Genomic DNA, 72,089 nt, shown 5'->3' on the forward strand with positions numbered 1-72,089 from the left:
GACTTCTACTCAAAACCACAAAAACAATCAAGAAAAACAAAGAAAACATAAAATAGTCAAGTTCATACATATATACACATACATTGAAGTATCCCCCACCCTACACTTAAAAGGAAGACATGTCCTCATGGCATACAAAATAAAGAACAGTGAGGTAAAGGAACTTCCCTGATTGATCACTCTTGATCGGAGACCGTGTCCGGGTTCAAATTGAATGCACGACCAAGAGCTCGCAGCCAGCCCAATATTTTCTTTTTCGATTTAACCTGCTGGGTGGCCATCGCATCAACACGTGTACCTAAGTCGGCAACCGACGTACGCAACCCTGCCACCTCCCGCTCTAAAGTTGTGAATCGGGTAACCCGAGAAGCCCCAGATGGTCCTGCTGCCTCTGCAATTTGCTCATGGGCTGGTGACTCGGCCCTTGCTTCCTCCTGCTCAGCCTCCCCTTCCACAGAGTCATCGGATTCAGCACTATCACCACCACCAGCTGCCACAGGCTCCTTCCCAGTAGTTACCTTATCAGCTCAAAACTTGGAGTCTCTTGGCACTAACCCATCCACATTCAAATTTTTTGGCACCCGAGCTCCCCGGTAAAGTCTAGTAACTAAGGAAGGGAAAAAGAACCCATACCTCTTCACCGGACGACGGGTAAACATCTCCTCGTGAATGAGCTTGGCCACGTCAAAGTTGTGACCATTTACAAAGCACCAAATTAAAGCAGCTCGAGGAGCATTCACCTCTGTGGTGTTGGAAGACGGGATCAAGCGGTTGTTGATGACATACAACTAGCACTTCCCTTCAAAAGTGAGCGCCGCGGAATGAAACTTCTTCCTATACTTCATCCATACAATTTCCTTGCCGGGTACACAAATGGTTTCAAAGAACATCTCCCATTGGGTGTATTTCCTCCCATACATTTCATAATAGTCATCGTACTCCCCCACAGGTTCGGGCAGCTGGTATATCCTCTGAATAGCCTCAACAGAGGCATCCACCGCCTTCATGCGTACAGTTACTACACCATTCACATGTTCTTTTACGTTGGCGTAGAATTCACGGACAACCATCAAATTCCCCTCGTCCGGCTCTTCAAAGAAGATTTGTAGCCCCCGCCTGACCAGCTCACTATACAAGTTAGGGCAACCCAGCTGGAGCGACCCTATATCTATGCCCCTCTCCGGTATTGGTTTCTTAGGGGCCGTATCCGCAAAGCGGTCCTGAGCTTTGGCGGAGACGAACCGGCTGCTATCAAAAGGGCGAGTAGGAGCTAAACTACACGCCCTGGAAGATCCATCTTGACCGCTGGATGAAGCACCGGTGGTTCGGCGTTTCCTGGAGGGAGCCATAGTACTTGGAAGAAGAATAGCATTAGCACAGCACAAAAGGTGTGACTCAACTGCGGTTACTCGGACTTCACCCGCACAATTGGTCACAATTACCCATTTACACTCACTGTGGCATTTACACAAACACTTTGTGGGCACCATATACCGGAACCCCCAATTAAACATGTAGTACCCCAATTACTATCACAATTTCCCCAAATTCACCCAACTAAGTTAGAAGATACAACTCCACAAACATCACCACCCACAAGCACTACACATACACTACAAATTACTTCTAAGAAAAGAGAAGGAAAAAAACTACTACATAATTAATAAATCAAATGAAAATCTATAAGAATTGGAAAAAAAAACCTTACCTGCAGTGAGAGAAGATTGTGAGAAGTGAAGAAGAGTAGTGGAGGGGCGCTTGGCTTGAACCTTGGGGAAATTGGGTTGGGATTATTTGGGAATGGAGGAGAGGAGAATTTGGAGAAGAGAGGAGTTAGGAGAAGATGGGAATTAGGGCTGGGGTTCTTAGGCGTTTGGGGCTCATAGGCGTGGGGGGGGGGAGGATTAAACAAACTAAAACAAAATAAGATAATAAAAAAATTGTTAAGTTAGGCGGACCGGCACTAGCGTGGTTCGAGCGCGGCCGCGCTAGTGAAATAGTGTACTTGGCCATATGCGCGGTCATTAGCGTGGCCATTAGCGCGGGCGCGCTTCATGCACGGCCACTAGCACGGTTGTAGCGCGGGCGTGCTCCTGGGCGTAAAGTTGAGGCAGAATGTTTGGCCATATGCGCGGGCGCGCTACTGGGCCTCAAAATTTTTCCACTTTTTTACTTGTTCCTTCCGTGCCTGATGGAATTATACTCGCCCAAGCTCACCTGCATTGGTTAGTACTTACCAAAATCAAAAAATAACAAATACTAACTATACTAATGTCACTACGCAGTGGGTTGCCTCCCAACCAGCACCTTAGTTAATGTCGTGGCACGACAGTTACAATAAGTAAATGGGTTGCCTCCCATGCAGCGCCTGATTTAACATCGCAGCACGACGCAGATGAGCGCATTTAAGGCTCGTTCGACCTCTGAGGTTCAGTCAGATGGATCACTGACACTTCCTTGGGTTCATCCATTCCCACATATGGTTTTAATCTTTGCCCATTGACTCTAAATATATGAGAGTCTTTCTCTGAAGCAATCTCTATGGCACCCGAAGGGAGCACTTCGACCACTCGAAATGGTCCAGACCATCGTGACTTGAGTTTACCCGGAAATATCCTTAGTCGTGAGTTATAAAGCAACACCATGTCTCCGGGAGTGAAATTTTGCTCAACAATGTTCTTGTCGTGCAACCTCTACATTCTTTCCTTGTATAACCTCGTGCTCTCGAAAGCAAGATATCGGAACTCGTCTAGCTCATGCAATTCTGTGACTCTAGTTATTCCTGCAGCCTCGATGTCCAAATTCAGCTGTTTCATTGCCCACCAAGCTCTATGTTGTAGTTCCACTGGCAAGTGACAGGCCTTCCCGAACACCAACTTATATGGTGACATACTAATTGGTGTTTTAAAAGCGGTTCTGTAGGCCCAGAGGGCATCATCTAACTTTTTTGCCTAATCAGTTCTTGTGGCGTTCACAGTCTTGGTTAGTACACTCTTTATCTCTCTATTTGATACTTCGACCTGTCCACTGGTCTGAGGATGATATGAGGTTGCCACTTTGTGGCGCACATCGTACTTTGCTAGCAATTTCTCGAAGGCTCAATTGCAGAAGTGAGTGCCTCCGTCACTGATAATAGCTCTCGGGGTCCCGAAATGGGTGAATATATTCTTCTTCAAAAACCCCACTACCACTCTTGCATCATTGGTGGGTAGTGCTGCAGCTTCCACCTATTTGGACACGTAATCTATAGTAACCAGTATATACTTATTGCCAAAGGAGCTGACGAAGGGGCCCATGAAGTCTATCCCCCATACATCGAACACTTCAACCTCTTGAATTGGGTTCATGGGCATCTCATGGCGCCGGGAAATGTTCCCGGTCCGCTGACATTCATCACAACCTTTCACCCATTGATGTGCATCCTTAAACACTGTTGGCCAGTAGAACCCGGCTTCTAGAACTTTTGCTGCCATCCTGTCTCCTCCAAAATGTCCGCCATATGCCGATGCGTGACATGCCTGCAAAACAGAAGATTGTTCTATCTCGGGGACACACCTCCGGATCATATTGTCAACACATATTCTAAACAGATAAGGTTCATCCCAGTAATACATGCGGCAGTCACGATAACACTTTTTCTTTTGCACAGAGGAAAGGTCATAGGGAACTATACTGCTTGCTAGGTAATTTGCAAAGTCTGCATACCATGGCACTTCCTCAAGGCTTGTGGCGAGTAGCTGCTCGTCTGAAAGGTTTCCAGAATATCCTCTACCTCAACTGAGTTTTCAGCTCCTTCAAGTCGCGATAGATGATCAGCGACTTGGTTTTCTGTGCCCTTACGGTCACGAATCTCCAGGTCGAACTCTTGCAGTAACAGCACCCAACGAATCAGGCGCGGTTTGGACTCCTTCTTCTCAATCAAGTACCTGAGAGCAGCATGATCAGTGTATACAATTACCTTAGAGTCAATCAGGTATGATCTGAACTTGTCAAATGCGACACCATAGCAAGCATATCCTTTTCAGTCACAGTGTAGTTCAGTTGGGCTCCACTCAACGTTCTACTGGCATAGTAAATTGGGTGCATTAGCTTGTCTTTCCGCTGTCCTAGCACTGCCCCCACTGCATAGTCACTGGCGTCACACATGAGTTCGAATGGTTGCTCCCAGTCGGGGGCAACAATGATGGGTGCTGTGACTAGCCTCTTTTTCAACTCCTCGAATGCTACCCTGCAATCATCAGAAAACATGAAAGGGTGATCTTTTTCTAACAACTTACAGAGAGGGTTGGCAATTTTTGAGAAGTCTTTTATGAATCTCCGGTAGAAACCGGCATACCCGAGGAAGCTCCGATTGCCTTGACTGATGTGGGGGTGGCAGCTTTGCTATCACATCAACTTTAGAACGATCCACCTCGATTCCCTTGCTTGATACCCTGTGTCCCAAGACTATACCCTTTTATACCATGAAATGGCACTTTTCTCAATTAAGTACAAGGTTAGTCTCGATACATTTTTTCAACACTCGGGTCAGATTTGTAAGGCACTCATCGAATGAGTTTCCCACCACTGAGAAATCATCCATGAACACCTCCATTATGTCTTCGACCATGTCAGTGAATATGGCCATCATGCACCTTTATAATGTGGCGGGTGCATTGCATAGGCCAAAGGGCATCCTCCGAAAAGCATAAATTCCATATGGACATGTGAAAGAGGTCTTCTCTCTATCCTCTGGTGCAATGGAGATTTGGTTGTACCCTGAGTACCCATCCAGAAAATAGAAGTGGGACCTCCCTGCCAGTCTGTCAAGCATCTGATCAATGAAGGGAAGTGGGAAGTGGTCTTTCCGGGTGGCCAGATTTAATTTCCTGTAGTCCACGCAAATTCTCCAGCCTGTGACAGTTCTTGTAGAGATCAGCTCATTGTTATCATTTTTGACCACCGTCATACCACCCTTCTTAGGAACACATTGCACTGGGCTAACCCAGTTGCTGTCAGAGATGGGGAAAATGATTCCCGCATCCGACCACTTAATCACCTCCTTCTTCACCACTTCCTTCATGTTGGGGTTCAGCCTTCTTTGGTGCTCCCTAGAAGGTTTGTGCCCTTCTTCCAGCAGAATTTTATGCATACAATATGTCGGGCTGATCCCTTTAATGTCCGCCCTGGTCCACCCAATGGTAGTCTTGCACTCCTTGAGTACCTGCAAAAGCTATTGTGCCTGCACATCTAACAAACTAGATGAGATAATAACAGGTAATGTGGAGTTAGGTCCTAAGAATGCATACCTGAGATGGGCGGGCAGTGGCTTCAACTCCAGCTTTGGTGGTTCTTCTATGGACGGCTTGGCTGGAGGCGTTTCTCTGTTTTCTAAGTGCAGGGGCTCGAATTCAAGTGTTATATCCCAAAACCCTCTGCCCTCTAAAGCCAGCACCCATTCTGCCAATTTTTCCCCATTCACCTCATCTAAATTCACAAGACATGTAGCAAGAGGATCCTCAATATTCAATGTCTCATCATCCGCTTCCACGATTACATCTGCGGCATCAATAAGAGAACAATTGGCGAATTCACTTGGTCGCCTCATAGATTTCTGCACGTTGAATGTTATCTCCTCATCATTCAACCTCATCTTGAGGTCCCTAGTTTCACAATCAATGAGAGCTCTCCCTGTGGCCAAGAACGGCCTTCCCAAAATTATGGGAATTTCTTCATCCACCTTACAATCCAGAATCACAGAATCTGCAGGGAATACAAATTTCCCTACCTGTATCAACACGTCATCCAAAATACCAGAGGGTATTTTCATAGTTCTGTCAGCCAGCTGCAACAACATAGACGTGGGTCTAGCTCGTTCAATCCCCAACCTCTTATAGATCGCCAGGGGCATAAGATTTATGCTAGACCCCAAATCACAAAGTGCCTTGGCAAAGGCAAAGTTACCAATGGTGCAGGGAATTATAAAACTCCCTGGATCAGACAACTTCTCAGCAACTGGTCTAGTCACCACAACACTGCAGGTCTGAGTTAGAGTCACTGTGGCCAAATCTTGGAAGTCGAATTTCCACGACATCAAGTCCTTCATCATTTTTGCATAACCAGGCATCTCCTTCAAAGCATCAATCAATGGAATATTTACCTGGATTTGTTTCAGCATCTCCAAGAATTTCTTGTATTGTTCCTATTTCTGGTATTTGGCCAGCCTCTGTAGGAATGGTGTTGGAGGTCTCTTCTTCCCGACGATTTGGGTTTTCTCTTTGTCAGACACCACCTCAACTACCGGTTCCTAGGCTGTCTCAGCTTCTTTCTAAGTCTCAATCTGTGTGTTGGTTTCTTCCTGGGCAGGCTGTACTGTCACCTCTGTTGGTTTTGTTGAATCATCCAGCTCAATGGGCACTGGTACAAGTGTCTCAGCCTGTCTACTTTCTCGAGCCCTCTCTTGCTCCAAGTCTAAGTCTTTGCCATTGCGTAGACTCACTGTCATCAGCTGCTTCGGGCCTTGATCTTTTGGATTTACCTGAGTGTCTGCAGGCAATGTCCCATAAGGACGATTATTCAAAGACATCGAAATCTGGCCCATTTGCACTTTAATATTCTTTATAGCTGACTCATGTGCATCTACTCTTTTACTCATTTTCGCATTTGACCCAATAACCTGCTGCATCATTGCCTCGAGTCTAGCAAACCCATCTTCCTGTCTCCCACCATGTTGCTGCTGAGGAGGATGATAACCCTACTGCTGATTTTGATTGTTGTATCCCTATGGCCTTTGGTAGGGCGCCACATTATTGTGAGGTCACATGGCTCCCATATTTCTATTGTTATACTGTGGGTGGACTGGCCTGTATGGCTGATTCTGCTGGCCCCAATTCTGACCACCCTGTTTCTGGCCCCCATAATTAGACACATAATTCATGTCTCAAGGTAATGATGATGATCACTCTCTGCATTCCATTGGCTACCAATTGGCTGACTAATGAAAGATTTGCATAAGCCCCCATTGGTTGTATCTACAATGTGCACCTGCTGCTTCTGCCCTGACTCTTCCACCTTTTTGGTGAGTATACTCATTTGTGTCATTAAGGTGGCCATATTTTCAGCAAGAGTGTTGGATGGATCTAAGGGCACTGAATGAACTACTGGAGTGATAGGTGCATTCCTGGTTGTTCACCCCGAATTCTGTGTCATCTTGTCAAGCAGGACTTGGCTTTCTCTCCATGTTTTGCTCAAGAATGCTCCATCAGCTGAAGCATCAACATTAGCCTTCACGCTATCTGTCAGACCCATGTAAAACCGCTGCCCCAACATTTGCTCTGGAATACCGTGGTGCAGACGTATAACCAACATCCCTTTGAATCGTTCCCATGTTTCTTGCAGTGTTTCCATTGGTTTCTGTTTGAAGCTCAAAATTTCATCAATTTGCTGAGCAGTCTTGTTGGGTGGATGAAACTTATTCACAAATTGCTTGACTAACTCCTCCCAAGTCGTGATGGAATTAATGGGGAGTGAATTTAACCAAGTCTGGGCAGCTCCTGTCACTGAGAATGGAAACAATAACAACTTTATTGCTTCCTGAGTTACGTTGGGTTGCCTCTGAGTTTTGCACATTCACAGGAAATTCTTCAAGTGCTGTTGAGAATCTTCAATGTATGACCCCGAAAATAGTCCCTTGTTTTGAAACAAGTGCAACATGTTGTTTGTGATTTGAAAAGATTCGGCCTGTATCTGCGGGACTAATATCGTTGTGGCCAAATTCTCTGTTGTAGGTTGCGCCCAGTCATATAGAGGAGCCTCTGGCACAAGAGGCGCCACTCTGGCGCAGCTGGGTCTATCTCGCGATCCCCCATGTCTCGTTCAAGTTGTTCAGTTGATTGTTGTTATTTGTTTTTCCGGTTGGCCCGATTCAAGGCCTTGAAAAAATTTTCGGGATCTGATAATGCTTCAAATACTTCACCAGTTCTCGATGAGTTTCTAGGCATGCACCTGTACAACCAAGTTAACAATCGTTAAAATTTCAATGTCTGGATTGAAAATAAAGAAAACTGACTAGACTAAGAATTTTTGTATTTCTTTCAATTGTAATTGATAACACCGTTAATTCCCCAGCAACGGCGGCAAAATTTGATCACGCCCAACTATGCCTTATAAAAAGGACAAGTGGTCGTTGCAAATATAATCAGGGTATTTAGCCCAGAGTCGAATCCCACAGGGAATTAACCTACCAATTACTTTTGTTAGACTCACTAAATTCTTCGTAATCAACTTCCCGGATATTTTGAATAACAATTGGTGATATTTTTACTAACTATAACTGAGTAAATTTAAGTAAACTAAAAGCTAACTATGAATGAGTTGTAAACAATTAAGAGAAGGATCTAAAGTTGTGATTTCCCCTATTGATGGAATCCCTTACTGTTATGTTTAGCATAGAATTTCCTAATCGTCTCTATCGTTCATGAGCACTCTTATTACCGTAAATCTCTCCCGAGTAATTACGACAATTTACTAGACGCACTCTCCCGAGTTACGCTAGCTGGCTTTCATTACAGCTCACTTTAGATCACACCCAAGGTTTCATTATCTCTAATCCCACCTTTAAACCCTCGGTCATTGATTCCTCATATACTTTGGGAGTGGTGTTGTTCAACAACTACCTAAATATGCACTCTCTCCCGAGTAATACACACTAAATAGGCACAGCTAATTGAGGATCCTATCAATTAACTACAACAAGAACGTAGTTGAACAAATAGAGATTAAACTGGGAAAACTATATTAACATAACAAGAAGTTCATCCTCAACAGGTTCCATCAAAACCCTAGACTAAATAATTAGCTACTCATAATCATGTTCATAATAACAGCAAAATTCAACATGAATGATAAATACAAAAGGAAGAAAGGTAAAACTCGATGTCGAATTATCCTCCTTGCCTCTTGCCTCTTCTTGCCTTCACAAAAACTATAAAAACCTTTATAATGTCTTTTTGGGCGAGCTGGACCTCTTATAGGTTAAGTGGAATTACCCCCAAACTTCCAAGTTTGCCCCTGAAATTTCTGCACTCCGGATGGACTAGCACGGCTGCGCTCGAACCGCGCTCGAACCGCGCTAATGGCTGAGTGTTCTGCCTCTATTTTCTGCTCTAGCGTGGTCGCGCTAAGGCCGCGCTAGAGTGAATCAGCCTTTTTCTCTTCGTTTCTTTCTTCTTTCACACGTACTCAGCTCCGAGGGTCTTCCCTTGCTTTAATTTAGCTCCAAACACTGTCCTAAGTCTTCATAAGCACAACTTGCTCCTGCAAAACATGAAATTCACAATTAGAGCCATTTTATTGTCACTTAACCTTCCTAGAACGGTGAAGCATAGTCAAGTTGGGGCATAAACAGTCGCCAAACTACATAAATCTAGCCTATTATCAGTAACACCTCATGACAACTATCCAGATAGTCCTGGGGATCCTCTGAAGATGTACCGCCATAGGTAGTGGTGAAAAGCTTGGTAAACCTATCAAATATCCACAAAGCATCAGAAGACATAGTTGATCCATCACCGGTCTGTGCTGCAACACCCGGCGGAACTACCCAACTGGCTGAGCTGCTGGTGTCTGAAACTGAGGAGCCATCTGCTCCGGAGTGTGAGTAGCGGGAGTCTGTGCTCCTCCCCCAGCCCGAGACATGGCTGGTGCTACAGGGATTGTGCCAGCCTGAGTAACACTCTCCATAAGGCCCACTAGACGGACCAAAGCATCCCGAAGCAATGGGGTGGCTATGAACCCCTCTGAAACCTGAGTTGGTCCGGCAAGAACAGTCTGGGCCGGGACCTCATCATCAAACTCCACCTGAGTTTCTGCTACTGGTGATGCTTCTCGAGCTCTAGGCTGAGCCCTGCCTCTGCCTCGGGCTCTAGCACGGCATCGGCCTCATCCTCTGCCACTCGTAGGAGCTGCCACTGAGGGCTCGGGCTGCTGATCAGCTGATGAAGCGGTACGTGTTCTCGCCATTCGCAAAAGGACAAGAGTAGAAAGTTCAATTAGCATTGAGAGATCAAATCGCACGACAGAGAAGAATAGAGGTGAAATTGTTCCTAAACTATGTAGCCTCTGGGGGATAAGCACAGACGTCTCCGTACCGATCCCTCAGACTCTACCTAGCTTGTTCGTGAATTGTGAGACCTAGGCAACCTAGTGCTTTGATACCGACTTGTCACGACCCGGATTTCCCACCCTTGGGATCGTGAGGGCGCCTAACCTTTCAGAATGCTAGGCAAGCAAATAGATAGAGATGTAAATATGCTAACACTAACCAATTCAATAAATAGCAGCAATTTAAACCAAGACAGATTAAAGGAGTGCGAAATCTCATAATAATCCAAGTACTAATACACGACTACCCAAAATCTGGTGTCACAATCCACGACTTCTGAGAGTCACTACAAATACTGGCTGAAAGAAAATAAGAAACTAGGATAACTGGAAGGGGACTCCAGGGTCTACAAATGCCGGCAGAGCTACCTTGGGTCTCCTGTTGGACTGAAGGCAGCAACTCCACTCGGGTTAACACGGTCCGGTACCGAAATCTGCATAGAAAGTGCAGATTGCAGTATCAATACAACCGACCCCATGTATTGGTAAGTGCCGAGCCTAGCCTCGGCGAAGTAGTGACGAGGCTAGGACAAGACACGTACATAAACTTGTGCAGTTAAGTAATATACGGGCATAATAACAAATAATATAAGCTAAACACATAATAACGGGATGGGTAAACATGCTGAGGGAAGTACGAGATCATGAGAATAAAACAATAAAGAAAATACAGCAAAACTAGTGCACGGCATCACCCTTTGTGCTTTTACTCTCGTCCTCACCATGACAAATGAAATGAATAATGATAATGAATATAAAATGGCACGGCATCACCCTTCGTGTTTTACACTCTTCCTCACATGATAATAAATATGCAATGGCACGGAATCACCCTTTGTGCTTTACACTCTTCCTCACGTGATAATAAATATGCAATGGCACGGTATCACCCTTCGTGCTTTACACTCTTCCTCACATGACAATGAATATGCAGTGGCACGATATCACCCTTCGTGCTTTACACTCTTCCTCACCCAAACAACAAAACAATAACAACTGGGCAGTAGAATTATTAATAACAAGCCCCATTTTAATATTTAGTTTCACAATGTCAATCTCAACTTTAAGTCAAAACTCAACCAATATCCAATTCCAGGAAAAACGTGATAAGAATTTCCAAACATGAAGAATAACCAGTTTAAGCCTGAACAATACGAATAAAGAATACAACAATCACAAGAATAAGATTCACTCGTATGCTATGACTCCACCACAACGTATAGATACTCGTCACTTCACCTATGCGTTGTACTCAACAACCAAACACATAGCAAATAGACAACAATACCTAATCCCTCAATCTAAGGTCAGCCACAACACTTATCTCGCTACCACGGCCAAACTCAAAGCTCAAACACCACTTTTCCCTTCTCACGAGCCTCCGGACCAATAGAATCTACCAAATTACCAACCAAACAATTCAATTTAAGCCTTAGGAACTACCCACAATTTCAAGGAATTCAATTTAGGCCATTTTGGAAAAAGTCAACACCCAGGCTCGCTTGGTCCAAACCCGAAACTCGGACAAAAACCCGATTACCCATTCACCCCCGAGCCCGGATATACAATTGGTTTTGGGATCCAACCTCAATTTGAGGTCTAAATCCCCAAATTTCGAAATTCCTAAGTTCTACCCAAAAATTCCCAATTCCACCATGAAAATCCAAGATTCTAGGATGAAATCTTGAAAAAATGAAGTAAAAGAGTGCAAGAAATGAGTTAAGAATCACTTACTTATGATTTGGGGAAGAAAAAGTGTTTGGAAAATCACCTCTTATGTTTTAGGGTTTGAAAAATTGAAGAATGAATAAAAAATCCCGCTTATATAGCACCCTCTGATCCTCACTACGCGGTCCGCAAAATCCCAAGCGCGACCGCAAAATCTCCATCGCGGCCCGCGAATTTCCCACCGCGGCCGCATTCCTCTACTGCGGTCCGCGAATTTCCCACCGCGGCCGCACTTCCAAGATCCGAGACCTTCAACTTTGCAATTATCCAACACCTGGTTTTTTTCTAAGTCCAGACATCCCGTAGCCTATTCGAAACCCACCCGAGCCCTCGGGGCTCCAAATCAAACACGCACACAAGTCTTAACACATCATATGAACTTGCTCGGGCAATTCGCCAAAATAACACCTAGAACTACGAATTTAACACCAAATTGCATGAAATCTACACAAGAGTTTTAAAACTTCTAACTTTTCAACCAAAGGTCTGAATCACGTCAAATCAGTCTCGTTTCTCACCAAATCTCACATATAAGGTACAAATATCATAATGAACCTGCACCGAGCTCCGGAACAAAAATGCGGGCCCGATACCAACAATATCAACTCCTTTAAATTATTACGTTTTCAGCCTTTTCAATTTTCTTCAAAAATTAATTCTCGGGTTAGGGACCTCGGAATTTGATTCCGGGCATACGCCCAGGTCCCATATTTTTCTACGGACCCACCGGGACCGTCAAAACACGGGTTCGGGTCCGTTTACCGAAAACATTGACCGAAGTCAACTAAAATCAACTTTTTAAGCCAAAAAATTATTATTTTTCTCAATTTCCACATAAAGGCTTCCTGAAAACGCGTCCGGGCTATGCACGCAAATCGAAAAGGAATAAAATGAGGTTTTGAATGCCTCGGAACACGGAATCGAGTTTTAAAACATAAGATGACCCTGTGGATCATCAGAAATTAATATTTAACTAATGAGAAAATCTCATCCGTCCGATCGGTTACTTGATGGATGTACCGGATTAAATGAGAACCTTTATAAATTGGTCATCTCCCCATCCATTAGGGTTACCATATTTGTTTCTCTCTTCCATCACTATAGTCGGCGGTAACGAAAGCTAGGGCAAGGTGCGAGAAACCAATTTTGAATTAACGCTTCCGCTTCAGGATAATGGATTTCGCTTCAGGTATGTTTTCTGTAACGATTTTGTGTAAGATTATCATGTTCAAGATCCTGGTATGCAATTAAAGTTTATATTCACATTCCCTTGAAAAGGCGTCTCGAAAATCCCATAAACTCTTGGAATATTCACAAAGAGATCAAAATATGGCCGGATACTTCTTGACAATCAAATAGTTCAAGAAGTTGGAGATCAAATACATCCCAGGAGGCTGCATCATCTTACATTCGAGAAATACGCTGCTTCAACCCTCAAAATCACGAAGATAATCAGGAGGGAGAAACAGAATTGTACTCATAGTTAATTAGTAACAATATTTTTCTCTTATTTTGTGATTGCAGTTTATTTTTTACGAATATCAAAATTTTATTGCAAACACATACATTTTACGAAATGAAAACAAGATGGTTCTAACACCGTACTATTATGGTCATGAATTTTTTTGTAAAAAAGAATTGGTCGTCTAATCCTGTTATGAAGTAATCTTTTAAACAAACAAACAAAGTGTTCGAATTCTATTGTGATTTGGGAAGCTCACAAATTTGCTTAAAATGATCATAAGTGACACCAAAATTTGAATAATGTTACAACTTACAAGGTTGTTGCCAGTAATCAAAATTGTAAAGTTTTGACTCTATCCCAAAGACAACTATTGGAAACCGTCTTCTGACAGCTGGGTTCACTCCTCAAATTTTGTCTTATATTTCATCCTTTGTATTTATGTTTGCATTGATCATGTCAAATGGCACTTCCTCTGTCTATATCTCAACTCTCTAGATAATGGGATCAAACTAGTTTTGAAAAGCATCCAAATGCCATTTTTCATGGCATATCACATATGTACTAAGAGGCTGTTTGGATTGGCTTTTAAACTGTTCAAATCAGCTTTTAAGTTCTTTTTAGCTTTTTTCAGTGTTTGGGAATGTCAGAAAAGTGCTTAAAATAAGTTAAAAACTGCTTAAAACAAGCCAAAAGCAATAAGCTGGACAACCCCAACTTATTGTTTTTTGGCTTAAAAGTTATTTCTGCTGAAAAGCCACTTTTTTTAAGTCAATTCAAACGAGCACTAAGTTTATACTAATTGAATAAGCCCTTTTATATTACGAGTCCATTAATTAATTTACATAAAACTAGTGAAATAAGGCTCGTGTTATTAGAGTCACGCTATTTCCTTATGGATGGGTAAAATCATAGATAAGTACAGTACGTACATTGTCGCCTCTAATTTTAATTAAGTAAAATCATTACTGTCTCTAAATCATGACAGAACATCAACTGCTTTTTTATTTTAATTTATTTAAAGAAAAACTAGAACTTACAGGAGAATAGAGAAGATGATCTGTTGGATTAGCGCAAAACATAATCATAGAAGCATGCCTCTTTTCCCTTACGAGATTTTGAGCCCCAAAATCGTCCTTTGATCAATGATTCATTGGTCATTATTCATTAATATGCTCTTTTTTCAAGAATTCACAAACCATGAAACTCATCAGCAATCCAACCTTATTCTCAAACTTGGTACTTACTAGAATAATTGTCACTTTTGCATGTTCATTTTGTATATAAGTTGTAGGACTCCCAAATTTTGATCGACCAAAATATTTCTCTTAAGCGTAATACTTTTCCTGAATTTGCAAGTATTTTTAATCCCCAAAAAAGAAGGGAAATTAAGCTAGCGTTTGGACATAGATTTGGTTGAAATTTACAAAAATAAATTTTTGAATATGAGTTAAAATTGTATTTGGATATGCATTTTACTTGAAAAGAATTTGAAGTTTTGTGAATAGAAAAACTTCAAAAACTACTCTAGAGTTATTTTTGGGATTTGAAGATTTTGTTTCAAAATCTGTCAAAAAATGGCTAAAATATGTAAACAAACAGATATTTGAAAACAAAAGCCATTCTAATTATCCCTTATTGGCCAAAGCAAGAAATTACGTCCAAAAAAAAAAAGAGAGAGAACGCAAATGAAAATGAATGACATAAAGTAGTGATCAATACCAAAATGTCCACAAAGTTTTGCGATAATAATTTGGCCATTTTTGTAATCAGATATTTCCAAAGTGGGACAAGCAAAATTTGAAATTTTTTCAGTCAGTCCAAACTTCAAAGCCGCCTCGGCGCAATACATATATAAAAAGAAAAACGAGGATCACTACGTCCTGGCTTAGAATGCGCCTTCTCTCTTCTCTGCAGACAAACCATAACGAGAAAATTTCGGCCTCCAACCATTTCTAACTTAATAAAAGCCTTCACGTTCGAAACCCTCGCGACGTCCGCATTCCTACATTTCATTCAGGGGACCAAAACACCATGTAAAAATACATACCAAAAATCAGGAGATCAATGATTTCCTCTGAATTTTTCGTTCGATAACTTACTTTTTGATCAACAGTTTTTTGTATTCATTTATTTTTTATATCTAGAACCAATGGACGAAGAAATGGAGGAATTCATTGTAGAATGTTCGGACGTATCCGAAATTGACTCGGAATATGAGTTTGACGCCGCTCAGTTCTTTGATTTCTGCCGGCCGGAGTCAACTTCCGAGGCTGAAGAAGCCGAACGCTGGTTTCAAACTGCCGGCAATTATCCGCCTTCTCGTAAGTCATATATAAACGAATTTGCACGAGTGTAATTAAAATTATATATCCGCCGGCTAGTTTAATGATAAAGTCGTGATATTCGCGTTGCAGCTTTTATTTCAATTTGAGAAACACAATTCGTTGGATTCAATATTGTGTTGATGTCTGATTGTTTAGCCAGTAGAAATGTTATCTGTTTAGATTAAATATGTTGTTCTGCACTTCTGCTGGATTTGATGCTTGTTAGTTTTGAAATTATCTTATTAGACTAATTATCTGAGAATGCTGATGGAATGTACCTTAGTTCCATGTAATCTCGTGATTCATTGATTGTGAGTTACAGAAATTAGATGGATCGTTTATAATAGACTATGCGTGTTAGAAGCACAAGTCATAAGTTGATCTTTTTGATAGCATTTCTTTTATCCGCTTAATGGAGATTTTCCTATCGTAGTTTCTTACTCACTTTTTCTTTTTTTATTTTGACTGTTTATTTGGAAACTTGTTAGCTCTCATTATAAAGTTAAACCTGGGGAAAGAGATTACAGCAGGAAACTCAAGTGGTTGCTCAAGGTTACAAGAAGGGAAAACGGCAAAATCAAATTGCAACAACTCATACATTTCTCCTGTTGGTTCGCCCTCCAAATCAAAAATTAAAGGTACTATATATGTAGGCATTATCTCGTTCACCTTTTGCATTTCCAGGTTGAAGAACTTCAAAGCTGCTTAATAACAGTTCAACAAAATCTGATCTCAATTTTAACTCACATCAGAATATTCAGCTGATGGATCTCTTTGCAGTATCAGAAGAGAAGTTCTGTTATACTAGCACATCTTAATCGAATCATGTGTTGAGTTTAACTCAAGTTTGGTTTTTTGATATCCGGTTCTCTTAAATTGTACTAATTTGTTTTTCTTCAATAGGTTTGTTTTTCAGTTAAACTTGTGTGCTATCACAACGCAAGATTTGAGCTAAAACCTGATATTCTGATTTGGGTTATCCTCTAAACTCTGAAGAGGCACTTAATCAAATTATACTAGTTTGTCTAGTTCCGGAATCTGTTGGACTTATTTGACCTAACTTGCAGAAGAAATAGTTACTAAAAAACATGCATATTCAAAATCACTCTTTGGGGCACTGCAAGTGTTAGTAGTTGCATGGTTCGTGGAATTATTATCTGATTATAAGTATGGCTTCACCATTCTTTTCTCTTTATATTCTTGCCTTTAAATTAACTATCTGAGTGTGCTTATTAGGTTTAGTGTCAGAAATCTGTTAACAGTAGATTAAACAGTAATTTTATTAGCTCCTATTTGCTCATGGTTAACTAGCAAGAGTTAAGAAAAAATAATTGCAACTTATGTCTTGCAAGACTTCAACAGTGTTTAACTAGTTTTCCTTGAACCCCCTCAGGAACAATATCCAAAGGTCAAAGGGCTCATGAAATTTGTAAGACAAATCCGGAGCCAAGATCTTCAAAAGCAAGAGGTTCAACATTAATGAAGCCCACGGCTAGTCATTTGGCTAAACAGAAGTATGTAAAAGATATACATTCTAACTTTTTTTAAGGCTATACTTTCAATTACTATAAGATGAAGTCCAAGTGAAAATTAGTTTTCTTACATTCCTTCATGCCAAAAATCTAGAGAAACTGCTTTCTGCATAATTACGTCAATCACAACATTACTTAAAACCTGCAGTTCAGGCTTGTGTATGTTTCTGCAGTTCAAGTCATTCAGTTTATTGGCACTCTTGACTTCTTGGACAAGTTTAAGTATTACTAACTTTTTGCTTGCATTTTCTCATTCTTCAATTGCTAGGTTTCAGAAAACATCTAGCAAGACTGATGTGACAAGCTCACAGAATTCTTTGGCATCTGAAAATTTTGCTACCAAAAGGCAAAAGCTAGAGATCGGTTATCTACTTAAGGTGCATGCAGTTATTCAATTACTTTTTGATTATAGTATTATTTTGTTATACTCTGGTTGGCTTCTAAATGTTTACTTCACACATTTATTCCTTAAACAGAAGGGAACCTCATTTCTCTGTCCTCTTTCAGTATAATGTTTCATCCATCCAACTCCTTCCATAGGATTTTTTTCCCTCGTGTATGTCAAGTTTAAATATGCCGGCTTATTTTTACTCGTTATACCTTTTTCCTAGATCTTGGGACTGTCTTCTCCATGAATTAATACTAGGAATTTGATATTTGATATTTTGGAACTTGGTCTATTCAGGAAAAGTAGTTAATTTAGATTAGTTGTGGTTATGGAAAGCTACGGGCAAAGATAGAAGCTAGAAAAGCATGGAGGTAAAACTATTTTTTTTTTACTTCACTGACAACATTAAGGTACTCAATATCAGATGTATCTCCATGTAACAAACATGGTCATTCAGTTTCATGAAATAGACCTAACAAAAAAAAATTAGGTGCAAAACAGTATCCTTTTTGGCAATAGGTTCTAGCCTGATGAAATTACTTCAGTGATTGCTTGAGAGAAGGTTAATGCTGAGAAAACAGTGGCAAATAGGTAGTAAGACATTTGGAGTAGCATTTACTCTTCGAGATTAAAAAAAAAACATGATTTTCACCTTCCAAGTGATATTGGTTTAGTGGCATTAGATTTATTTGTCTAAACGATGCTGTTCTGTACAATATACCTTCACATGTATGGTCAGATGACAGAATTAACCTGCTCGAGTTAGTTAGCTATCTCTAGGATATGTCAAGGAAGAAAATATTCCCATTACTAAAAGTTGTGAACTGCTAGAAATATTTTTAATTCCTCATTTTTATCTTGCAAACCAGATTGCTCATTTGAAGCATCAACGTCTGTTATCTCACAAGATGTTGAAAAAGGTACAGTCTGAAGGCTTCTTAATTGTGGTTTCACATTACAGATAATGTTTGGAAGCTATTTAAGCATCATTGTTTGCAGCTTGTGAGCTATTACTTTGTTTTGCAGGAGACCTCAACCATCTCTAACTCGGCACATCCCAAATCTAAAGTTACTGTTCCAAGAGAACCTGAACTGGAAACTCTGCAGAGGGCACAAAGGCGAACGTATGCTTTTAATTTAATTGTTTGGTTTCTTAGAAGATGTTTGGATTGGCTTATTTTAAGTGTTTATTGGCTTTTAATCACTTTTCTAGTTTTTGTGGTGTTTGGCAATGATAAAAAGTGCTTAAAAAGCACATACTTTTAGGCTCGAAAAGTACAAAAATAAGCCAAAAGCTAAAAGTTGGGTATTACCAACTTATGGCTTTTGGCTTTTAGCTTATAAGCTATTTTTTAAAAGCCAATCCAAACACCCTCTTAGTCTTGTATCTTGGTATAAAACTGCTTCCGGTACTAGTTGGTAATCGGCTCTCGGGTCTTTCTGGTCAAAAGTTTCAGGTGCAACAAGGACTCAGAGTCAAGTGAAATCACAAAAGCCAAAACCCAAATGTTTAAAGCACGGCCCGTGAACAGAAATGTTGGTACTCCAAGTAGTGCTCCCTTGTGAAAACATTTCAATAACATGACTTCTCCACTTAATCTTTCATCTGAGACTTTCTGTTTGTGCTTTTTGCAGATTCTCAAGGCTCCTGCATTACCTCCTCTCAGAAAGACTAGAGCACCGTTGCCTGAGTTTCATGTAATTAATCATTGCTTTTTCCACTGCTCCTATTTCTCACATTGATGTTTAATCAATTAAGCTTACCTCGGAAAAGGGTCTCCTTAGTCCTTAATCTGCTCGTTAGTTTTTTCAGTTGAAGATATGGAGAATGCTGCTCAACCTTCATCTTTTGTAGGATACTGTTAGTGTAGATTTTTTTCATATTTTATCCTGTCACGGAGTATTTAGAAAAGTTACTGGTGTTCCATACTATTGGTGTTTGTGTCTAAACGCTCGAATTGGTGAGGGGGAATGAATTGGCACAATACACATTATTTATAGGAGTCTTTAGATTGTCTGTTGACCATAGTGATCTTTTGGCTTTGGGGAGTAAACTAAGTTCTTTAGAAAAGTAAATTGAGTCCTTTTTTAAGTGTCCTGACTAATTTGTGTATGCTCTAAGTTTTCTTGTACTTAACTGATGCAGCTTATGATTAAAGCAACATTGCAACATTTGCATGTATTCTGCAACTTTAGTTTCTATGCTTTCAATCGATGGGAGCTAAGTCAGCTAACTCTTTCTTTTGTTTTATGGGTTACTGCAGTTATCAAGCACTCTAAATGCTGATTCTGCCACACAGAATGCTTTAGTGGACTTTAAAAGGTGAGATGGGCTTCTTGACCTCACCAGTCCAGTAACTATACGCCTAAGAACAAAATTAAAACTGTGATGTTCTTAGTTTTGCATTAAACTGCTCTTAACTATTTTCAGAGATCTCATGAGACAAAATGCATATTTTCCTCTTGGAAGCATGTAGAATCTTTTCATGAATATAGTTAACATCACCTTTGTGATTCACCATATAGAATTCAATCTAAAAGCATCACAAAGTATCATTCCGTGTATAGCAAGTCCAGCTTGTGCTTATACTGTTTGGTTGATTCTCAGACCAAACACTCAAACTGCTGTTAAGCAGGGGAAATCTGTGACATCACTCAAATCAAGATCTCATAAATGTAACAAGGTAGCATATTACCTGACTTATGTTATCCTCTTCTAGTCTTTTCGACTTTTGACTACATGCTATATGCTTAAAGATCATGTCTTTATACAGATCTTTCCAAGTAAGGAAGATAATGGCATAGGTGAAGACATTGGACAAGAAAGTGCATACTCAATGGTAACACATGTCATATGCTTTTGCTAGACTTTCCATTAAATGTGTCTTGTCCTCTTTTGGTTCTTTCCTTGTTTCCTCTTATTAAAGGTTAATGTATCCTTATATGACAGGACTCTAGATCCATATTTGATGAGAAACTTTCAGTGCATCCACCAATTGAACTGTTTAATAAGGTACTAGTTTCAAATGATTATGCAGGCCATATTGAATTCCTCTGAGGGTGTGTACTACCAATAACACAGTAGACTGAATGTATCGGACTTTTATATATTTCGCAACTTACTCATGTCTCACCCAAAAGACTCTAATCTTGTTTCATTTTTAATCCTAGTTATCCCTTAGATCTGAGAAGAAAACAAGTGAAGTGTCCCACCCGAAAAAGAATCCCTCAGCAAAGGTGAGGCTAAAGTTTCTTAGGGAGGACTTTTTTTGATTATGCAGATGAATTACTTCTAATACCCACTTTTCTTATGTAGGAGTTAAAAGAGAACGCTCCAAATTGTTTGCAGCTCAAAACTCGGGTATGAAGAATAGAAAGATGCTAGATTCTTTTAACTGTTGACTGCAACTTCTTCTAATTGACATTTCAATTATACAGAGATGTGTTGGAAAGCCAAATCAGTGTGCAGCAGAGAGGGGCACTCCCAGGATTGGGTACCAGTTCAGCATGAACAGGTATCCTATTGCTTGAGTTTCATAAATAGGAAAACAGAAAGTCCACAGAAGCACTTCTTATCAAGATAGAACTAGAGCTTTTGTTTACTTTTAGAGTTAATAAAAGGATGCTTACATATCGCTGGATCCTTTGAGGCCTTGTGCCACCATAGTCTTAAAGTTATGGACTTGGAATTAGAAACTATTGCTTTACACCGTTTAATTCCCTTTGGTTAAAATTCATGAAACCCTTGAAGTGTTAGTCAGTACTATTTTTATCTCTTGTTTTATCAAATGATATTCTATAATATTGACTTTTCCGTCCTTTAAAATTTAAACCCATCCCAGCTTGCCATTTGTTTGAAAACAACAACAACAACATACCCAGTAAAATCCCACTAGTGGGGTCTGGGGAGAGTAGAGTGTACGCGGACCTTACCCCTACCCCGGAGAGGGTAGAGAGGCCGTTTCCGGGAGACTCTCGGCTCAACAGAAGAGACAATAATATCAGAAAATAAACAAAAGAAAAGGCATGTAACAACAAAAGATGCCAGAAAGAAAATAACAACAATGAATAAGTGAAAGGACAATAACACAAAACTATGCAAAACAACAATGTGAACACAACATAGACCGCTCACAAACCTAAACAAAACTCTATCAGACTACTCGGTACAAAAAGGGAAGAACTCTGGACTACTCCCTAGCTCGACTACCCTCTAGCCTACCACCCTAATGCTCGACCTCCACATGTTCCTATCAAGAGCCATGTCCTCGGAAATCTGAAGCTGCCCCATGTCCTGACTGATCACCTCGCCCCAATACTTCTTAGGCCGCCCTCTGCCTCTTCTCGTACCTGCCAAAGTCAACCGCTCTGACCTCCTAACCGGTGCATCTAGGCTTCTCCTTCGCACGTGTCCGAACCATCTAAGTCGCGTTTCCTACATCTTGTCGTCCGCGGGAGCCACGCCCACCCTCTCCCGAATATCTTCATTCCTAATCTTATCCAGCCTAGTGTGCCCACACATCCATCTCAACATCCTCATTTCTGCTACTTTCATCTTCTGGATATGTGAATTATTGACTGGCCAACACTCAGCTCCATACAACATGCCCGGTCTAATCACCGCTCTATAGAACTTACCTTTGAGTTTCGGTGGCACATTCTTGTCACACAGGACTCCAGACGCTAACCTCCATTTCATCCATTCCACCCCAATACGGTGCGTAACATCCCCGTCGATCTCCCCAATCTCCCTGGATAATTGACCCTAAGTACTTAAAACTTTCTCTCTTGAGGATGACTTGTGAGTCAAGCCTGACTTCCACATCCGCTTCCCCTGTCATGTCGCTGAACTTACATTCCACATATTCTGTCTTAGTCATACTCAACTTGAAACCTTTAGATTCCAGGGCCTGCCTCCATACCTCAAGTCTCCCATTAACGCCGCCTCGCGTCTCATCAATCAGAACTATATCATCAGCGAACAACATACACCATGGCACCTCTCCTTGGATATGGTGTATCAGTGCGTCCATCGCCAAAGCAAATAAGAACGGGCTGAGCGCAGATCCTTGGTGTAACCCCATAACCACCGGAAAAGGCTCTGAGTCACCTCCCACAGTCCTAACCCGAGTCATAGCTCCATCATACATATCCTTTATCGCCCTATTGTAAGCCACCGGCACACCTTTCACATCCAGACACCTCCAAAGGACGTCCCTGGGTACCTTGTCATAGGCCTTCTCTAGGTCAATAAACACCATATGCAAATCCCTCTTCCTATCCCTGTATAGTCCCACCAACCTCCTGATAAGGTGGATAGCCTCCGTAGTAGAACGACCCGGCATGAACCCAAAATGGTTTTCCGATAGACACCGCCCTCCTTATCCTCCCTTCCACCACCCTCTCCCAAACTTTCATGGTATGACTTAGTAACTTGATACCCGTATAGTTATTACAATTCTGGATATCCCCTTTGTTCTTGTACACCGGAACCATTGTACTCCACCGTCACTCATCAGGCATCCTCTTTGTCCTGAAGATAACATTAAACAACCCAGTCAGCCACTCTAAGCCTGCTCTACCCGCATATCTCCAAAACTCTACTGAAATCTCGTCTGGTCCGGTCGCTTTGCCCCGACTCATCTTATCCATCGCACCCACGACCTCCTCAACCTTAATGCGCCTACAATGCCTAAAGTGTCGGTGACTCTCGGAGTGCCCCATTTGCCCTAACACGATGTTTCCATCCCCCTCTTCATTCAGAAGTTTATGAAAGTACGACTGCCATCTTTGCCTAATCTTGGCCTCTTCCATCAATACTCGACCGTCCTCGTCTTTGATGCACCTCACTTGACGTTAATCTGGCAATTGCATCTACACATGCCTTGTCACTTCCATGGCGACATACTTTGTTGTTTCAGTTTTTAGCCTTTGTTTGCTGATAAAGGATTCGAGGCCTGAACCAGAAAGAAAAAGGTCTCATATCACAAAAGAAAAATAGAAAAAGACAACCTAGAGATTATTATTGCTAACCTGCTACCTTAGTGTTTGTCTTGTTTTTTGTGTTAATCTTTGCGTCTAACTTGCACATTGATCTCTCAGGAGCTTGGGAATCCGATGAGAATCTAGCGGTTAACATTTGCGGTTGTTGAATTAGTGCAAGTTGTTGCTTGGATCTAAAATGGTTCCCCCACTTGCAGAGACCTCTGTTTCATGGAAGGTAGATCCTCCTAATTCCGGGAGTTATTTGGAAATATTTGTCTTTAGTTATAGGAAATAAAAGACTGTCCTCCACACTTGCAACACCAAAATTTTGTGGCTAGCACTGTACAGCAAGTCAAATATAGTGTATTCCTTTTGGTCTGTTATGTACATCTACAAGGTACATGTGCTAGGATGGGGATTGCAGTCTTTTTAACTACCCAATACATAAATGTATACAACTCAACAGTTCAAATGAAGTTGCACAGAGGGAAAGACTGCTTCTGTCCGTTACTTAAATCCTCCTTCACTCTGCAGCTTCCATTACCTAGGAACAATTCGTGGTGTCAACATCCTTTTCTCCGTCTATTTGTTAATTACAGGGAGTGCATCCAAATTTTCATTCCACAAAGCCCTTCAAGATATGCAAAGTCCAATTGGACTTCATCGTGTCTTTGAAGGCTATACATAACAGACAGCATACATGAGATTGTGCACCATGAGTTGGCTTCACAAACTCTCGGCTTTCTGCAGCTGAAGGTTCAAGTTGTAAAGGAATGAGATAGTGTTGAAATGACAGCGGAAAGTGGCTAGGTATGGCAAGGCAGTGGTCTGTTTTGCCTGTTACCTTCCTCCGCGTTAGTGATCGCCTGGTGCAATTACGCTTCTTATCCACTGTATTGAACGTGTTTATTCCACTCCTTAAGACAAAGAGCAACTACTTTTTTTTAGAATTTAAGAAACTAATAACTGCACTGCTCAAGGTGAGGAAGCAAGAGTTTATCCTTTTAAGTAGGGGTGTACAAAGAAAACCGACAAACCGCACCAACCCGATAATTCGAGTCTTACCGGGAAAAAAAAACCCAACTATGGTTTGGTTTGATTTGGCTTGGTGTTTGAAAAAAAAAACGGCCATAATTGGTTTGGTTTGGTTTTAACTAAAGAAAGTCAAACCGAAACCAAATCAACCCGACATTACATATATAGAAGTTTTAGATATATTTAATATTTGAATATACTTATTGTGATGTGATTTATAAATATTTCTTAAACTTTTCATAATTTTATCTTTTAAGTTATTATTTCAAGGTTGGACTTAGAACTTTTGAATGTTCCAATAAGTTTTATAGCCATTAATATTAGTAACTTAAATAATGCTAACAAAAGCCCAAACCAAAATCAAATCAATATTAATGCTAACAAAGACATTCAACTCAATACTACGAACGGCAATGTATTGAATATCTATTTTGTTTTGCAATAATTTAGATAAAAATGCATAACCTATTTTTATTTTTTATTTAGCTATTAGTCATGTAATTAATACTCCCTTATTAGTCTACTTATTTTAGCATTACTTAGTACTTTTAGATTATGCTTATTTTTATTATGGCTTCTTAATTAGCAATATTATACTATTACATAATTTTATTGTTCTTATTGTTGAATATTTTAGGATAATGCCATGACACATCTCATATTTTATATTATTTTCTTGAAAAACACCTTATATAGTTGTATCTTACTGGGATTAAAGAAATATTTTGAGCACAAGTTATATGTTTTGTGCTACAAAGATTTTACGGAAGAAAAAAAATCGAAAAAACCCAAATAACCCGAAAACCCGAGAAAAACCAAGACTGAAAAACCCAAGTTTTATTGGTTTGATTTGGTCTTTAGATTTAATAACCCGACACAATTAATTTGGTTTGATAATTGCAAAATTCAAACCAACCCGACCTATGTACGCCGCTACTTTTAAGAAACTGCCTGTTTGTGATATAACAGTTTATCCTTTCATTGAATAACTGTTTGATTTCTCCTTAAAGAATACCTCCACTCCGAAGGAAAAAAGTTCTATTTGTCTTCATTTGAAATAGGCAGATCTAACGAATAATACCACTTAAATATTTTCTACTTATCTTTGGCTCGTTAAGAGCCTGTTTGGAAAGTCACCTTGGAAATGGATTTGGGTGTAATTGGGTGTAATTACACAGTTTGGCATGTTTGGCTTAGTAATTATTTGGTCAGCATGGAATTGGGTGTAATTTGAGGGGTGTAATTACACTCTCCAATTCTCAAGGGGGAGGTGAGAATTGGTGGTAATTACACTACGTAATTACAAGGTTGCTTTTTAGTTTCTTTCCTTTTTGTTTTTATTTTAATTTATTTTCTTTATAATTTTTTATTTCTATTATTTTAATTTTTTTAATTTTATTTTACTTTTTAATTTCTTTTAAAATTTTAAAATATATTTTTCTTTGTACATTATTTATCTTTTATTTCTCTATCTTTACTTCTTGTGATTCTATGTAATTGCTTATATTTTTTTTTCTTATTCTATTTCTGAAACTACACCTCCCAATATTAGAAATAATGGGTCATTAATAAACTTGGCATATAATGAGTGATGCACTTAAAGTGAAATTTCGTTGTTGAATGTGGTTATAAACTTACCATGTTTTCTAATCTTAAGTTGCAGTGGAACTTACTATTATTACGTTGGAATTTGACATATGTAAAACTATTTTATTTTTTTTTGAATATTGAAATTGTGTTATATTCATGGTTCCAAATTACTTGTTTTAGTAGTTTTGGCTCATATTCCATGTTGTCCATTTTTTAGTTAGAATTGATAGATTAGTTTATGACACTATATTTATAAATATTAATTTATTTTATCAAACATGAATTCCGTGATGTTATTACAAAACGTATATTTTTAGTTTTTGTAAGTATCTAAACTAAATATTATTAATTTAAAAAATATAGTATATAAATTATTTTTACAATATTAGTTATAAATATATGATTACTAATTAATGTATATTTACGAAAAAATATACACCTTAAATACCAAATATAATATTATTTATACTTATAAAGATTTATAGGCATATATTTATTATATTAATTTTTAAGTTTTGATAATTACTTAATTTAATTAAATTAAATCTAACTGTATAATTACACTTGTGCAACCAAACAGTAATTACACTATAATTACACCATGTCAAACAAACAGGTTAGGCTGTGTAATTACTACCCTAATAATTACACCAATTCCAATTACAGGGTGGCTTTCCAAACAGACTCTAATAGAACATACTATACTACCAATTTTTTTCGGTTTACCATTCATGAAAGCAAAAAGATGTAAAGAGGCAGTGAAACCAAAATATGACGGCAGATGCAAAACTAGACTGCTTAATTTAATGTGATAACTAGCGCTCTTTGCACTCCTCTACATGGACAAAAACACAAGTCCCAGATGGAAATAGATCTCAAAATAGATTGTACAGAATTAACAACTTTACTGGGCTATATCTGACCTATTCTGTATCTCACCCACCATAAAACATTTAATCTACAAACAAATGTGAAATAACCTTAACCATACCGTGTGCCTAAACATCTGATATGTGAAATCTCTAGCATCAAAAGAACTTTGGCCAGCATCTTTTCAAGATTCATCATCTTTGATGGATATTAAGTTATATCAGTCAACCCATGTCAAAAGGTGTTTTTGGATATAGCTTCTCGAAATCTAACGAGCCACTGTGCATCGGAGGAATTGTCGTTTTGCTGGGCTTGTGGTAGCCCTTTCCCAAGAACAAACTTTGTATAATCAATGGATTTGGGAGGGTCTAAACAAGGTTTGGTTGGTGGGGGAGGAAGCAAGGAAACAAGTACCCTAGCAACCTCATGCATCGTTGGCCTCTCACACGGGAATCTCTTTGTGCACAGCAACGCAAGCTGAAAAGTCTTCCTCACATGCGTTAAATCCATGCATGTAACAGATACTTCGGGATCTACAGCCTCCATCACGGTGTTATTATCCGCCTTTGACAATATCTGCAACACAAATTAAATTAGCCAAGGCTAATGTAATAGGAGTGAAATCCTATCCAAGTAAAAAACTAGAGCAATTAGTGGAGAATAATACCAGCTGATGCAAGTTTAAGTCATTATGAACAGGTTTTTTTCCTGTCAAAAGCTCTAGGAGAACAATGCCAAAGCTGTAGACATCTGACTTTTCAGTTAACCTGGATGTTCTTGCATACTCAGGGTCAATGTAGCCTATGGTGCCCAAGACAAAAGTTGATGCATGAGTTTTTGCAGTAGGGATGCATTTTGCAATCCCAAAATCAGAGAGATGAGCCTCAAAATTTTCATCCAGTAGAATGTTTGAAGATTTCACATCTCTGTGGATGATTCTTTGGTTGCAATCATGGTGAAGATAAGCAAGACCTTGAGCAGCTCCAACAGCAATTTTCAAGCGTGTTTCCCAATCAAGCTTCACCTTTTTGGATGGCCCTATGACATAGATTCAGTTAATGATTAGCCATTTCCAATTCTATACAGATCTAGAGCGTCATTCTCCAACAGGGAAGAAACAACAGTAATAAACATTAACTAATTAATCATCAGTATAGCACGAATATGTTTCATAAAAGATAAGAATAGGAGGCTACTAACCATGCAGAAGATCCCAGAGTGAACCATTCTCCATGTAGTCATAAAAAAGGAGATTCCCATGAGGAGAAAGTGAGTAACCATGCAAGCTAACAAGGTTTCTGTGCCTGATGCTTCCAATTGTCTCCAGTTCAGTCTCAAACTCACGCAAGCTGTGCGGATGAGTGTACAGTCGCTTGACAGCAATTGGTCGGGAATTTTTCAAAACACATTTATATACAGTGCTGGAAGCACCATATCCTATTATGAATTTCTCACTCAAGTTCTCTGTAATCCGCATAATGTCATCATATGTATGGATTGCCATATCCATGTGGAGAACCACAAGTTTGGGAGAACCTAAGTTATTAGAAGGAAAAGGGAAAAGGTTAACATTAAAACTTGAAATTTTTGAAGTACAAAAGAATAAAAAAGCCATCAAATAATTTCAACCTTGATTACTTTTAGACCCCTTCAGAAACTGATGTGGTTGATTGGACTTGTACACAGCAACTATAACCATGGATAAAAGAGCTATTAAACCCAACGCTGTGCAAACAACAGCTGTTCTGGAGAACAAGGCTGCAATGAAAAGATCACAAGTCATTTCGAAGCACATGATAGTACAATACCAAAAGATTTGGACTCTAATGCACAAAAATGAAGCATACCTTTTGACTTTGGTGCATAGGGGTCACATATTGAACCTCTCCAGTCACCACAAAGTAATGGGTTCCCCACAAAGCTGATGGTTGCAATAAGGGGGTCGTTCACTAGTGCAAATGAGTGTGTAATGAAACAAGCTAATTTCTGTACAAAAGAATACCTGTCAGGCGTGAACCGCGAGAAATTTCGTGAAAGAGGAACAACACCACTGAAATTGTTGTAGGAAATATTCCTGATGGAGAAAGGCATGGATAAGTAACTCCAACAAGATTCAGAATGTGTATGAAGGAAAGAAAAAGAGATGAACTCACAGACTAGTTAGGCTGAAACAATTGGTCAATTGGTCGGGGATTACTCCACTAAGATCGTTAGCTGTCAATGTACTAGAAAATACAACCGAAACAATAAGTGCGTAAGAACTGGTCCTGATATTGAAGACAAGCTAATTAAACTCTACATCAATGCACTTGAGAAAAACTAAATCTGCTTACAGAGTGATCAAGGTCTGCAACTGCCCTAGTTCTTTTGGGATTCCACCAGAGATCTTGTTGCATGACAAATCACTGCAAGTATAAAAACCAGTCTCAGCACAAGAAGATCAGTATACTAAAAGATCCATGTATTGTAGGCACTATAACCAAAGCTCTCTGCAGAAACTCACAGGGTCTGTATACTTTTCAGATTGCCAAATTCTACAGGAATCTGTCCGTTAAGACGATTGCTGCTAAGATTCCTACAAGGTGCAATGACATTGATTATATTCAAGTCACAAGATAATATAAACTTCTGCAACATCTAAATGGCTAATATCTCACAATGTTAGAAGATGCTCCAAATCTCCAATAGAACCAGGGACAGACCCAGAGAACTCATTGTTAGACAGATCCCTAAAGACATACAAGTGTTAGTATAAGGAGTCACTTGAATTACGAAATTAAGACACTGACAGTCAAGAACTCACAATGTATCAAGGTTGATGATTCGCCCAAGTGCAGAAGGTATGTGACCTTTAAATTTATTTAATGAGAGATTTCTGCAAGGTACATCAACATGTGTTTTATCATATCAACAGAACTCAAACCATTATCATGACTACCAACCAAAAGGCTGAAACATAACTACAACATACAGGTATGTCAGGCTCTCTAGATTCTTGAACCCGGCAGGAATGGACCCGTTTAAATTGTTACCATGAACATTACTGAAAAAGAATTATTATTAGAATCAGTATGAAGAGAATGGCGAAGGAGAAAACATTCAAAAATATAAGCAAAGCCTTACAATTGATTCAATGCTGTGCAAGAGCTGATATTTTCAGGAATTGGTCCCTCCAACTTGTTATTTGCAAGATTTCTGGTAAAAGAAAGCTAAGAAACTGATATTCAAAGAAAAGCAGAATATGAATTATACTGCAACTAGAGTAAAAGGCTCACAATTCAAATAACTGATCCAGTTTGCCAAGTTCAGGAGGAATTTGACCAACTAGCTGATTGTCATTTAATTGCCTGTAAATAAGATAGATTAATGCATGAAGCAACATATAGCGTCTGCACAATGTATGCTAACAAAACCACTTACAAGTAACTAAGTTTAGACATATTTCCCAGCTCTGCTGGTATCGGCCCAGTAAGTTTGTTCCCATGCAGGTACCTGTTGAATGTAAAAGTGAATCAAACAAATCTAGTCAAACGCAAAAATATATGCATTCAAATGGAGGTGAACTTACAGCTTCCCAGTGTAGGATAAATTGCCAAAGATTGGAGGAATCGGTCCTACTAACTCATTTTCACTCAAGTCCCTACAGAAGAGTTGATGTCATGCAAGATTTTGACTTATAAGCGGTAACTACTGAGATTGGAGTTGATAAAAAAGAATTTATGTAGTAGTATGAATACTCACAATACAGCAAGGGCTTGCATTAGACCAATCACTTCCGGAATCTTACCAGTCAGCCTATTTCCTTGCAAAGACCTGTTGAAAGGACCACAATCTTATTTATTCACAGAAATGAACCCGAAAACAGAATAGACAAGGTAGAAACAACAGCTAAAAATCACTTAAAGCAAAGTTCACTAACAAGGTGGCCACTTGTAAAAACCCAATATTGTAGGGAATCTCTCCAGTAATTTGATTGTAAGAGATATCCCTGAAATTTGAGAAAAAACAATTTTGTTAGCATTGAGGAGCAGTAGCAGAAAAGTTTTAGTATCACATAATAAGGGCAAGGAAAGGAGACTGACAGTATCTCAAAGCTTGTACAATTTCCAATATTATCTGGAATTGTTCCGCTGAGGTTATTGCCCCGCACATCACTGAAACAATATGAAACTTGTGAAGTCAGAATTATAATAGAGATATAACACCAGGGGGACGACAAAACATTATGTAGAAACTATAGCAGAGCACATACAAGAACCACAAGCCGGTCAACTGGCACATATCAGGGGACAGTGTTCCTGTCAACAAGTTGCCTCTTAATCCACTGCAAAACAGAAGGAACAGAAACATTGTAAATTTCACAACTTAAAAAGGATCTTCAAACACCAAAAGAATGTACTCACAGATATTGCAGAACTTCATTCCAATAGATCAACCTTGGTATCTCACCAATGAGCTGGTTTCGAGCTAGATCACTTTATCAATTAAGAAAATCATCTGTTAATCATTGCTATTGTCAAAATATTTCAAAAGAGACGAAACTATATCAAGTGATCTCACAGTGTCTTTAGGTTAGGGATTTGGGTAAGTGTGGATGGGATTGGACCAGTCAACTGGTTGTTTTTCAAGTTCCTGCACACCACGGGGAGTTCATCAGGTGTGAATTTAATTTATTCATCATAACAAAATTTTAACTAGTTGTCAGAAAACATCAAGATAATGTGGTTATACAACTCACAATAACTCTAGCTGTTTGAGCTTAGAAATTGAGAAAGGTATATCTCCAAAGAGCAAGTTATCAGACAAATCACTGCAGAACATAGCAACCATTTCATGAAAACCCAGTGTGAGCATTACAAAACTGATAAAAAAAAAATCAAAAGCAACAGGGTGAAAATTGTTTACAGAAAGATGAGAGAAATGCAGTTGCCAATCTCATCAGGGATTTGACCAGTTAATTTATTTCCCTGGAGGTCTCTGTCAATTTCATTGAAATATTACACATCAGCATGGACGATGAATATCCAGCAATGGACAAAGAACAATTAAATACTAAAAGAGAAAATGAACCATACATAGATTGCAGATTTTTCAAATCTCCAATGGCTGGTGAAATTTCCCCGCCTAAGTTCAGATTTGACAGATTCCTTCAGCCAACAAAGAAAGCAAATTCAGCTAAGAATCATATATTTTCAAACTACTATAATAATAAAGTGGTAATACTACAGCTAGGAGCTCATCAGAATCCAGCTACTGTTGCTCCGGTTAGGAGACAAGGATGGAGAACATACAGAGCAACAACGGACATGGAGAAATTGCCACACAACACGCCTCGCCACGAGCAAAAATCCTCATTGTGAACATCATCCCAATCTAGCAACACGTTTGCGACGTTGCTAAACGATTCCTTGATCGACATCAGAGCTTTGCCTACCCAAATAGTTAGAGAAAGTATATTTAGCATTTATCAAATTAGTAGGTAGATACTAAAAGCTGGCGTCTGTAAAGTTAAATAACTCGGAACTTTTTTTTATCAGAGTTAAACAACAAGGAATGTTACATAAGAAACGTAAAGTAGAAATAAAATTTCGATGATAAGCTTCGTATTTCCCAACACTACAACAGAGCGAAGCAGAGGAGCTAGAAAAAAAAACTCCAGATGTTGAAAAGGAAAAAAACGAAGAAAATACAAAAGGAAACACTAGTAAGTTTGAGAATCCAACGCGATAGAAACAGTATTACACATTGACCCCGAGGCAACACTGCTGTATTCGTTACCTTCTTCGTTCAGAGATGAAACGATCGGTAAAAGAAGCAATATAGACCACAGTACTGAGCGCGACCGGAATTTCATCTTCAGTACAACGAAGATCAAAGCAAATATGACCGGAGAAGAAGATGAGCTAGCTTGCTAGAGTAATAAGAATGTGTGTTATGTGAAAGAGAGAGAAGAGAAAAGCAGAGCAAATGCAGAAGAGTAGCAGAAGCAGGCATTTGGCGTGAAGTGAGAGAGTGAATATTGAAATGCCAAGTGTGTGTCTGTGTTTTTAATGTCAGCAGTCACTCGCCCAAACCCACACCCAGTAGAGTGTGTGTGTGTGTGTGTTTTTTATGAAGACAGAGAAAGTAGCTATGGTGGTTGCAGTATCAGAAACCAGTCTCGTATTAAGAGAGAGAAAGAAAAGCTATAGTACTACGAGTATAGTAAACGGCGGTGAAACGACGTTAGTTAATTACTGTAGAAAATAAAAAAGTAGTCGCAGCGGCCGTCACCCGTACTACCATTTCCCAAAGTGGTTACTTATTATTTTGACAGCTAAAGTTGGGGATTTTTCATCTCCCATTCACGCTCTTTAGTAGCGCGTGAGAATCCATTACACCGCGTGTTTGAGTAGGGGAAATGGGTAATATAAAAAGGGAGTGCTTAAAATCTGAAGTTGATAAAGCAGGGGACAGAAAGTGATTGGCTTGGAAATAGGGAGTAAAAGTTAAAAAATTATAATTTCCAAAAGAAGTAGGATCGCATTGGAATAAAACAAGAGAAGTGGATATGAGAGACATTCCAATGAATAACATTAGAGAAACTATTTTCAAGAAAGAGATCATCATGTTTTTGTTTTCTCAAGGAAAGAGAAAATTGGCAATTGCTTGCTTTCTTAGCAAGGAAATATAAATGAATGGAATCAAATTCTTACTGATACAAATCCAAATTTACACCAGTTTGTATAGAAACGCACTGAATTTACATTTTGAGTGTTGTGTTTTTACATGGAATTGGTAAATTAGCATTTCTCGCCCTGTCATTTTGACTACACAGTTTTCCCTCTTTTTTACTTTGCCTTCAGACTGAAAAGATCATGCGTATCGAGCATGTGAAGATATGTGTGTAATAATGTAATGTTTGACCTCTTCTATGACTACTTTTGCTGCAATAATCGAATAATAACTAGTAAACAATAATAAAGATTTGTTGCATAATTATCTTTGATGAGTTATTGGTGTACAATCTAGTGATTGCAACTTGGAATGAGAATCAATCTAGCAAGCTTCCATTCAACTTCTCTGATGTGAAATCTATCTATTGCAACTTGAATTTTTAAGTCCATTTGAAGATATCAGGTAAAACTGGAACGAAACAGAAAAGATTAGCATGATCCTTGCCCAAGAATAACACGCACAAATCAAAAAATGATCCAAATTATAGTTTACCAAAAAACACTTGATTTATACGGATGCACTAATTCAAATTTCACCAAAAAAGGAAAATTATTAGTATTAGCATTGATAAGTAGTTAGTAAAAATTTTGAAAAATTAGTACAGACTACAGAGTGGTGATCTTTACTAAACCATAAGTGGAGACAGCAACCCTGCTGGCTACAATAATGGATCGAGACTTTACAGTAGTAATTAACTTATTAACAGAAGTCCTTGTATAAAGCTGTTTGTCCGTTTCTTTTCTGTGTTGAAACTTAATAAGTGAAGACATTAAGAGCCCGTTTGGCCATGAATATTTTTTTACTTTTCTTCATTAAAAATTTACTTTTTTCCGAAATTAATGTTTGGCCTTAAAATTTCGAATTTCACTTAATATGATTTTTGGAATTTTTCGAAAATTGGAAAACTTCAAAAAGCTTTTTTCCAAAAATTTCACTCATATCACTCACAAAAATTCAAAAGCAACCCAAAATTATATTCACGTCCAAACACAACTCTAATTTTAAATGCCACTTTCACTTGAAATTTTTTTCACTTTTATTCGGAATTTTACAATTCTTATGTCCAAACGCCCACTAAATAATGGAATTAGTGAAGTTCTCTCTAACAATAATGAGTGATGAACAATCCTTTGAATATCTGAGTTATCCTCAGATCTAGTGGAAAAGTGTAGACAAGAATCTTAGTGAAAATGTAATGTTTGTACTTTGTATGCTTGTAATGAAACCTGAATCTCTCTCTAAAGTCAAAGTATATTTTTACGATTGAATATCACATGTCTCCTATAATGGTGTCTTTTTCCATTTATAGGGATTCCTAAAAATCCTAATAGCACAAGTGCAGAGAATATCCACTAGAATATTCTATTTAATATCCTATCTTAAAACTAGCCGTTACATCTCTGTCAAAAGTACTCGACCTCAGCCTTGGTCCTCGTTGACTCTTCGACCTCAGACTTCACCGCTTCTTAGATCTTTTCGATGAACGTTGACCTGGGAACGCATCCCCCAGTATTACCTTGGCTTAAATATTCTAAAGATATATTTTGACCCATATGGAGTGATTGATAGGCCTTTGAACATTTGGGTTGTTCTTGGATCCGGTGGAAATGCTAGGCAAGAATCTTGGTAAGAACAAACCAAATGTTCTCTCTTACAAAGGTTATTTTTGTATATATGTGATAAGACCAGATTCTCTCTAGCAAAGTCAATGTGTTCTTTACAAATGAATATCTCATGTCCCATATCATTGTGTCCCTTTCTATTTATAGGGAACATGTTCCTAGAAACCCTAATAGTACAAGTGCAGAGAATATCCACTAGAATATTCTCTTTAATGTCCTATCTTGAAACTAGCCAGTATAACTCTGTCAAAGGTATTCGACCTCGACCTCGATCTTTGATGACTCGTCGACATTAATTCTTGCTAACTCTTCGACCACAACCTTCATTGGTCCCTGAACCACTTCGACACATGGCGGCTTGTGAACGCCTCACTGATGCTACCATGACTTAAGCATTTTAGAGATAAATTTTGACCGATAGAATATTAATTCAGAATTAATATGATTGAATTTTTAATTTATTTCTACCGAAGGGGCAGGGGCTAATGGTCCATCCTGCTTCTATCTCCCTATAAGAATATTAAACAAAACAAACGTAGGAAAAACTAATTAGTACAGCCACTCCTCAAAATAATAGCCAGTAAAATATATTTTTCGTGTATTAATATATAATATACATTATTTTATGTATATTTATTGTATATTTACCTAGTGAATGTAACTATTTTAGACCAATCGGCTAACTGTATAACTTGCCCTTTAACATATCGGGGACCGACCCACTTAGAAGGGGAACATCCCCTAAGCCGGGACCAAAATGTAAGCAGGCTACGACCTTGATTTGGGGAGGACGAATAGTAAATTTCAACCTCCCAAACTTCTTTCCTGTACAAATATGCTCTCCCTGTTAGAACGAGAATTACAACAATATTAGAAAATAAACTTGCTTGGCTTAGAGGCACGTAGAGAGATCGTTTCTTGAAGATACATGGAGTCTCTTCCACGAGCAAACAGAAGAATAAATAACAACTCTATATCCGGGATTCAACTAGGCCACACAACAAGTAGCATTCAAGAATGTTGCTCTTCTATTCTTGAATCTATGATTTCACCATTTGATCAATGTCTCTTATAATATTTTTAGGGAAAAGTAGTTTTTGAATTGCTTGCATTTTTCAAAGAAAATCAACCCTATCTATAGGCTAAAGAAATTTACAAAGATAAGTTTATTATTTAATAAGTTCATGAATATATTCATAAATTTGGAAGATCAAATGCATTTGCTAAAACCAAAACGTATGTAGTAAATCAAGAATGAATTTACATTCATTCACTTTGAAAAAAGAGTCTTTTGTAGATACATTAATTTATCAAATACATTGTTTCAAATTTATTGAAACACTTATTCCAACAATCCCCCACTTTTTTCAAGAAATTTTAAAATTTTAAAACATTAATCTACTAACATGCATCAATAATGGTGTCATTTGGACTTGAACCATTAGCTAGTGAAGGCATTCTAAATCATTGACTACTTGGTGAACGAATCTTGAACTAAGTAGTTCATTGAATGAAGTAGAAAATACCTTACGTACATTACTATTTTTCTGGTGAAAATCGATATCCTTTGACACCTTACGGCCATGTGTCCTGAATCCTTTTATCTAAGTGCTTTAAGATTCTTCTGTCAAAAAATATTATTGAAGCGGCCTCCATTTCGCACTTAGAGCGGTGAATTCATCAAGAGTTACTTTGCATACTCCGACCAAATAGTCTATGAATTCATTAAGAGAAATTAATCTCACCCTCCTTCACAGCAAAGTATCGGTAAATCTATCAAGAGCGTTCCTACACACCCCAACCGAAATCGATCTTATAGATTTATTAAGAGAATAAAATCTCATCCTCCTCTACAGTAGGAATATGCACATCTATCACAAATTTTCTGCAAATAAAATTTTTATTAATGTACTCAATTATTGTAACATTACTTGTTTGTCCCTTTGAACCTAAGATGATATCATTAGGTAGGGTTTCTATAAAGTACAATCAATTTACAATAGGTTTTATTCTCATTCCTTTACAAGTCTCTACCACCAACTCTTTGCCTAATTCTTTAGATAAAGGATCTGCTAAATTAAACCTGGATTTCACATATTGAAGGGATATTACGCCATCCTCCAATAATCTTCTCACATGATTGTGTTTAAGACGAACTTGTCTTGATTTGCCATTATAACAATCACTTGAAGACCGAAATATAACAGCTTTATTATCACAATAGATAGTCAAAGGTGGCATTGCTTACTCCATAGAGGAATATCTACCAGAATACTTCTAAGCCAATCAGCTTCTTCTCCAGCAGAAGACATAGCTATAAATTCTTATTCCATTGTTGAGTGAGTAATACATGTTTGCTTCTTTGATTTCCAAGAGATTGCTCCTCCAGCCAAAGTGAAAATCCAAGCAGTAATAGACTTAGAGTCATTCGGATCAGAATTTCAAGTAGCATCACTATAGCCTTCAAGAACTACTGGAAATGTAGAATAATGAAGGCCAACATTAATTGTACCCCTTAAGTACCTTAAAACACGAATTAAGGCATTACAATGCTCAACTGCGGGGTTACTAATGAACTTGCTCAAGGTTCCTACTGCATAACTAATATCTGGCATAGTGCAATGCATGACATACATTAGACTCCCAACAATTTGAGAATAAGTCAATTGATAAACACCATCACTACAGTTACGCACTAGTTTGATGCCTAGGATCAAATGGAGTAGGAGCAGGCTTATCGTCAAAATGACTAAATCTCTTTAGAACTTTCTCAATATAACTTGATTGAGTAAGAGTCAAGCCATTAGCTGATCTTACAATTTTAATGCCCAAAATCACATCAGCTTCACCAAGATCTTTTATTTCAAATTGAGAAGCAAGAAATGATTTCGTTTCCTTGACCCTTTCAATATCAGTTCCAAATATCAACATGTCATCTACATATAGACAAATTAGAACACCAGATCCTTGAAATTTACTAAATATGCAAATATCAATATCATTAATTAAATAGCCATTAGAAATCATGTTTTTTTTTTAAATTTCTCATGTCATTGCTTTGGAGCTTATTTTAATCCATAAAGAGATTTAAGAAGCTTACAAACTTTATGTTCCTGACCAGGAATGACAAATCCTTCTGGTTGTTTCATGTAAACTTCTTCATCTAAATCTCCATTCAGAAATGCAGTCTTCACATCCATTTGATGAGTTATCAATCCATGAATTGCTGCTAAACCAACTAAAAGCCGAATGGATGTGAGCCGAGCTACTGGTGCAAAAGTATCAAAATAATCAATATCTTTCATTTGAGTAAAACCTTTTGCCACCAAACGCGCTTTGTACTTATCTAAAGTGCCATCAAACTTCAATTTCTTCCTTAAAACCCATTTGCAGCCAATAGGCTTACATCCAGGAGGAAGATCCGATAAAATCCACATGTTATTTGACATGATAGAATGCATTTCATCTTCAATATCTTCACGCCAAAAAAGTGGCATTATTTGAAGACATTGCTTCAGCATAACTTTCGGGATCTTTTTCTATCAAATAGACTTGAAAATCAGGTCCAAAATCTCTTGATTTAATTGATCTAGAACTACGTCTTGGTTGATTTTCTTCCAATGATTCAACTACTTTTCTTTTAAGAGGAGGTGTAGAAGAACCCGTATCTTGTTTGGAGATCCTTCTTTCTTAGGAAAAATATGCTCAAAAAAGTTAGCATGTACATATTCAACAATTGTGTGTGGACTTGGAGTTTCAAGATTTAAGAATCTATAAGCCTTACTGGTTAGCGAATAACCAATAAACACACAATCAATTCCTCTATAGCCAACCTTAGCCATATGTTGATCTAGTAGTTTAACATGAGTCAAACAACCCCACACTTTAAAATAATTAATATTTGAATTTCGATTCTTCCAAAGTTCATAAGGTGATGTATTAAATTTATTGGAAGGAATTCGGTTTAAAATATGACAGGCTGAAAATAAAGCTTCGGTCCACAAATTTCCAGGTACACCCGATCCATAAAGCATAGGATTAACCATTTATATGAAAGTCCTATTTTTTCTTTCAGCTATACCATTTTGTTGTGGTGTGTAGGACATAGTCAATTGTTTCTCAATACCTTCTCTTTCACAAAAATTAATAAAATCTGAACTCAAGTACTCTCCACCTCTATCAAATCTAATTGATTTAATTTTCGAACTCAATTTATTCTCAACTTCTGCTTTATATGTTTTGAGAGTCTCAAAGGCCTCATCTTTTGTTCTTAATGGAAAGATATATGTATATCTTGAATAATAATCTATAAAAGTAATAAATTATTTCTTTCCATTACGTGACAAACAATCCATCTCACAAATATCAGTGTGAATTAATTCCAAAAGTGTGGATTTTCTTTGAACTGACTTAAAAGGCTTTTTTGTTATCTTGCACTTACTACAAGTAAGACACTTAGCAATATGATCTTTTCCATAAATTTTAATTAATCCACGATTTACCATAAGTTGAATGGATCTAAAATTCACGTGACCAAGACGTTCATGCCATAAAGCCAGAGACTCCATAATATAAGCAGAAATATTTTCATTATCAATATTGAGTTTGAACATGCCATTTGTAGCATAGCCTTTTCCCACAAACATACCATTCTTAGATAAAATAAATTTATCTGACTCAAAAATTATGTTAAAACCATGATTCGAAAGTAGTGTACCTGACACCAAGTTCTTCCGAATGTCAGGAACATGCAATACGTCTTTCAACTTGACCATCTTTCCGGAAGTAAATTTCAACTCAACAGTTCCTTTTCCTACAACATATACATGGCTTTATCGTCCCCCACTAATTCATAGGTCTTAAAACTATTTCGATCACCTGATATGTGACGAGTTGCACCGGAGTCTATCCACCATTCGACTTGATCTTCTACTACAAATGCTTCTGTGACCATCGCTACAAGTTCATCATTTCTATTGTTGTTGACTTTTCCTTTATTCTTTTCAACTTTAAGAATTTTACAATCACGAGCATAGTGACCAATTTTATGACAATGATAACACTCACTTGACTTAGAATTAGCACTAGTACGCTTAAAAGTTTTACTTTTCTTTATCTTTGTAAATTTCTTGTTATCTGGTTCCCTTTTGGTTGTTTTCTCTTCAATTACATGAGCTTTCATGACAGGTTCCTTGAAAATATTAGTGTCACGATTTCTCGTCTCTTGTTCAATTTGCAAATGTTGCAACAATTGTTCAAGAGTCAAATCTTCCTTCTTATGTAAAACTTTGATTATGTACTCTTTCCATGACAGAGGAAGTTTTGAAATAATAGCACCGACATGAAAGTTTTCATCAAGATTAATTTCAGATATAGCAATTTTATTAGCTATAAACTGGAATTCTTGCACTTGATCAGTTATTGACTTGCCATCAATCATTTTGAATTCCATATAATTTGAAACAAGAAACTTCTTTGAGCTCGCCTCTTCTGCCAAATAAATAGCTTGAAGAGTATCCCAAAGTCCTTAGAACAAGAATTACAACAATATTAGAAAATAAACTTGCTTGGCTTAGAGGCGCGTAGAGAAAACGTTTCTTGAAGATAGTTGGAGTCTCTTCCACGAGCAAATAGAAGAATAAATAACAACTCTATCTCCGGAATTCAACTAAGCCACACAACAGGTAGCATTCAAGAATGTTGCTCTTCTATTCTTGAATCTATGATTTCACCATTTGATCAATGTCTCTTATAATATTTTAAGGGAAAAGTAGTTTTTGAATTGCTTGTATTTTTCAAGGAAAATCAGCCCTATTTATAGGCTAAAGACTCTTGAAATATAAGTTTATTATTTAATAAGTTCATGAATATATTCATGAATTTGGAAGATCCAATGTATTTGCTAAAACCAAAACGTATGTAGTAAATCAAGAATGAATTTATATTCATTTACTTTGAAAAATAAGAGTCTTTTGCAAATACATAAATATCGAATACATTGTTTTAAATTTATTGAAACACTTATTCCAACACTCGCAACAGTAAAAAATTCTGACACTCAACATAAATTATGGACCACGGTATAGCATGACCTTTAAATAAATGTAGGCGCATGTGTTGAATTGTGGGGGGAGACGGTTGTAGGATGACTAGGTAAGAATTTTACACAATGTCTAAGTTGAAGTTGAAAAACAAATACTCAAACTTATGTTTAAAATTAAATTTCATTTCAAAAAAAGGAAATTGAAGCGTTACAACTCGAAAACTAATGGAGTATTTCATTTGATATGTGTATTGGTCAAAATCTGACCGCTGCAGTCGGCCTAACCGAGATCCCATCCAAGCGACGAGATAGTGGAAGACGGTATGGTTTGCACCAAAACCCCGTACTCACAATACCCGCCATGATAAGGAACGATACTCAGGAAACGACAAAAGTGGGCGTGGTGCGTAAGTGTATCGATCCATAGTGAGGATTCCATAACTATATATAAGGGAGGAGTCTTTCATAAAAGGGGCGGGGGGGCTTTTTTCTCTCTCTCTTATCTCTCCTCTGTAATCTTCTTAGAAAAGGAGTCTTCCCATGGAAGACGAAAAACAGTGATCTTCATCGATTAATGAATGAGGAAATGAACTATATCAATGAGATTGATCACCCCCATTTCATCTTATGCATTATTTCCTGATTCGCTTATGGATCTGGAGGTTATTAGGTTTGACTAAGATTTACCTCTTCATTCTCTTTAATTGATTTGTTCAAAAAGATTCCAATATCTTTTGAGTCAAACAATTTAGCGCCGTCTGTGGGGATTTCTTAGTGAAAACCTCCTAGTCTCCTCCAGATCGAAAACCGGAAACACGATCACCCACCGAGAGGAACGGTAAGTGAATATCACACGCCTGCCTAGATCATGATGCTATATACAAGCAAAAGTTGCAACCAACATCATCCCCCGCATGCCGGACAGCCCATGAACCAGTCAAAACAAGCTTGGCCCGCATTGAACCAAGGCACAAAAAGGAAGGGAAAGATAACCGAATACGGTTACCAAACTCAGAAAACACCATCATCGTCAACCATCGAAACGCCAAGCAGAGCAAGTAACGCCACCGATCCACCTTCGTTCAACAACTCATCTGAACGGGATAAGGAGGATATCATCCTAACCCACCTTCTGTTGATTTCCCAAACAAGAACGTAAGCGCAACATGGGCGAGCAAGCAAGGAAACATCCCAACTGAAGAATAGGAAATTATTACGGAACCACTGAAATATCGTCCACCAGACAAACGTGACGCCTCGGAAGTAATACCCTTCGAACGATACCTCATCTCCCTCACCAAAAAGGTGTCCCAAGAAAGCCTTACTTGGGACTTAAACATCAGGCCGACGAGGAGGAGCCCNACTGAAATATCGTCCACCAGACAAACCCGACGCCTTGGAAGTAATACACTTCGAACGAAAGATGTCCCAAGAAAGCCTTCCTGAGGACTTAAACATCAGGCCGACAGGGAGGAACCCCCCCGAGGTCAAAGCATAATTCATCGTCCCACCCGCCAATTTGAAATCTCAAAACCGGAGAACGAAAAGGTTAGACGGGAAAACTCCAATGTGTATGAAACGAGTACGAGCTAAGCAGCAGCGTTTCCTGCTCTCCGATATCACGCTCCCCGACGCAAGCAAAATTAAACTGACTGGGACTCGTCCTCGAAGTCCCTACGGGCGGAGTGATTCGCCAATCCACACGGTTCCCCGAGATGACTAACGGCGAGGCCAAGTATGAAGCCTTGGCTGCAGGGTTGAAATTAGCCCTTAAACATGGCACTCAACGACTCGTCCTCCATTATGACTTTCAACTCATGGCGAATTAGGTCACTGGGACTTTCCAAATCAAAGAGCTGAGACTACAGAAGTACCAGTCAGAAATTCACAAACCGCTACCAGAATTTGACGAATGCCGCCTCGATCAGATAGCCAGAGCGCAAATATCGAAGCAGATGGTCTTGCCAAGCTAGCGACAACCACCAGAAATATCAACAAAGAAAACGTGGTCACCCTTCTCCGTTCCTCGACGGACCAGGTCGAGGTACATTCTATAAACCTAACTTGGGACTGGTGCAACCGTATCGTAACACATTTGCAGAAGAAGCACACGAGGGGCACTGCGGCGCCCATACGGGAAACCGTGCTCTCATCAAATACCTCATCCGCGCAGGATACTACTGGCCTACCATGAAAAAAGAAGCCGCAGATTACGTCAGGAAATGTGAGCAGTGCCAAAAATACGCCCATATAATACACCAAACAGGAGCTCATGCATTCTGTCACTTCGCCATGGCCATTCATAAAGTGAGGGATGGATATTGTCGAACCCCTCCCAGCAGGGCGAGGTAAGGTACATTCCCTTTTGGTTTTAACTGGCTATCTTTCTAAGTGGGTGAAAGCAGGTGCATACACTCAACTATGTGAGCAAGAAGTTATCGCGTTCATATGGAAAAATATAATATGCCGCTTCAACATTCCTAAAGAGATCAGCTGTGACAACGGACCTCAGTTCGTCGGAAAGAAAACAACCGAGTTTTTTGAAAAATGTCGCCCATCTCAAATACTTCCACCTCTGAAAAGAGCCGCCTCCCAAGTCGTACTCTTTCTCCCCCACCCGGGTTTTATCCCAATCGAGTTTTCTCGGTGAGGTTTTTGATGAGGCGGCAAGGGAGACGTCTCGAAGTCCGAAGTGTTGTTCATCACCCCGCCCATCAACATGATCTCCAGGCCGAATAATGAAGGGACTGGGTATGGATAGCCAAATCTCCATTGTATGTACAAAGTCAGCACATGTTTCCTATAAGAATATAATCAAAATCTCCAATGTATGAACGAAACTAGCATCCACGATACTCCAACAAACAGAATAGAGCGCCACCCTTACGACGAGATACTACTCCGACGCCAGCTCGAAAGTAACATCCCAATGGCTAAGGCCATTGACGAAGAAACGAGTTCGACTTCACTTGAACTGCGACAGGATACTACGACGCCAGCTCGAAAGTAACATCCCAATGGCTAAGGCCATGGACGAAGAAACGAGTTCGACTTCACTCGAACTGCGATGGGATATCACGACGTCAACTCGAAAGTAACATCCCAATGGCTAAGGCCATCGACGAAGAAACGAGTTCGGCTTCACTCGAATTACGACGGGATACTGCTTCGACGCTAACTCGAAAGTAACGTCCCAATGGCTAAGGCCATCGACAAAGATACGAGTTCGACTTCGATCGAACAACGACGGGTTAATATTTCGACGAAAGATCGAAATAACACCCTTTAAGGCCAAGGGCCTCTGCCAAAAAGAAGAGTTCGATCGAACAACGATGGGTTAATATTTCGATGAAAGATCGAAATAACACCCTTTATGGCCAAAGGCCTCCGCCAAAAAGAAGAGTTCGACCTCGATCGAACAATGACGGGTTAATATTTCGACGAAAGATCGAAATAACACCCTTTAAGGCCAAAGGCCTCCGCCAAAAAGAAGAGTTCGACCTCGATCGAACAACGACGGGTTAATATTTCGACGAAAGATCGAAACAACACCCTTAAGGCCAAAGGCCTCCGCCAAAAAGATACGAGTTCGACTTCGATCGAACAACGACGGGTTAATATTTCGACGAAAGATCGAAATAACACCCTTTAAGGCCAAGGGCCTCCGCCAAAAAGAAGAGTTCGACCTCGATCGAACAACGACGGGTTAATATTTCGACGAAAGATCGAAATAACACCCTTAAGGCCAAGGGCCTCCGCCAAAAAGAAGAGTTCGACCTTGATCGAACATCGACGGGTTAATATTTCGACGAAAGATCGAAATAACACCCTTTAAGTCCAAAGGCCTCCGCCAAAAAGATACGAGTTCGACTTCGATCGAACAATGACGGGTTAATATTTCGACGAAAGATCGAAACAACACCCTTAAGTCCAAAGGCCTCCGCCAAAAAGATACGAGTTAGACTTCGATCGAACAACGACGGGTTAACATTTCGACGAAAGATCGAAATAACACCCTTTAAGGCCAAGGGCCTCCGCCAAAAAGAAGAGTTCGACCTCGATCGAACAACGACAGATCAACATTTCGACAAGAATTCGAAATAATACCCCTAAGACCGAAAGCCATCGCCGAAGATAACTGGGACTCACAACGGGATGATACTTTGATATAAGCTCGAAAATAAAATCCCTACGGCTAAGGCCACTGATAGAAAGAGAATCCGATACCATTCGGACGTTGATAGATTAGCACCTCGATACGAGGTGAAAAGCACCGTCCCGTCAGCTAAAGCCGTCATCAAGGCTCCACTCAAACCGAGCGACCTTGAAGTCCCCTAAGAAGCGGGAGGTCAGCATGCAGAAATCTACTTTGCATCAACATTACGAAGAGCAAAACAGGAAAAAGAGTATAGAAGGCGTGTAACAATGAAAAATCCTCTTCATACAATGCTACTACGCAAACAACCGCAAACTACCTATAGCTAAAATCAACGGAGTCCGAGAAAAGAACAACAAACAACATTTAAAAAAAAGGAAGAGAAACAAAGATAGCAATTCTTTCACTCGACACCATCTCCAGGAGATCCTCCCTCATCACCCACAACCTCATCGGCTTCCGACATTGCAGAGTCATATCCACAGTTTACACGAGCCTCTCGTGCCTTCGCCCATACTCCTTCATACGCGGCCTCAGTAAGTTTGCCCGCCTTCCACAAATTCTTTTAGATGTCCCGATGGGCTTCAGCATGAACCCAAATCTCGTGCAAATGACGAGGAGCAGCGGCGGAGGACGATTCAACTTGAGCCAACAGTTGCTCCTTTCCGGCCTCAAGAGCAGCGACCCGGTCCGCTAGGGTCGATGCCTCTCGGTCGATCTCGCCAATGCGCTCCTCAAGCCTCGCTTCCCTCAGCATGGCCGTCGCCATCTCCGATTCCTGCTCGGATTGGAGGACGCGGATGGTGTTCTCTAAAGCCGCAGCCCTCGCCAAAGCCGATGACCAAACACTCTCAATATTTTCCAAACAGGCAACTTTTCTCTCCAACTCGGTCAACTTTCCCATCCACTCCGCGCTTATCGCCTCGACCATGATAAGGTTCCTATCCATCTCTGATTGCATAGACCTCAACTTCTCCTGAAGATGTTCGCACTCTGCAGCAACCCCTTTACCCAGCTCAAGCTCTTCATCCTTGGCACGAAGTTGCTCCTCGAGTACACTACTCCTGCGGATAGCCTCCATCAGTTGCTGGTCCCTCTTCTCCAACTCCTCGCCGAGGGATCGAGCATCAGGGTTTGCCCTCAGCCGCTCGTGCATCTCGCGGCACTTATCGCGATAGCGCCGATATTTCCCCAGCATCGTCAGGAAAATCTTGGCCCGAGTATCAGCTCTGCGAGCACTCTCAATCTCCACCATGTACGTCTGGAAAACGAAAAAACAGGCTAAGGCCAGGCCGGCAAGAAAAATGAAAGGAACATAAAAGGAAAGTGAAACGTACCCTCAAGCCCATAGCGGCCACTTCGTGCATCAAATCAATACTGGGAACGTTCCGAAGAGCCTCGCTCTTGGCAGCGGAGCACAAGAGGTCAAACTGCGGCACCAGGTCCTCCGTATCTCCCAAAAGGTTGATGTCCGACGGAATCTCTAGAATATGGGACGGCCCTCCCGCCTGAACCACCGAACGGGTAAGACCCTCTTCAAACATCCTAACATCATCAAGATCAAGATCAGACTCAGATTCGTAGTCGTCGACCACGATACCCTTTCCCGTTCCTGTGGCCGAGGAAGAAGCACGACCAGGTACCGAGGACGACGGTCCGTCCAAAGTAATAGCAACGGCCTCAGAAGCCTTACCCCCCACCACGGCCGGTGGCAGATTAATCCCAGCGGCAGGAACTTTCATCGATGGGTCGGACACAACAGCCGGCACCGCCTCTGTAGGCGGAACGGCATCGACTCCTACCTCAGATCCCGTCAAGGGAAGGTCTTCCTCTAAATATATCACAGCTGAAGGAGCCGTTGCGAACTCCACTCGCTGCCTCTTTGATGACTCCTCCCTTTCCTCGGCACGGGAAGATTCCCTCACTAGGGAGGTGACAGGGGCTGACCTCTCAGGTCGAGGGGTGACCTCTGCGTGTATAGTCGTAGCCGTAGATTCGATCGAAGCGGCCCTCGATGAAGGTCGGACAGTATATGCCGAAGCAGGACGAGTGGATGAGGCAGGTTGACGAAAAGCTAATGGAGGAGCCCTCGCTCTCCGCACTCTTCTTGGCATCGATAAACATCACATAAGAAACCAAGTAAAAAGAGAAGGAGAAGGAATAGCGAACAAAGACAATTACTCACCAGTAAGGGGCTTGCGTCCATATTTCTCATAGAAAGACGACCATGTACGGACATCTGCCGTATGAGGAAGGATGGCGCTCACCCACTCGCAGATACCATCAACAGGTGCAGGAGGTAGCTTCGCGGCTGTAAAAACACAGTTTAGTATTACCCCAAAAAAAAGCGGTCGAACATTATTCCGACAAAAGGCATAGAAACTTACGGGCGAAGTTCCATTTCTCAGGGAACCTCGTAGGATCCGACACAAGGTGTTCGGTCCGCACGTAAAAGTAATTCTCGTATAAGCGACGGTTGCATCTGTCGTCCATCTTCACCACCAGACTCTTCGACCCTCGATGGCTCATGTGAATCATCGTGCCACGAATGAGTTGAGGGGCGAAAATATTGAGCATATGCCCCAAAGTGATCTCACCACCAGCGAGCTCCGCAAACTTAAGCATCATGAGGAACAATTTGTATAGGTACGGTGAAAGCTGCGCTGGGCATACCTCGTAAAAGCGGCAGAAATCTACCACCAAGAGAGGGAGAGTAAGCGTGTATCCGACAATAAAAGTGTAGGCATAGAACGCGCAATACCCTGGGCGGTCAAAATGGACTATGTCGTCCCCTACCGACGGCAGTATTTCAACATGGCGAGGGATCCCCCACCTAGCCTTCATATCTGCGATTCCCTCCTCAGTTATGACGGAAGAGCAGGTTCTGGCTCCTCCCCGATGGAGCTGTGAAAATCGCTCTACGCTTTTCCAGGGCGAGGCAAGATCTCAAACACCGACGGAACCTCCTCATCTTCTACCACTTCTGCTCCTCCAGTGGCCAGAACATCATTTTCCGGCACCGGAGTTGGGGCAGAAAGGTCAGCGCAAGAAGAATCGCCAGCCATTTGAATCAATTTGATAAAGCAAGAGGATAAAGAAAAGGAAAGACGAAAATTCCTGGCCAACTAAAGGAAATAAAAAATCGGAGGAAAGAGGATTCGCAAAGTTTTCTTAAGCAAAGGCAAAGAATGTGTCAAATCGAATGGTGCAGTCCTATTTATAAGAGACATAATTTTTTTGAGCACGAAATCCAAGAGTCGCCAATTGAGGTTGATAAGGCACGAAACGGTTCAACCCCCTAGGAACATGTGTCATAATGGCAGGTAACCATAAATAACACTTCAAGACAGACGACGTTCAGGTTCTGAAACGACCAAAATGGTTCGAGGATATCAAAAAAACACTGTCACATTGCTAGAATCTAAAGACCATACCCAAGGGGTAGGTAGTCAGATTTCTCTTAGATACATAACAATCATGATCCGCCTACCAGGCCCGACAAGAGACGACCCCGGTAGACGGAGGGACTAACTATATTGGTCAAAATCTGACCGCTGTAGTCGGCCTAACCGAGATCCCGTCCAAGCGACGAGATAGTGGAAGACGGTATGGTTTGCACCAAAACCCCGTACTCACAATACCCGCCATGACAAGGAACGATACTCAGGGAACGACAAAAGTGGGCGTGCTGCGCAAGTGTATCGATCCATAGTGAGGATTCCATAACTATATATAGGGGAGGAGTCTTTCATTAGGGGGGGGGGGGGGGTCTTTTTTTCTCTCTCTCATCTCTCCTCTGTAAACAGTGATCTTCATCGATTAATGAATGAGGAAATGGACAATATCAATGAGATTGATCACCCGTATTTCATCTTATGCATTATTTCTTGATTCGCTTATGGATCTGGAGGTTATTAGGTTTGACTAAGATTTACCTCTTCATTCTCTTTAATTGGTTTGTTCAAAAAGATTCCAATATCTTTTGAGTCAAACAATATGCTTATTCAAATCAATATTTCATTTGAAGTTTAAATATTAGTAAGACTTTTACTATTTACAGTATTTCATGACCAAACAAGTCATTGCAAATTAAAATTAGCCAATGTGTTTCTAAAATTTCTTTTCAACGAAATGATGATGTTTTAATCTTTTTTCCTCTAATCACTTGCATCATTTATGTATGCAAAACTTTATGATAACTGCAAAGTTCTTTACCTTTTACATAAATATTTGTATAGTCGTAATTAAAGCAGTGAGCAGTAAGGCTGAATTCACGTAGGTCAAAAGCTAAAAAAACAGAAGCATTTAAATTCGACCCCCTTCAAATTTTTTCCTTCCTACTCTTTGGAAATCAACAAAATCTTTAAATCAAACTTTTGGAAGTACTTTTGAAACAGCCCAAATATGAAAGAAAGAATCCACTTTTCCAGAGATTTGCCCCAGCCATTTGCATGAAAATAATCAGGACAGATTCATAAATAAGTCTCCGCACACGTATCGTTATCCCAAAAAAACCCTTCAACAGGAAAAAGAACCCAACCCCTAAACTAAGACCATTGTACAGCTGACCTGCTTAGGCAGTACCATTGGCAGCCTTTAAGCAGCCAATAGGGAGCGTCGCAGCGGCATATCCGCCGGTAACCCTCCGCCGTCGTCAGCCTTTGTAGGCGTGATAAAATTAAAGTTGGCCCCGGTTCGAAGAGGGGACGGGAAAACAACCAATTAAACATACGAGTTTTTATTTATTTATTTATTCATACCCGATTTCGTATTGGTATTCGACTAAATTTAAATTCGTATCGGAAAAATTTATATTGGAGTGAAACATTTGCTAACAAAGACTACTTTAATGAGTTCGAATTAAAAACCTTAGATTAAGGATGAAAAAATACTTATAATTCTACTATAATTCTTTTTGATACGAGTTACGAGATGATTTTGTGTGCTTGAAAAAGATAGTGACAATGTAATTTCGCTTTCAAAGCTAAAGCTTTTGCTTTGTTCAGCTAGCCTGAAAAAGACCGTACCGTGTTCCACTAATTATAACCTATTTTAAGTTAATCACGGTTTCCAATTATGGTCTAAAAACAGATTGCATTGGATGCATATGTAAAAGGAGTAGTACATTTGTAATCCTCTAGGGATTGCTCTTGACCGTATGAGATTTCGAACTTGTCCTCTTCTTTAGCCATGTACATTGTCACGTGATACGGAAAAAATATTGTTTAATCAATTATTCGTTACTCCACCACCATGATACATAATTTTGCTATACTATAGTAATTCTTTCGTGTGCGTAAGTCTTACACTTTAGACTGATCGTCGATCGAATGCGGACAGACCTGCTAGAAATAATCAAATATATGACACTATGATGCGTGTACATGGGTTCACAAATTTTTACTTGGGGTCAGAACAGTAAAATTACCGTTTTCGAGTCTTTCCCACCACTCATTTACAAAAATATTGAGTGCTTAACTCAAAAAGATATTATCAGATCCCCGCATGAGAAGATAAAAGATAATATCAGATGCAATGGTAAATAAATACAGCATAATTTATAATAAAATAAGCTGTTACACTAAGTGGGCATTTGGACATAAGAATTGTAAAATTCCAAAATAGGGTGAAAAAAATTTTCAAGTGAAATTTTATTTGAAATTTAGAGTTGTGTTTGGACATGAATATAATTTTGGGTTGTTTTTGAAGTTTTGTGAGTGATTGGAGTGAAAATTTTGAAAAACAGTTTTTTGGAGTTCTTCAAATTTTCGAAAATTTCCAAAATGCATCTTCAAGTGAAAATTGAAAATTTTATGAACAAACGCTGATTTCGGAAAAAAGTCAATTTTTTTTGGAAAAAAGGAAAAAAAATTATGTCCTAACGGGCTCTAAGTGATCGCGCAATTTAATAATATAAAATTCTCCTCAGAGTCGCCTTACTTTTGGAGATAACATATTAGTACTCCTATAACAAGCATATTATTTGTCATATGAAAGCCATTGTTTGGAAATGAAAAGATCTTTCTATCTATATGTAGCAACTCTTCAGAACAGATAAGTCCTTCCGCTAATACAAAATAATATTAATCGGAAAAAAATTAATTAATTTCAGTACGATTAATTTTTCCTGAAACCAAAATAATTTTTGAATTTATATTTGTTTGTAATTAATTGTTTTCGTTTGACTTTAAGTCAATCGACCTGTATTTACTTCCGTCGAACAAATATCCTTTTCTTCTTCTTCTTCTTCGTACCCATTATCAGCATGGAACCTACAACCATAACCATCACTACCTATCCTACTGAACCTCCCGACCTAAGCAGTATGCACATAGACTCTCCACCACACCACTCATCAAATGCAAAGTCGTCCTTCAAAAAAACACTTCTAAACCAAATACTGCTACCTCAAACTAACAACAAAGCCTTTCAACACCAACCACCACCATTGGATTTATCTGACGAAACAGAAAACGATCTACAATACGACTGTTTTATACCCCTCACCTCCACAGACAAAACTAGACTCTACTCACCTTGGAAGTATTCCGTCATAGTAAAACTATTTGGTCGTCCAATTGGACACCAAGTTTTGAAAAGTAAACTGCTTCTGATATGGCAACCTACGGAAGACATATCACTTATAGATCTGGGTTGTGACTTCTTCCTTATAAAATTCCAACTCGAGGAAAATATGTACAAAACACTACATGGATGGCCCTGGTTCATCCTTAGTCACTTCTTATCCGTTCGCAAATGGGAGCCAAGTTTATTGCATCCAATGCACAACTCACATATTCAGCAGTTTGGCTACGTCTACCTGAGCTACCCACTGAATTTTACGACTTTGATATATTACAGAGAGTTGGATCTAAGATTGGATCTCTACTTAAAATAGATACATGCACATCGTCGACCACACGAGGTCGGTATGAACGGATATGTATTGAAGTTCCCATCGAAAAACCAGTGAAATCTCATGTTTATATAGGTACACATCGCCAACAAATCCTATATGAAGGAATCTCGATGCTTTGTACACTATGCGGAAGATTGGCCACAAAAATACCTTATGCTCCTATTCACACAACTCTCCAAAATCCTCCCCTTCAACACTTAAAACTACGACCCTACACCATGACATTAATCCAACCTCCACTAACCCACAAACACCTGACACTCCTTCATCCTCCAATCATTCCACCACTAACGAATGGCAAGCAGTGTCTTTCTCAAGTAGACACAAAAATTCCAGACCAGCGAGAGGTAAAGGAACTTATGTTTCTCAAGACAACCCATCACTACAACACTCTCTTCCACCTCGTCAAGCCAAGAAAATTGGAGCACAACCCCAGCAATGGATGGGCCCCATAGGTACGTCTTCTAACGAATCACTCCCCTCCCCAAAATCCCCAGCTCCAAATATTGACATATCTACCCCTGTAAAATATTTTGGCAAAGACATGTTAGACCTCCTTAATGCTAATACGGAGGAAGCCTATGAATTTTCACGACCCAACACTACCACCGCATGCACATGCCCAATACTTTCGTCAGTACTGTCCGTAAATAATGACACCAAACAATCAACCCACACCAATAGCCTGGCCCAAATTACCCATACTTTGCTGAATCACCCAAATAGCCACCTCTCAGATTACCCTTCCTCCACGTTTACCCCATCACCTGACATTAGACACCACGTGAAATCACCCCTACACGAGGCTGCCAGCTCAGATGATCAAAATTACCAGGCCCCAATTGCAAACTCTATGGACTCCCCAGACAAATCTAATGATGGCCCTAAACTAGCTGCCACCATAAGCCCAAACCAATTACCTTCCCTTCCTCCGCTAGCCCAGACATTGGAACCCACACCTCCAGACTCACTCACCAAACTTAATCCGTAGCCATCATTGCCAATATCAAATCAACCGCCATGTCTGGCCAACCCTTTATCTTCCTTGCCTGAATTGCACCCATTAATACCTCCTCCAGTTCCTAATACTACTCACACACGAAAAGAAGTAATTAATACTACTACTAATACAAAAACACATGAATCAGTTGGGGCTAAACTACCAACACAGGAGAACCAGGGCTTACTCCAATACTCCTCTACTCCGGCATCCCATCACAATGAATCCATCCAACAACCACCCCTGGAACAACCTACAAACATACCTACCACCCCTATACATCACACAGTACCCCCCCATGCAAACGTATCCCCAATCCTGGCTAGAGATGAGCCTTTACGATCACGCCTTGACGTTCATGATGGAAGTAGAAGGCCAGGAAGTGATACTAGTGATACAAAATCCGGTAGACATGGCACAGATAGTAACAAAGGGTATGAGGATGGGGGTAGACCTATACAGCCAATATCTATGGGCCATGCACCCTCCATCCACCATGCAGCACCTCCAGCCATACATACCCTTACCTCCGATGTATTACAACCAGCAGACTTCGACGGAGCTCCCCTTCTATCCACCCCAAATGCCCTCCAACTCAATAGTACCATGGATACAACAACGAGCAACATTATACATTTCCTCACCCCTGCATGCACAAGCAATGCCTTATCAACTAACTCCGGTTCGCCTTCAGAACGATCCTCTCAGCGGCCTCGAAGACATAACTCAACTAGAAGTGGGAGCAGATATGGTGGAGAACAGGGAAACCCGACCCATTTTATGCTTCCTCAACAACAACAAACATTACGACCTAAAAGAACACTATGCAAGAAAACTGATAATAATGTGTCCCAAGGATCTTCAAAGTTTCTCTTTCAACATCCGACTACAAACAATCCCGAGGTGGGAAAGTACGGGATAGTTCTGATTCCCTCAATGCGCAGCACTACAATGGAGCCCCAGCAGACTCCAACACACACACACTCCCATCCTAATCAAATGCAGTTCATCATTTGGAATTGTCGCGGAGCTCAATCACCAGATTTTAAGAGGAATTTTCGATCATTTTTCAACTACCATCAACCAGCCCTAGTGGCTCTACTGGAAACCCATGTTCAGTGCCATGATCACCTGAAGGAGGATTTTGGTTTCACTCATTTAGCAGAGGCACCCGCTCAAGGCCAATCCGGAGGAATCGCACTGCTATGGCATGGAGACATTCTACACCTAGACCAAATCGAGGTTACCTCTGAAGCCATCCATTCTATAGTCCAGGTAACACCCCACCCTTCTCCCTGGCTATTAACTGTTATTCATGCTAAAAATAATATATCTGCAAGAAATTGTTTATGGGAACATTTAAAAATAGTTCATGATAACACAAGTCTGCCTTGGCTAATTGGTGGGGATTTTAATGAAGTTACTCGAGCAAATGAAAAGTATGGGGGCAACCCTATTAATAATACTAGATGTGATAATTTTCTTAGATGCCTAGATTATTGCCAATTAATGGATTTAGGGTTCAGAGGTAGTCGATACACTTGGTCTAATAAACGTAATATAGCAAATAGAATTCATGAACGACTAGATAGAATTGTTGCAAATTATGACTGGTTATCACTATTTCCGGAGGCAAATGTTCAACATCTCCCTCGTACTCATTCGGACCACTGCCCGCTTTTACTAAATTTAAAACCTATTTTTAGACGTAAACCTATATTCCGTTTTGAAACTATTTGGACTACTCATCCTTCCTTTATAAATCTTATTCATAATAACTGGAGTACAAATCAAAACCTTCTAGGTTCTGTAGAGAATTTTACTGAAGAAGTACAAGAATGGAATAGGCTTACATTTGGTAACATTTTTAAGAAGCAAAAAATAATCCTAGCACGTTTAAGTGGTATACAATCTTCACCCAAATATACCAGCAGTCTTTTTCTACAATTACTAGAAAAAGACTTAACTGCTGAATTTAATCATTTATTACGACTAGAAGAAGACTTTTGGCGCTTAAAATCAAGAATAAACTGGCTACAACATGGTGATGCCAATACAAAATTTTTTCATATAATGACCCTTCAAAGAAGGAGAAGAAATAGAATTACTGCTCTTAAAGATTTAGGGGGAAATTGGATCACTGAGCAACCCCAAGTGGACTCCCTCATAATAAATTACTATACATCTCTATTTACCACCAATCATATACAATCCTCCATCCACATTATCAACCCTGACGCACACACTCTCACAACCAATGACCAACTACTCCTGTTAAGACCTCTAACTATAAAGGAAATTTACCAAACAGTGCACTCCTTTAAACCACTCAAAGCACCAGACCCCGATGGACTACATCCTTATTTCTATCAGACATATTGGCCTCAAATATCAACCTCTGTAGTCTCCTTTTGCAATGAGGTATTTCAGTCGGGGAAAATTCCAATACAAGCAAACTCTACTTACCTGTGTCTCATACCAAAAATAAAAAACCCCTCTACCATCACTCAATATCGCCCTATCGGGCTTTGTAACACTATATATAAAATTATTACTAAATCAATAGTCCATAGAATTAAACCGCTTATTAATCAAATAATCAGTCCTGAACAATCAGCTTTTCTGAAAGGGAGACGAGCTTCTGATAATGCCATAATTGTACAAGAAATACTCCACAGATTTAGAAAAATAAAAGGAAAACAGGCAAATTTCCTAATCAAATTTGACCTCGAAAAAGCTTTCGATAAATTATAATGGAATTTCATTAAAGAAACACTTCACTACTTTAATTTTCCTTCCAAAATAATATCTATCATTATGTCTTGTATAACGACTAGTTCCATATCAATCCTTATAAATGGACACCCATCCCCTTTTTTCCAACCTACAAGGGGTATCCGACAAGGTGATCCTGTCTCATTTAACTGTAGAGGTCCATGTACTACGTTACGAAGAATTATATCAGGACCTATCCAAGGATCATGCCACATATTTATGTTATTGCCCCAGGCAATGTGCCAAAGAACCCCTTTCTGTATTTATATTATGCCTCGAACGTCTTTCAAGACAAATACACCAACAGTAGATTACCAACAATGGAAAGCCATTAAACTTTCCTATAAGGGACCCCTAATATCCCACCTCCTATTTGCCGATGATATCACATTAACATCAACCCTAACCACCTCAGCTGTCCACACCATAATAGATACACTAACAATATTCACTCAAAGATCTAGTCAAAGTATAAACTTTGAAAAATCAAAAATCTTCTTCTCACAAAATACTCAACCTCCAGAAAAGCATTTTGTCCTTTCATCCTTTAATATGAAGGAAGGTATCACCTTTGGCAAATACTTGGGATTCCCTTTATTTGTCAAGAAACCCTCTAAAAGTGATTTTCAGTATTTACTGGATAATTTTAAAATGAGATTATCAGGCTGGAAATCTAAGTTCCTAACCATGGCAGGCAGGACTACTTTAATTCAGTCTACTTTAAATACACTCCCTAACCATGTCATGCAATTTATAAAAATACCTAATACAATAATTTCATGAACGAACCGTTACCAAAGAAACTTTTTCTGGGGAACCACTGACCACAAGAAAAGGATTCATCTCCTAAAATGGACTGTAGTCCAAAGACAAAAAAAGGATGGAGGACTTGGCATACAAAACCTAACTACAAAAAATAAGGCCTTACTGGGAAATCTAGCTTGGAGATTTTTTAACAACAAAAATTCTCCGTGGGCATCAACCCTACAAAACATTTATCTCTCAAGGAAAACAGGAGCTCATGCTTCACCTACCTGGAAAAACATTTTACTAGGATGGAACTATGCCAGAAAGGGGTTCTTTGGCACATTGCCTGGGGCAATAACATAAATATGTGGCATGATCCTTGGATAGGTCCTGATATAATTCTTCGTAACCTAGTACATGGACCTCTACAGTTAAATGAGACGCACAAAACGCTAAATCACTATATCAATAATCATGCTATTGATACTTCTTTATTAACCGTCACCATACCTGACAACATCTATTCTCTAATTAGAAAAATATTTATCCCTACTTTAACAAATACACAAGCTTATGATAAATTAATCTGGGGCCTAAACACTAATGGACAGTTCACGGTAAAATCACTCTACACAGCTCTACAAGAACATGCCCCAACATACCATCATTATTGGATTTGGAAACTAAAACAACCACCCAAAATAATTCACTTTCTTTGGTAGTATCACATCAACGTATACAAACTTCCTCATACCTACACCATATAAAGGTTATTTCCTCTAAAACATGTACTTTATGTAATCAACATGCTAAAACTATCAACCACCTTCTATTTCACTGCCAACGAACCAATGCTATATGGAACCAACTTGGGATCATTCCTTATATCCAGCAATGCAACACTCATACTTTGACTCCTATTCAAATAATTTACTACATAATCCAACATGCCAAAAATCTTCCTTATAACCTGCCTCCAGTCACACTCATCCCTCATATAGTGTGGCATGTTTGGAAGCTGAGAAACCATTTTGTTTTTCATAATCAACATACTAAAAAACCACCCACCACAAATCAGATAATTTCCCAAGCAGTGGAATTCCACTACCTTATTCATCAAAATGAACAAGAAGGGAAAACACACCACACGGGCACTTCTATGTATATTAAGTGGCATCCCCCAGCTATGGGCACCTACAAGCTTAACACAGGCGGAGCGGCCAAAACAAACACTACTACAAATTGTTTTGGGGGACTCTTCAGGAATTCGGAAGGCAAATGTCTAATGAGTTACATGGGCTCATCATCGACTGGCAATTCTACGTGCATGGAAATACAAGCCTTGCTACAAGGTTTACAACTTACACAACAGCACAAATTTACACCACTGGAAGTTAACGTAGATTCTACAGAGGTAATAGCCATGCTTACTAACGATAATTTACATTACTTATCTTCTATAATGGAATGCAGGTCATTACTACAACAGCTGGGTGATCCACAAGTCAACCATATATTCAGGGAGCAAAATTATGCCGCACACTATCTGGCGAAGACAGGCTCCACTGCCTTAACTAGGGACACTACAACTATATTCACACAGCCACCACACTTTTTGCTAAAACAAATACAAGCGGACCAAGCGGGGACTGTTTATCGGCGTCATGTCAAGCATTGCAACACAACGAATCCCCTCTATGCTTCTCGAAATTTGAACATTGCGCAACCAAGGCAGCAGGAACTGTTACCTAACTCTTTTTGTAATAGAATGCAATTAGCTCCCTGTAATGTTACTACTTAACTAATATAAAAGTTCTTTTCATGACCAAAAAAAAAATAAGCATTGGTCGATGTAAATTTTACTTCAGTATTCTCTACTACGCTTCCGAAATATTATTATTGGATGAATTGACCATACATCAACAGTGTTTTCTTTACTATCCAGTTAATAAATCACAAGTTTCAACTACGCTTCTGAAAATTGACAATATTTAATTACTTTATTAAATGCTAAAATATTTAGCATTATAATGCAAGAAAACCGACCAAAGCTGCTAAACGACCACACTAATGTGGCCCGACTGTGGCCACATTGGTGAAATTACATCAACGACCCTCGTTCCTATTTGGCCCTATAATTTTCCCTCCAAAACAGAATATTAAATATGGAGAGCTTCTTCCTATTTTCAAATATTGAGCAGCGTGAAATCATCCATGTTCGCACACTGAGGAAGCTGAAAAGACTTTACATTCATTGTATTTTATGCGTATAGCAAATAATTGTATTTAAAAAAAAATGGTATACGATCACATTAACGGCTAGAATCCTTCCCTTTTTTCTTCCTTAATCTAAAAATGAATTCAAACCAAGAAAATTTGCGGTGCAAGATAATATGAATCCAAATGAACATAACACAAATACAACAACCTAGAATATGGACCAAGATAATAGGTTTGATTGAGTTAGGGATGAGCTATACAGATCTTTAGGGATGATATCGTACGACAGTTTGTTGAATGAATACGAATTGGTCGATATTGATTCTCACGGCAGTTTCAACAGTGTTGTGCACTTATATGATGATGATGAAGAACCCGATGGAGAATATTATAGAGAAGCTGACGATGATGAGGAGCAGTTTTTAGGAAATGAGTTAGAGTTATATGATGTTGATCAGGAAATGGAGAATGATTTCACTGAAAAAGATGTGGTTGTAGGTCCAATCTCCGGAATGCGATATAGAGATAAAGATTCTTTGCTTGCATTCCACAAAGAACATGCACGATTGAAAGGATTCTCCGTCGTCAAAAGAAATTCCAACTAGAAGGGTGGTGACACTGTCAGGTACATAACTTATTATTGTGAAGGGGCTAGGATTCGCAAAAATAAGTTTACCACCAAGAGTAATAATTGTAAAGCTAGGCTCACTGCTGTTTTGGATGATTCTGATTGTTGGCGCGTCTCTAAGGTCGTTCACGATCACCATCATGATTTTCTCCCTTCCATATCGGGCCTGATGGCTGGACATAAGTCCGTTTGTGATTCTTTGAGGAGGGATCTTGTAGCTCACGATCGATCTGGCATTAGACCCTCCAAGAATATTAGACTTGCTGAGGTTCAACGTAGTGGACCGCAAAATTCAGGTTGCACTCCAAAAGATTGTTCAAATTTTATTTTAAAGAGTAGGAATTTTGAAATGCAAGAAGGGGAAACACAGTCATTGCTCAACTTTTTTCGTGAAATGCAGGTAAATGATAAGGAGTTTTTCTACTCAATAGACATTCATAATATTGGTAGGCTGCGAAATGTGGTATGGTTGTGTTGATACCCAATTTTTCCCTGTATATTTTTTATATGCAAATACCTTCAAAATAGTATATATATGCATATATAATCATGTCCAAGTATTTTATTATTTTTTTTTAATTTTCAAAAAAAAAGATTTTTAAATCGATTTTTTGCCCTATTTTAGCAATACAAAAGCCAATAAGTGTTCTTCAAATTATCATTTTAGTGATTAATCTATTTTATTCTTATATTTATGCCAATATATAGCTAAGGTAATTTTTACACATTTTTATAAGGCGATTTGGTATTTTAAGCTAAATTTGCACTAAATTGCAATTCTATCCTTTTTTAAGATTTAAATAGCGTTTATAATTATAAAATTTATTCCAGTATTTTTAATTTAATAATTATATATTATTAATTAATTTAGTGCCTTCAATTTGTTTCAAAAATCATTTTACTTTTTTTTTTATAAATTAAAAAGGGAAAAATGGCTATTTAACTGATAGCCTTATTTGTATTTCAATTACAGCCAAAATCAACCACCCCAATAACCCAATTCCAATTTCAAACGGACCGGCCCAAATCCTAAATATATAACCCGACCCCTAACCCGTTAATAAAACCCGCCCGATTTTTCTTTTGATCCAGGCCGTTGATCATTCTGATCAACGGCCACGATTCCCCCTTACCATTTTAGTTCACCCAAACCCCAACCCTAATTCATTTCCCTCCAGAGACACCGCCTTGAAACCCCTTCGTCTCTCAAACTCTCTCAAATGTTCTCGAAACCCTAATCGTCTTCTACTGTCTTCTACCTCAAGCTCACCGGAATCCATGGCCTCTCAGGCCATGGATGGTTTAAACGCATCTCCCTCTGCTCTTAAACACTTGGTACTTGAAGGTTCGAGGTCTGACCTCGAAGGTTTTTCGTTCAGATCTTTGCAAACTCAAGGTTCTACGGCCATCGCCGGCCTTGCTCCGGCGTATCCTGGTCTTATGAGCCTATCTCTGACCTTTCTGACCAAGATCGGACCTTTTCAAAGCCTTTCTCATTCTAGGGTTCTTCTGAAACCCTAACTATTCGAGGTTTTCTCTGATTTTTCTTAAATCTGTTACGTATCTATGCTCTACTTGGGTTTTTAAACGATTTCCCCAATTTTTCTTTCAAAAAATTACTTTTAAAATCACTTCTCTTCGATTTAGGGTTTTCTGAAATGCTTAAAATGTTTCTCCGATTTTTCGTTTCCTTTTCTTTGTGTGTATTTGTCTCCACTATGCTCTTATGTTTTCTTTTCTACCACGCATGTTCTTCTACTATGTTCTTATGTTTTTCCTGTTATCACGCATGTTTCCTACTTGTTTTCGATATTCCGTTCGTTCTTCTACTGTGTTTCTATGCTATGTTTTCCCATGCTTTCCCACTATGTTCTACTATTTGCCTTCCACTATATGCTTCGCCTACTAAATCTCTAAGCCTGCTGCCTCCTCATCTCTGTATTTGACTCGAGGTAGAAACCCTAGAATTTGGGGTTCCTCCGAGTTTGGCCATATGATTGGATTAGGGTTCTGTTTGAGAACCCTTGACTCTTTCAGACTAACCTCTGAGTCTATGAACTAAGTTTGAACTTCTTTGTTTGCATACAATTCAGATTCCCCTACACTAGACTCTTCTATGGAATAGCACGACAAATTTCTTCATGTTTAACGTGTCTGTATGCTTTTATATATGACGAATCTTTCTTCAAAAGGGTTTTCTAACTTGTGATTGATTCAGAATTCCTTTTAATGAGTCTAATTGATTGTTACCGATTTTCCTTAAGTTAAAACCTTTCTCCCCCTTCTCTGACTAGATTCATTCATACCAAATTCAGACCTTGTGATTTACTGGCCGTTAATTGATTGCCTTTCCTTAAATTGTACAACCGTGTACTGTCAAGACCTTGTCCTTAAATAAACCTCTATGTATTTATCCCTCTTGTACTGCTTTGAAAAGTGTTTGATTAATCTCTTTCCTTAATTAGTTTTACCCGTTTGAAATCAGAATCCCTTAATTAAAGGGAAACCTTATGTAATTGATTTTCAAACTATTTTCTTACCTATTTCTGCTTGCTTTCTACACTATAAAAGGCACGACCCTTTCTACACCCTTTCTGCTGTGAATCCCTACACCCATGTTTCCCTCTATGTGCTTTGAGTTGTAGTTCAGAACATGACAATATGCAAGTTATTGTTCATGTTTTGACCTGATCCCTTTGGGGATCCTAACTCCCAAAACAATGTGTTCTAACGGGCTGGTGGGGCGTGCCAGCATTTCCTATTGCTAGGTATGCCCACTAGCCTGTCTTTGTCACTTCCCTTTTCCCCTTTTCAGAATTCCTTCTATGCACTTACATTCACTCTTAGCTTCTAAGTTTTTCCCCCCTCCTGTGAGCCATGCCTTGGGACCTTGAGTTCCCTCTGAACTTGGACACTTGAGGGCTGGCCTTTCCACACTGCACTATGACTCAATCCTGCAATGTACTTGGGTGCGAGCACTGCCCAGAGTCCATAAGTCTCTTAGGGAACTCTGACACACCCCAAATGAGAAAGGCTTTGGATCTTGATCTTTGGAGTTGGTTTACTTCATGCTTCAGGCAGGAAACCTGAATCAGGCTCTCCTTGGTTGTAATTTTATTCTTTTTTTTTTCTGATGTAGTTTCTTTATTTTGGACTGTAATAATTTTTGTAATAAACTTCTGGGGTGATTAGTGAAAAAGGGAAGGGTAACCATGCATGCGAAGGGGGTAGATATCATGCTCATAGGGAATTACTACACATCTGTATTCATGTATCCTGCTTACAGCTTTGCACGTCTGCATCCACATAGATATCCTGCTCATAGGATTTTCTGCATTTCTGCATCCATGTAAAATATCATGTCTATAAGAAATTCTGCATCTCACATAGATACCATTTCTATAAGGAATTCTGCATCTCACATATAGATACCATGTCTATAAGTTAACCAGAAATCCGGATCCTGCATATGCATTGGTCACTAGGCAAACCTGTTTATAAGATTAAAAACTAACAACATTCAGATATCGTGCCCATAGGATTTCTGCACTCTTACTACGCCTGTAAAAGTGTTTAAAGTCAATAACGCCTCGAAAGCATGCCTATAGGAACTATCAATCCAACCTGAATCGTTCATTCGCTTATAGGGCTAAAATCAGTAACGATAATGCTTAACGTCTGCAGAATTTACGCTCTTTTACCAAAACTCGCCTTTCCTGGTTAACTAACAACTTCTTTTCCTAAATCAGCATACTTCTTTTTCTGAAATTAATAGATATCATGCCTATAGGTTTTCGTTTAACACTTAGGCAAGCCATAAGGTAAACTTATAAATTGAATCAGATTTTATTAACTACAACCAGCAGGCAGGCCTGATTCGGGCTTCTTATCTGAAATATGTAATAGATCAGTCTACCACAACTCTTAAGTTTAATCAAACCCTAATCAGTACATGTAAGACATGCTAAACTATATGCTTCTCTTTGTTTTAAGGAGGTCTGTTTGAGCCTTTCTATCTGTTATGTGCTTTTCCCCGAATTTGCTATATATGTGTTTTGATTGTCGCCTTAGAATTTTGTCCTTTGAAACTATAAAACCTCACACCCCTTCCCTTTAGGATTAGTAGTCCCAAATACCTCCGCGACTGATAGGATTGGGTCGGGTAATATCATGCAATAAGTAAAACGAGACCATTCCGCGTTTAATACCTTAACGGGGTGGGAAAGGGTAGATATGGACATGATGACCACGCGATAACACCACGTGTATAAACGATTACCGGGTGTTGTGTGGGGTGATCCTTATTATTTATAAACCTAGGACCCTCCTCCCTTTACTCGTTTATTTTATTTCAAAACTGCTTTTTTTTCTCAAATTCCAGCTTCTTTGACTGCTTTTAACTTCAATTACTCGCAAAAATTATGGGAAAACCTCCTCCCTTTACTCGTTTATTTTATTTAGAATTTCAAAACTGCTTCTTCTCAAATTCCAGCTTCTTTAACTTCTTTTAACTTCAATTACTTGCAACAATTATGTGAAAACCCCCTCATATGTGTAATTCTTACTTGTCTACTTGTTGTTTGCGCTTAAAGTCACAATTATAGTATGGCCGGGAACCACACTAGTGGATCTCGAGGGGTGCCTAACACCTTCCTCTCGGGATAATTTCGAGCCCTTACCCAACCTCTGGTTTTCTAAATCAAAATTCTTCTTAGTGTCCTAATGCACTTAATCATTAGGTGGCGACTCTTCAATTCAAACCCAATTTCCAAAAGGGAACGAGTTGTCCTCCCAAATGTCATAAACCCGATTTCGCGAGAAAAAGGGGGCATCGACAGGTTGAATTCACACTGTAAGGCGGAGTATGAGCAATTCCATGATGCGATATGCTTTGATACGACGTACCTTGTGAATCAGTATAATATGACATGTGCTATATTTGTTGGCATCAATCACCATAGACACCATCTTACTGGGATGTGCTCTCATGTCTCATGAAGATATCGATAGTTACAAATTAGTTTTAGAACTTGGCTTGAAGCCATGGTAAATGTTCATCCAGATTCTATCATAACTGACCAGTGTCCGAGCACTAAGCCAGCCATTGCTGAAGTGATGCCACATACAATACATAGGTATTGTATTTGGCATATATTTTCAACGTTGCCTCTTTACTTAAGTGGTGTTCGTCCTTCTAAAATTGCATGTGGAGAATTTAAATCCATGGTCCTTGATAGTATTACTGTTGAAGGTTTTGAGAGAAAATGGATAGAGTATATTACAAAGTATAATTTGCATACAAGGAATTGGTTCAACAAGCTTTACTCTGAGAAGGAAAAATGGGTTCATGTGTACCTTGATGTGTAATTTTTGGGCTTGTATGCTATCTACGCAAAGAAGTGAGGGGATGCATGCGTTATTTGATGGATATATTACCCGTCAAAGAACTCTTAGGATGTTTGTTCACTAGTATGAGTTAGCATAAGAGCTAAGCATGAGAAAAAGTTGGAAGAACAATACATGTCAAAGGGCTTTTAAATTGTGTGTGAGTCATTGTTCAAGTGGGAGGAACAGGTAATTCAGTGTTATATGCGTACAATGTATGAATTTTTCAATACACAGCTAAGGAAATTGTATCATTTGAAGTCAGCAGCCCCGATGATCATCAAGTTATCCCTGGTGTTGAGAAATTCATCGTTAGTGATTATTCAGTTGTAAAAAAAATAGTGGAAATCCAGTAGAGTAAGTTGTTGAATATACACCTATCGGCGATTATTTTAGTTGGAACTGCAAATGGATCGTGTCTAGAGGGGTACTTTATTGCCATATACTCAAGATCTTGCCGCACAAGAAGATTGATAAAATTGATGAAAGGTATATACCGATAAGGTGGAGAAGCGATATTATTCGGCTAGACTTGAATCGGTTCCATCAAGTTGGTTACCCAACCATGACTCTTGAGTACAAGACATACAAGAGCATATTGAAATATTTTGACATGGCTTGTGATATAGACTGGGAACCAACGTCAGGGTTCAATATGTTAAGCATAATTTGAAGATGATGGTGCATGATCTTCAAAACTGGGACGACGAAATGATCATGCCAAACCCCGACCAAGATGACCTAGATAAAACTGAAGGCACAACACTACGAGATCCCTAGTACACTCGTTCACGTGGCAGGCCGCGTTTAAATCGATAAAGAGGAATAATTGAATACTACTTTACAAGTTCACAGCCGTGTGGTGTATTTGGAGCTAGTAATGGCGGAAGAACTTGTGTTAGAGGGGGTGGCAAGATTGGTGGCATTGGTAGTGGCAATCGTGGTGGTAGAGGTAGCGGTAGAAGTGGTGGACACAAGGGTATGGGTAATGGGAAAGGCAGATGTACAAACATTGAGCATGATGGTTCTCTAGGTGAGAATGAGGTATAATTTGCAACTACATTTGACTTATTACTTAAGCATATCATTTTTTTGGTTATAGTGTTTGTTTGATTTTAATTGCCTCAAATTGATGCTAAACAATTGATCCACGTCCAATCCGCACTCAGTAGTGAGTAAAAACGATCGTTGGAAGAATAGTACCCAACAAGAGTCGGGGTCGATTTCCTCATGGAGTTACGAGGGGTGTTAGGAGTATACACTTGGCGAGAGCGAAAGGAATAGCTAGATTGCACTCCCACAAAAGGTTTTGAGTTGTAATTCTAATTTTACTCTAGCAATTATAAGCTAAGCAAAGAAACTAGAAGCGAATGATTGTTTTTGGTGTTTTCCCAAGTAATTAAAAAGCCTAGGGATGTGACCATAACCTAGGTGTCCGCCTAATGGGTTAAATACGTTAATACTTATTTTGTTGATTGGGGTGTATTATAGCTCTCAACTCTACGTTACCCACTCAACACCTCTCGGTCAAAGAGTTATTTTACCCAATTTGGCTTTTTCAAGTCCAAATGTGTATCAAACAAAATAGTTGATATGAGCTCAAGTCGGGTTCTTATTATCTCTAGTTTGAACCCTTTAATTAGGCTAATCAAACTCTCAATTAGCCTAATTCCTTGTTAGCCAAGTTATCCTAGACTAGGTCCCTCTTTATCAAGTAGAGACTAAGTCAAAAAGTCATGAATCAATATCTGTAATCATTAATTCTAAAATTGAAGCACAACTAAGCTAAATAATCAACACCCGATCATAAACAAGCATTAAATTAAGTACCCATAAGGGTTACACACTAAGGTTGAGTCACAATCCTAGTAAATCTAGCTACTCATAGTGGGAATTGAAGAAAATAAAGAAGAAATGCTAATTAAACTCATAATCTAAGATTAAAATGATAAAATATAATGTTTAAACACTAAAATAGTCACAAACTTCCTAAAATGGAAAAATGTAACGGCTACAGCTGTTCAAACTTCGAAACTTGACCTAAAAACGTGAAACTCGTCTATTTATAGTGGCCCAAAATTTGGTGACAAAATGCCCCTCGGGAGGTTCTTTGGCCGCACAATTTCATGTGCGGTCCGCAGATTTCTTCAGTTGGCAGGAGCTTAGATTCTGCAGCTGCACATTTCTTGATTACGGCTGCGAAGCATCTTCTATGGTCGCACAATTCTTGTGCGTTCCGCACTTCAGCAAGGCTTCAGGTCTTGGTATTTTGCACACTCTATGAACTTTGAATCATTTGTTAGTGCAAACCTTGTTCTGCGGCTGCACAATTCATGGGCGGTACGCACATTGGCCAAAGTCCTGCTGGGTTCTTTCACTTGGTCTGCGACCGCAGGTGGAATCTGCAGTCCGCACTTTCTTCTGCGACCGCAGAAACCTTTCTGCGGCCGCACTTCTTTGATTCTGTCCCCTTTATTGCCTTATGATTCAGATCACTCCTTTTTTAGTCGAATTTCATCATAGGAGGCCAAACTTCCAATATTCCTACAATTTGCACACTTTCATTAGTTTTGAGAACATAAATCAATACTTTCAGGCTAAAACAAAAGCAAAAAGGTGCTAATAAGTAGTCAAAATCCTCAGTTATCAACTCCCCCAAGCTTAAGTCTTTGCTTGTCCTCAAGCAAATAAATTAGTTCCCACCTCCTAGAGTTAAGGGTCATTTCCACGAATCAAAGATGAGCCAGTCGCACATCAGTTGGGACCAACAAATACCCACACTACTCATGTATTATCAACAAGGTGACAAGTCAAATATTCATGCACATATAGTTCTAATGTGACATTTGAGTTTCAAGAATTGACTTTACTCATCAAGGACTCTTGTTCTATCATGTCGGTCATGGTGGACTCCAAACTCTTCCTCCTTTACTTTCCATTTGCCAAGCTCACTTAAGAAATTAGCACTCAATCTTAAGATTCATGAAAGTTTCACTCGTCTCTCACAAGAGAATGTCACAAGTACGGCTTCAAGTACCATAGGCTTGCCCCTTATGTAGATCACCACTAATGTAAGCTCACTCGGTTTGAAATCAAGTAGGACTTCTTTCGGCTTGTAATGAAGGATTTTGGATTAGGGTAGGATACAATATGGGCAAGTGGTTACACCTTTCCTTAAGCACTCCACACTTTCATTTCTCGGCTCACAATTGCCAATTCTTAGAGGCATTTTCTTTTCAAATGGGGACTAGAGAGACTTAACATCACTCTTACTTGTTCAATTCATTCTTTGTCTCCCTTTTTGATTGCTCATTCTAGGGATTATTACCTCTTTTTGAATCCATCAACCCTTTCACTTATTCACGTTTTGTATTTTTCTTTTTGTTCTTTTCTTTTCTTGCCTTCTCTTTCATAGAGATCATTTCTTTTCTCTTTTTGTGCCTTGATACCTTTTTCAAATTCCTCATCTCTCCTCCAAACTTATGTTTTAAGCCACTTATTTCACAAGAGTATTAAGGAAAGTCCGAGTGCCAAGAGAGGATCACGATAAACGGGTAAAGGCTTATAACATGGTTATCAAATGAGAAACGCTAGAGGGTCAAAGGGTTGACTAGGGATAACAACATTGGTTGGGCAATAGAAAGCTCAAACGGGCCAAGGAAAGCATACAATCGCTTCTCAAACCAAGAAAAACTTAGGATTGCGCCTTGAAACATATTCGAGGCAAGTTCTAGACCCTTCGCATAGATACTTGGACTAGCAACAATACATCTCACCCCTAACGCAACTAGATTGTAAAAGAGGATAGAGTAGAGGGCGTACAACGACCACATTCAAGTTTAAAGATCACTATGGTCCAATTAAACCACTTGATGATTACCAAAGTCAACTCAAGAGTCACAAAGTCACTAACTAGAGCTATTTCTTTCAAAAACCTTGTCTCTAACCATAAACACGTAGTTAAGTGTGTTGGTACCAATTGAAGCATGGTTGACTCGTCGAGCATGATTTGATTAAGTCTTTTTATTCATTACTACTACTATTATTAACTAAACACAAAAACGGACTCATTCCCTTAAGAAGGTTGTCATGCCATCCATCGCTGGGACGAGTCACCCGGTTCACACAACAACTACCTTTGGAAATAACCGTGTCATCAATAAAACTGAAGGCTTATTATCTACTAAAGCATAAAAAGAAGATACTTAACAAAACAGAGCTAATATAGAGAAAAGTTAAAGAAGCTAATAAGCAAAAACTACTAAAGAGAGATAAATATACATAAGAGAAGAGAGAGAATCTAGATAAATACAAATAAGAAGAGAAAGAGTATCATTAAATTATTACAGACCAAATGTATCACAATGTACCAATGTGTCAAATCAACTCCAACCCCGCCTCCCCCTTCCCCCCCCCCCCCGAAGAAAGTAAGCATTATCCCCACTGCTTAGCAAAATAAGAGTAAAAGAAGAGAGGGTGAAGAAAACTCCCATAGAGGACAAGATCCGTGGCACTAGTAGGAGCTGAAGATGATGATGGAGGCTTAGCAGTGGCACTAGTAGAGGGCTCAATAGAGGTGGATGGAAGATTAGCTGCCTTAGAAGCTACCACTATTGGCTCATTAGACTGGCTTGTGGTGGTTGAAGGCTGGGATTTCTTCTTTGGGTTGCTCGCATCCATCAGAGAATACTAGTTGAATGGATTCTTCGGCTTTACCTTGGTGTCAAAATATCTCGGCTCTACCTTTGCATTAGTAAGGTACTCTGCGATAGTGTTGGGATAAGGATAGGCCGAGTTGTCCTGCTATGCAATCACTGAAATTTGGTCGACATTACGGCACCCACATTGATTGGGTAACCGTCCATGATGGAAGCCACAAGCACAACCTGAGGGATAGGAGGTGAGTCTCATTCTGGCATGGATCTAACCTGCTACATACAAAGGTCTGCCACCCTTTTGCCTCAAAACTCAAAGTACTCCGCTGAATAGGGACCCCAGCGGTACTCCATGGTAGTGGTGGCCCTGGTGGTGCTAGAATCTCAGCCAACCAAGGTCGTACTTCCTCCTTCAGTGCGCACTTATCCAAATATTCCTTCGGCCCAACATCCTCAAAGCCCAAATACGTATTTAGCGTATGCTGATCAAACCTCACCTTGAGGTTGCGCACTTTGGTCACCTTCGTCCCTTTCTTGATATGAGCGACATTGGCATAAAATTCATGGACGAGGTATTCTTTGGCTTCCTCTACCCTCTCAGTGAACCACATCCACCCCTTTCGTACCCAAACTATCTCAGTATAGTCGGTTATATTTCTCCATGTCCTTCAACAGAAACTGTCACTGAAGAGTTAGCGACCTCACTGGCCACCACATATGGAAACTGCTGAAGGCGGCCAGGCTGACAAAGCCATCCTCCCAAACCTATTTCTTCTTTGATCTTTCAAGGCCTGAAGCTGTTGCATCACCCCCTCTGCCATCATCGGGGATGTCTTGTATAATAGGAGCCTCAGGGATTGGTGCAGCTGATGACTCAGAAGCCTGGCTAGCACTCTCCAACCCCTCAGAGGTGCTGTGAGATGAAGATGGCTCATCCCTGAGCTGGTATCTCCCTTGCGGCCGAGGCTGCTCCTCTTGAACAGAGCCTGCGTTGCCCTCTAACACTTCCCTAGACGGGACATATGGTCTAGACTCGGAGAGGTATGCACCTCTCTCTCTGCCTGCTGTTGCTTTCTTTCTTATCATCTTTGGCTGGCCAAGGGTCTAGGCACTTTTGCCTCGACTCCGAGAAGATTCACCTCTCCCTTTTGAAGTATCGCCTCGTCCTCTTGATCGAACCGTTGTCTGTATCAAGTAGAGGAGATGGTTAGTTGCAATTCGATGTTCAAACACATACAAGAGATTTGTAAGTAAAGGAGAAACCATAGGACACACTGGGGGTTGTACAGTTTAGTCATGCTTGTAGGGAAAGGGATCTACGGTCCGCACAAAATTACATGCAGCCATAGATGGGGGCTCACGGTACGCACATTTCTGTTGTGCCACCGCAGAAAGGAAGTGCGGTCCGCACAATTTTACTTGCGGCCGCACCTCTGAGTCCCAAAAATGTTAACTCTATGATGACAGAGAATGTGCTGATCTGCGGCCACAAGAGGAAATCTGCGGTCCGCACTTTCTTCTGCGCCTGCAGAAATCCTTCTGCGGACTGCACTTCTTTGACTCTGTCCCCTTTATTTTCTCGTGACTCAGATCACTCCTTTTTGAGTCGGATTTCATCATGGGAGACCAAAATTCCAACATTCCTGCCATTTGCACACTTTCATTAGTTTCGGGAACATAAATCAATACTTTCGGACTAAAAAAAAGCAAAAAGGTGCTAATAAGTAGTCAAAATTCTCACTTATCAACAATTGCATTCAAGCTTGTTTGATCTCAATGCCGAACCAGACTTGGAACTATATTATTTGATGAAGAATATTGCTGAAACTTGGATTTCTCAATAGGCCTAATTGCATTGTTGTTTTATTTGGTACAGGATTTTTTGTTTTTGAAGAAATTTTGCTTTTTTTTTTTGCATAAACTTTGTTGTATAATGATTTATGAAACTTATGAATTGCTTAGTTTGTTTTAACAATTCAATCAAAATAAATTCTCCAACGTTTATGCCTTATGGATGGCATATTAGCTTCTACATAATTGTTGCTATCTCTCCTCCCCATGACTTTGGATTAGTTACGTTTTATTCTAACTTCAATACTTGAAATAAAATTGTTCTAACAAAGAGAGTGCAGAAAGCATTTGACCCATGCCAAATATTTTGTCGC

General features: G+C 39.5%; 2 protein-coding genes across 2 annotated transcripts; one reads left to right on the forward strand and one right to left on the reverse strand.

Annotated features, from left to right (window-relative positions):
* The first annotated feature begins 15,214 nt into the window (after positions 1-15,214).
* Positions 15,215-24,081, forward strand: LOC109217940 (protein TPX2-like). Its single transcript, XM_019382238.1, has 16 exons — positions 15,215-15,654; positions 16,146-16,295; positions 17,051-17,171; positions 17,458-17,566; positions 18,447-18,497; positions 18,604-18,701; positions 19,029-19,113; positions 19,213-19,275; positions 19,842-19,900; positions 20,186-20,261; positions 20,352-20,417; positions 20,528-20,590; positions 20,749-20,814; positions 20,894-20,938; positions 21,016-21,092; positions 23,680-24,081. Exons 1-16 carry the CDS (start codon positions 15,483-15,485, stop codon positions 23,696-23,698), a joined length of 1,320 nt encoding a protein of 439 aa, XP_019237783.1. The 5' UTR covers positions 15,215-15,482; the 3' UTR covers positions 23,699-24,081.
* Positions 24,082-26,889: 2,808 nt separating this feature from the next.
* Positions 26,890-33,206, reverse strand: LOC109217941 (LRR receptor-like serine/threonine-protein kinase ERL1). Its single transcript, XM_019382239.1, has 27 exons — positions 32,836-33,206; positions 32,349-32,487; positions 32,133-32,204; positions 31,963-32,034; positions 31,796-31,867; positions 31,618-31,689; positions 31,461-31,532; positions 31,310-31,381; positions 31,140-31,211; positions 30,977-31,045; positions 30,799-30,870; positions 30,626-30,697; positions 30,478-30,549; positions 30,333-30,404; positions 30,181-30,252; positions 30,029-30,100; positions 29,861-29,932; positions 29,715-29,786; positions 29,561-29,632; positions 29,391-29,462; positions 29,211-29,282; positions 29,060-29,131; positions 28,905-28,978; positions 28,687-28,815; positions 28,258-28,593; positions 27,725-28,095; positions 26,890-27,633 (listed from the first exon to the last, which is right to left on the reverse strand). The coding sequence occupies exons 1-27, from the start codon at positions 32,909-32,911 to the stop codon at positions 27,292-27,294; spliced, it is 2,904 nt and encodes a 967-aa protein (XP_019237784.1). The 5' UTR covers positions 32,912-33,206; the 3' UTR covers positions 26,890-27,291.
* Between the last annotated feature and the right edge of the window lie 38,883 nt (positions 33,207-72,089).

Source organism: Nicotiana attenuata, unplaced genomic scaffold (assembly GCF_001879085.1).
Source record: "Nicotiana attenuata strain UT unplaced genomic scaffold, NIATTr2, whole genome shotgun sequence".
NCBI classification, from domain to species: Eukaryota; Viridiplantae; Streptophyta; class Magnoliopsida; order Solanales; family Solanaceae; genus Nicotiana; species Nicotiana attenuata.

Excerpts from the sequence above, each read along its gene's own strand:
- LOC109217940 (XM_019382238.1), top strand. The coding sequence starts at position 15,483 with ATGGACGAAGAAATGGAGGAATTCATTGTAGAATGTTCGGACGTATCC. Across the intron at positions 17,567-18,446 it reads AGATCGGTTATCTACTTAAG|ATTGCTCATTTGAAGCATCA; the intron begins GTGCATGCAGTT and ends CTTGCAAACCAG. Across the intron at positions 20,939-21,015 it reads GTTTGCAGCTCAAAACTCGG|AGATGTGTTGGAAAGCCAAA; the intron begins GTATGAAGAATA and ends TCAATTATACAG.
- LOC109217941 (XM_019382239.1), bottom strand. The coding sequence starts at position 32,911 with ATGAAATTCCGGTCGCGCTCAGTACTGTGGTCTATATTGCTTCTTTTA. Across the intron at positions 28,096-28,257 it reads ACTCTGGGATCTTCTGCATG|GGCCATCCAAAAAGGTGAAG; the intron begins GTTAGTAGCCTC and ends TCTATGTCATAG. Across the intron at positions 27,634-27,724 it reads ACTTAAACTTGCATCAGCTG|ATATTGTCAAAGGCGGATAA; the intron begins GTATTATTCTCC and ends TTTGTGTTGCAG.